Here is a 72,089-nt window from a genome sequence, read left to right as displayed (position 1 = left end):
GGCATGTACCTTGGTTGCGGGCACATCCCCAGTGGGGGGTGTGCAAGAGGCAACTGGCCACTATTTCTCTCTCATCAACGTTTCTAGCTCTCTATCTCTCTCCCTTCCTCTCTGTAAAATATCAATAAAATATATTTTTTTAAAAAGATTTTTTTAAAATTATGTAAAAAGTAAATCAAGGCAAGAGGCTACAGAATGATTGGAGGGATAACTATTCTAGATGAGGGAGTGCTTCCTGAGGAGGTGACACTTGAGTAGAGATCTGAATGGGGAGGGAGTGGTGAAATGGTGGGGGTGAGGACGGGGACAGGTGAATTCTAGGTAGAGGGAAAAGCGCTAAGGTGGACCAACAAGGAAACCATGTATCTGGAAAGTATTGGCTCCTGTCTGAAGGTATATGTTCTATTTCTGCCTGAATGCAAAAAAGTTAAGGATTTACTGTGTAAGAGTCACTTCTCTGAAGAACTTGGAAACAGGCCTGCTCCAGCCACTCAGGATAAGGCTAATCGTGAAGGAGTCCAGAGGAACCTTCAAAGTGAGGAGAAGAGGCCTGAAGACAACCTGTAACTTGGAATGCGAGTATGAGAAATGGCACCTTGAATTAGATAGAACATAGAGCCATGTGACTCTGGACCAGTCTAGGACTCTATTACTGTCCAATGCCCAAGATCTATTATGCCATATTTATGGTGGTGGGGGAGTGTAAACCCTGATATCAGTCTCAGAGAACTAGAAAACTTCCCAAACTCCTTACTTTCCACACTAACCTATTTGAGTTCATCAGATACAGATTTTCCCAGTTGCCTTTAAAAGAAATTTATATTTCTCAATAGCATTGTCTCAAAGTAGACTGATAAGGGCAACGAACATGTCTAATTCATAGAATTCCCATGGAAAACAAGCACAGAGCTTAACACATAATCAGACTGGATGAGCCCTGCTATATGCTATTCAATAAAACCACAAGTTTACTATTCACCTCATAAAAGACCTGCCTTTTTATTTGTTCCACATTTTATCTCATCAAGATCCCAGAATAACCGCATGCTATAGGTTGGTGGAGGCATTGAGCAAGCCCTTTTCACTGGTTCTGGTCCTGTGTGACTTTCCAAACTTTACTTGTTTTCAGCCTTCCCTCTAACACTGATGAATTCTCATAGATCTGTGGCATAGTGAGAAGAGCCCTGTGCTGGGAGCACATTGGCCAGTGTCTTTTGCTGAACTTTTTCAAGTGAATGTTGGATTTGTCCAAAGACTAAATCTTTTCCCCATTGGTTTTGACATCTTTTCTTTACTGGTCTCCTTTGCCCTTGGGGGAGCTTTAGAGCCCATTGGGTTGATGGTTTCAGGGAATAATTTATAATGATCACCAGGTTTTCCCCAGGTCATAATATTTCAACCCATTTCCCTATCGTTTAAATAATTTCAACTCAGGACACATAGAATGGGCTCCTGTCTGTGTTGTGTACTGTAACTAGAGACCACAAGGAATGGAAAGGTGAATAGGAGCACTCAGGGAGCACAGGGCAGGTGGGAGTAATGGATGCACACATGATGGCGGTACCATGTAGAAGAGAGCCAGACATTCCACTAGAGCAAAGTGCTGTGGGCACAGGAATGAGCAACCAACAATGGCCAAGAGGATTGGAGTCACCTTCTTAATGTGGCTACTTTGCATACTAGGCATTTGCCTGCAAAAAGGGCATCTCTCTGTCCTTACCTGCAGTCCAGTAAATGGGATAGAATGGGCAAGGGAATTTTCTTCCCCTGCGGGAAATGGGTCATATGGGAAAAAGTGTACCCTACCCTGAGAGTAAGGGGCCTCTGAACCAGTGGCTGGAAGACCAGGAGGGGAAGGAAGTTTGGATCAGGGCTTAGAAAAAGAAATGAGCTTGGCCTGGCCTGGATTTGTCTCGTACCAGGTCCTCTTGGGGTTTCACACCAGGGCCTGGATGATGACACTCTGCTGAGCACAAGCCCTGGCAGGAGGCTTCTACTTACTGGGACTGAAATTAGCCTGGACCCTGCCATTGAGACCTTCCAGCCAGGCTCTCTCTGTCCTTTGTCAGGGCCTGGGAAGCTCCGTATCATTCCTCCAGAGCATTCTGCTTCCCTCCGGCCTCATTACGCAGTACATTAGCTGTGGGAACTAAACCCATTACAAAAAGGAGGGGGTGGAATTGGCACACGAGGAAAGAGGCCTTCTCAGATCAAGCTAACAACTTGTGCCTATTAACTAAAGAAGATCGTTAGAAAATTCCCATCTCTACCTCTCCTCTCCCCCTGCTTGGCCCCCATCCTCATCACTTGCCATGTCAGATGAAGAGAGAGAGAGAGAGAGAGAGCAGGGCTCACACGTGAATTTGCCTGCTTCTTGCACATACACACACACCCAACCTTAAAGGGGCCTCTCTCAGGCCGCTGGAGAAGAGTAAGCTTGGGCTGGCGGTGAGGAATCGCTTTGATGTTGAGTTAGATTTTAAATGAACGGGTCTTTTCCTCCGTCTCAGAGTTAGTTCTTTTTGGCTCAGTGGAGACAGTGACTGAAATAAATTAAGTCACACTTCGTGACTAGTTTTTATCATCCCATAACAAAGTAGACAAAAGGGAATTATTTTATTTCTACTCTTCAATAATATGAACATTAGAGCTGGAAAGTCACTTTGAGATTAATCAATTTAGACCTGCTTTTACAAATGGGACACCAAAGCCCAGAGTGAAACGATGTGGCCCACCCTACAAGAATTGGATTTTGTTTGCAAGTCTGGGCTCTTTCTTTTCCAAAAATCTTCCTCCAGTTTGCTCATTTTCTCTTTTAGTTTTCCTCCTTTCTTGGTTGTGTTCCATAGCTAGGGGTTAAAGAACATCCTCAAAGAAATCCAACGAAGTCCCTTTACTTCAGGCCCCTCAAAGAAATCCAACGAAGTCCCTTTACTTCAGGCCCCAGGGGATTGGAGTATCAGTGCCACTTGTTCCTCCTGCCTCCCATGCTAAAAACAAAACAAAACAAAAACCAACAACCACCCCAAACCCCGATACCAGATACGGGTGCCTCTGGTCTTAGGGCAAAGGTCTGACAGCTTCCTCCGTGTTCTTCTTGCTCTAATTGAAATACAAGACCTCACTGCCCCATTTCTACCTCCAGGGCCTCCCCAACACACCCTTTCTATTTCTAGTGGCACTCTCTACCAGACATTGACCTGGTAAATGTGTCTTCAAGTCTCTGTGTGCTTTTCCCCCCTGAATAGTTGAGCTCGGTCTGAAACTGCTCAGTTAGAGAGGAAATGTGGAGGAAGTAAGTCCTGCGCTCTCACCTGGTCCCTCAGGTCACTGCAGGAAGCATAATTTGGGGGAATCTCAGAAACTCAACCATCCTCTAAGAGTGAAATCCAGAGAGAAGTAATTTTCCTCCTTCAATCAGAGCCCTTTCGTGTGTGTGTGTGTGTGCGTGTGTTCACTATACTATATAAAAAGGTCTGATTAGCATTTCCCTTTCAGTTGCTGCTTCTCCATCCCAGCTGCACCAATTGTGGTCAGTGAAACAGAATTGGTGCAATAGCAATTCAGGGAAGCAGCTGAAAGGGAAAGAGTGAAGAAAAAACAAGAGAGTAAGTTTTCTTAGAACTTGAAGAAACTACTCCAATTAAAAAGATAGAGAAGAGATGGAATGAAACATTAGAGGGAGTACAAAAAGAGTCCAAAGAAACAGGAACCTGAATTAAATGGTAAAAAGGGAAAAAGTTGACTCAAATTATCTACAATCACCATAAATAAATGACCAAAAATATTTTTTAAAGCACATGTAGAAAAATGCAAAAGAAAATTTTCAAAACAATGACTGGGACAGAAAAGGCTGTTGTTTTCAAAGAAAGAAAAAGTAGAGATGGAAATTTCCTTTTCTGGTTTTTCTTTTTTTAAATGCTTCTTTTAATATATTTTTTTTCCAATAGAGGAAAATGAAATTGTCTGGTCAGTCACAGATGGAATGTGGCGTTTTGCCTTTGGGTCACCTATGCAATCGAGCTAACCATACTTGCTTTGGATCTAGATTTTCTTAAGTTTCCTCCTTGACCTTATTTCCTTCTGCTAAGTCACTGTCTCCTCCCCTTTAACATTACTGGATGTTGGAAGATTTCATGTTTATTTTGCAGAAGTACTTAGAGCTTAACAGCACCAGAGAAAGGGGTGAAACAATGTTCCTAATGATGATTCTTGGGATCCTTTATAAAGATTGCATATAAAATATTGCTGTGACTGCTCATGTTTATAGGCTTATAACTTCCCCCTCAAAATTACCTAATTGGAACTGACATTTCTCCAGCTGGCTCTCAGCCCCAAGGAGGTTGTTCTTGAAAAAAAAAAAATGTGACCTTCTATTGTCTATTTTCAAACTAGTAAGCGATGCAAAGGTATGTGCACTTTATTGGGAAGTGTCAGCATAGAAGTCCACATTCAGAGGAAGCTATCAGCAGTTAGGAAGCAACTTGGAGTGATAACAGGACCATGCTCCTCCGGTCATTATCACAACCCAAAGCAAACAGAGTATTTGTGAGATCTCACAGTGGTCCTAAAACCTGTTCTCTCTCAGGGTATAGGTCTTCCAGCATAATGTGTCAGTGGCAAAGAGTTTAAGATCTTGAGTCAAAAAGACCAGTGTTTAAATTTTAGCTCCATGTAAAACTGACGTGGTAAGCAAACATACCGTAAGCAAGTTACTGCCTTCTCTAAGATGCTGCATTTTAAAAATGGATATACATTATTTGCTACAGAGAATTTCTTTGTTGCTAGTGTGTTGAGTTTGACAGATGAATAGTAGTTAATTTCTCAGAGGAAATTAATGTGGCTAATGGAAATAAATGAATATTCGAGAAAAACTACACTGGGGTGATTGTTAAAATGCACATAAAATACCACATAATACATTCTCAGTGAAACCTAGAAATATTGTGTAATAGACCAGGAGACAGTAGATCTGGTGTTGAAATGCATCTGAGTTCAAAAACTGGCTCTGTTGCTTTATAGTTGTATGAGCCAGGACAAGTTAATTAGCTTGTCAGTACCTCAGTCTCCTCATCTATAAAAAGTGGATAAAATATCTACCTCATTATATGAACTAGATTAGATAATTTGTGTAAAAAGTGTGGTCCATAAAAGGTAGATAATCTATGGTGATCATTCTTGCATCTATTTCTTTCGCTGCGACATTCTTCCTGCTATCAACTTTGTATGTGACCTTAACTAAATTACCTAAATTTCATAGACCTTGGGTTCCCTATCTATCAAATAGGAGTAATACTGGATCTCTATTGTCTGGCCCAGCTCTATGATGATATAAACCCTCTATTTTTATCAGTTTTCTGTTTCAAAAATGCTTAGTGATTAGAGAGTTGAGTTTCCAGAGCTGTTCTCAGGATACCTATAGAAGCCCCTGTTGCTTGGTGACCCTCTGTCCACCTCCTCTTAGCCTACAAATTCACCGAGCAGCTGCTGGCTTAGACAAAAAAGAGCAGAGGCTCTCAGAAAGAAGAAATTGTACCTTCACCCTGTGTAGCTGAAGATAGAGGATAGCTAAATATACAACAACATCAAAAACAAAAAGATTGAGGCACAAAGCAAATCCCAGTAAATTCTGATTAATGTGATTATATAGAATTGGAGTCAGACCTGGTGGTGGGTTCAAATTGTAGCTCCATCAATTATAGCTCCTCTACCTTTGACTGAGTCTTGGTTTCCCCTTTGATATAGCAAGGCTTTTTAAAATGAAATAGTTCTTGTGAGGATTAAATAAGATGGTTCATGAAGGTAAGTGGTACAGTGGCTGGCATATCACGAGTCCTCACAATATTAGTTATTACTGTTATTAAATACTGCTATTGTTATTATCATAGTTAACTGAAAAAAGCCTTGCAGAAGAGAGATGTAATGACCTGGGTTTTGGAGGTGGAGTCAGAGAGACTGGTGATAGGGAGTGGCCAGGGATAGCCAAAATGAATCTCCTTTGGAGAAACCCAAGGTTTTAAGCACTTTCCATGAAGCCAAGGCTGATTAAGGAACAACAAAGTCACAGGCAAGGTTCATTAAGTGAACATAATAGCTACCTGGCCCTGGTGATTACTTCATCTCATTGGATTTCAGTTTCTACATTTGCAAAATGAGGACGGATGATCTATCCTAAGCAATGCTAATTCTCCTTCCAGTTCTAATGCTCAGGGATCTTAAACACCTTTTCTTGACTGAACAAGAATACCTGTTCAGGCATCATTACTCATCCTTCCTTTCCATTTCATCTCTTGGGTGATTTTCTCAAGCTGACAGGCTCTAGAGAGAGTCCTCTGTGTCTTCCCACCACACCCTTCCTGGGTCACCATGTGGATTATACCAGTTCATTCTGCAGTTGAACTTGGCCTGATACCATGGAAAGGGGCCATATTGAACATTAGTGTGCAGACTGGCTCACTGAGCGACTTGCAACTTTGTATTTGTGTAACTTTAGGGCTCCTGATAATAGTAATTGCTCTAATTTCTTGAGCATTTATGACATGTCAAGCACGGTACTAACAGCTTTAATCTATTGTCTGGTGTAATCCTCACAATAGCACTATGACGTTGGCATGATCGTTCCCATTTTATAACTGTAGATATAGGATCTGAGGCTTAAAGAGATTAAATAACTTGCCCAAGAAGTGGTATGTGGTGCAGGCAGGGCCCACGCCCTAGTCTGCTGGGTTCCAACATCAAGGCTTTCCTCTATCCTACCTGTTACTTCTCATAAACCACAAATCACCGTCATTTCTCTGTGCCAACGTGTGCATCGCATAAGAGGCGTGCAGACTTGTCTCGAGTAGAAGGCACTGCTTTATTCAGGTCAAAGGGGACTCAAGAAGCCATTTACTCCTTTACCTGCCCACAGAACCTTACTTGCCCCCACCCAAGTTAACCTCTCCAGTCTTGGAACCCTCAAGCCATCTGTAGTCAACCACCTACTGTGGAAGCAGCATTGCTGAATGGTTAAAGGTACAGTCTATGCTCTGGCACTGCATTAGCCAATACCATATCCACTGGCCACGTGTGACTATTAAGCACTTGAGACCTGACTTGTCCTAACTGAGGACATCCTGTGAGTATAAAGCACATACCAGATTTCAAAATCTTAGTTTAAAAAGAGTCAAACTTTTTATGTTGATTACATCTCAAAATGGTCATCTTTTGGAAATATGGGTTAAATAAAATATTAAAATAAATTTCACCTCTTACTACTTTTTATTTTTAATGTGGCTACTAGGAAAATCTACTTTAAATCTACTTTAAAATCACCTATGTGACTAACATTTGCAGCTCGCATTATATTTCTGTGAACACTGGTCTAGAGTAGAACAACCTGCATTTGAATTTTAGCTCTGCCACATCCTCTCTGTGCAATCTTGGGCAAGTTGATTAAATCTTCTGTGTTTCAGTTTCCCTGTCTAGAAAGTGGAGATAATAATAAGACCAACTTCTTATTATTAAGAAGACCACCAATTATTATTATTGGTGGTTATGAGCATTTAATGACTTAGATATCCAGAACAGTGCCTGCCCCATTTATTTACTACTTATAAATACTCACTGATGCCAGAACAGGCAGGTGCATTTCTTGTCTCTGTTATGCTGTTTTTCCTGTTGGAAGGCTCTCCCTTTCTTCTCTCTCCACCTCTTGGGGCTCTGCATCCTCCAAAACAGCAGGCTTCTTGGAGCTTCCGAATTTTCTTTATATTGCCATGGACTTTTTCCCTTGTTTGTTGTCATTTTAGTGTGTGTGCTTGCAGGATAGTTTGAAATAGACTGTGAGCTCCTTGAAATTGACCTGTACCTTGTTTATCCTTGTATTTCCCTTCCTGTCATGTCCTGCAAGGTCTTAAGGGCCTGGTCAAAGTGGTGTTGCATAAGTGCTTGTTAATTGACAGATTGACTAATATGCATCCCCCACACCTCCCTGCCAGGAAGAGGAGAATTTTCTACATTCTTTTAAATTCCTTAAAAGGAAGTAATCATCTTTTCTCTGGTCATTTCTGAGCCACCATGATATCTCCTGGTTATTCTCTCCTGATTATACTCTCTACTTTATCTCATTCCTATATCCCCTCCACTTTTCATGATTAATGGCTTCCCCTTAAAAGAAGTGGCCTGGGTTCATTTAATTCTGATTGCACTGATGGTTTGGCAAAATAGTTGCTTTAATTAGGGAAGACCTCTCTTGGCTAATGCTGGTATGTGGTGGCAATGCTGTGGTTGTGATGGTCATGCTGTGGTTGTGGTGTGGTTATGATGGTCATGCTGTGGTTGGGGTGTTTGTGGTGTAATTGTGGGGTAATGCTGTGATTGTTATGGTCATGGTGTGGGTATAATGTTAATGCTATGGTTGAGGTTATGCTGTGATTATTGTCATGCTGTAGTTGTGGTGGTCATTCTGTGGTTGTGATGGTCACACTGTGTTTGTGATGGCCATGCTGTGGTTGTGGTACTTATGGTTGTGGTGGTCATGCTATGGTTGTGATGGTCATGCTTGGCTGTGGTGCTTGTGGTTGTTGTATTGGTCATGCTTCGGTTGTGGTGGTAATTCTGTAGTTGTGGAGATGCTGTGGTTGTTATGGTCATGCTGGGGTTGTGGTGCTTGTAGTTGTTGTGTTTGTCATGCTGTGGTTGTGGTGGTCCTTCTGCAATTGTGATCATGCTGTGATTGTGATTGGCATTCTGGGTTGTGGTGCTTGTGGTTGTTGTGGTGGTTATGCTGCGGTTGTGATGGTCATGCTGTGATTGTGATGCTTGTGGTGGTCATGGTGGAAAGTGATGTGCTACTGCAGAGCACAGTTATTTATGTGGTATTGAAGGGAGTTCATAAGCATTAGTGCATGCCCTCAGGTGACCGAATCTTCTTGTCTGCCAAACATATAAAATCTGTTACTATTCTTTTTGGGAACTTACCCTGGAGGGAAACTTTGACCAACTTTGGATCCCTCTCCAAGTTCAGGGAACATGTCTTCTGGAGAAATAAAATCCCTTCCAACTACATGCCTTTGAGGAGAAGGATTCTGGTTTTGATTTCTCCTTAAATCTGGGTTTGATTAGTCCGGGGCAAAGACCCCTCATAACACTGATAAGGAAATGGCACCACTAACAACCCTTTCTTTAGCATTATGCATGTGTCCCTGAGGACCGTCCTTAAAATATTCCTTGGCATTTAGGAGAGAGTGTCATAGTGGGTTCTGAACCCTTACGATGGATATATATTGAGGAATTGAAGCTCCAGGATGTTCATGGGAGAGGGGATATAAAGGGAAGGAATGTGAGGGGTACTTTGGAAAAATTCTGCAACTTTACCAGTTTTCCCAAGGCCAGCCCTGAGAGTAGGATTTGGCTGCGCTCTGAAGTGTCTGATCAGTAAGTGTAGTTGATGCAGATGGTACTGCCCAGATCTCCCTTCAGGATGGAAGGGTTTATCCCCTACCTACTGGGAATGCCGCTGGCCCACAGCACTCAGCTGTTAGCCCTATCTGGAATCTCCCTTGCTGAAGAGAAAGGGCCTCATCTAAAGATATGCTGTCCTCCCAGTGGCAGCTGCTCTAATGACTGGGCATGCAAGGATTTAAAGACATGGCCCATAGCTCAATCTGGGACAGCTCTACAGGGTCAGCTGTGATAGATGGGCTGGCCGGCCTTGCGACTGCATTACAGCCCAGCTTCACTCTCTGCCCTTCTGCTTCATCCCCTCATTCCATGGGTATTGATACTAAGAGCACTTTCAAATAAATTCACTTCACACTACTCGGCACTTCAGAATCTGCTTCCTGGGAAATCTGACCTGCAACAGTTGGTCTTCCTTTGGGTTACCTTGGATGACTTGGTATTGGCCTGTAATGTACCCTTGGTACATATCTAGTACCACATGGTTTGCAGGATCTGCTTCCCCTCTCATCCACTCTTGCTTATCATTCACTGTGTGGGCTGATCTGACATGATGTCTGCAGCTCCCCACACTCACTTTGAATTTGAGTCCTTGTTAGTTTGTTTTTAGGTTTCTTCTTAATTTTTTTAGACAGAGAGGAAGGAAGAAGGAGACAGAAACATTGATATGAGAGCCAAACATCAATCGGCTGCCTCCTGCACACCCCTTACCAGGGACCAAGCCCGCAATTCAGGCATGGGTCCTGACCAGGAATCAAACTGGCAACCTTTCAGTGATGGGATACCTACTGAGCCACACCGGCCAGGGCCAGTGTGAGTCTTACTAGATACATATATGCATGCTGTTCAAATACCAGTGGGGATCTTCCTAAGGAAGAGGAAGTTGTCTTATTTTATCATTGTCTCTTCCCAACATAATCAGTTTTACACTCATTCTTCTTTGGTGAAATAATTAGTACTCCCTGTCAAGCCTGGCTTCCAGAACTCTCTTGGACTTCATGATCCTTTGAGCCCTTTGCATTTGAAAAATGTCATAGACTGAGGAGCTCTGAGATTGTTTAATCCACTTCTCACTCTTGACAGGAATCCTCCTTGGCATCCCTGAAAGGCAGTTGCACTTCAGTTGACATTTTAATCAGGAACGTTCAAGATGTCATCTAGTCTCACCGCTAAGCACTGGTCCTGAACCAGCTGCAAGCCCAGCACCTCAGCTATCTGTGATTAATCCCAAACAAAGAAGCCTAGAGAGGTTAAGGCAACTGATAAGAACACTCAGGAATGGCAAAATGGAATCATTATCAAAAGCTATCGTAATGTATTTTGGTTTGCTTATCTAAGAACAAGTAAGGCAAGCTGAAAATGAACATCTGAGTGCTGTGTAGCCCTAGGAGTGTGGAATGACCTCCAAAGGCCAGGTGCAGCATCTTCTGAGGAAACGTCACCAGACCAGGAGCCGGCATGCTCATTCTCTAGATTTAACAAAAGAGTTTTCCCATACTCCCTGGCAATCCCTCCTTGTTCCTGACAACCAAGAACCCAAATTCCTCCTGGTTCCTACAACACCTCTCCTCAATGGAAGGCAGGGATGAGCTTGTCCTTCATGCCTCAGGGACTTGCCTGCACTTGAACTCTCGGTCCTTCCTGAGAAAATGGCTTCTCTGATGGGTTGTGTATGTGTCCACAGCACCATTCCTCATGGCCAAGTGCCAAGTGACGAAAGTGTCGGGGCTTTTGAAATTGTCAGAGAAACTGATTTCCTTGTCAAGTCTCGTCCTGTACAGTTGGAGGGCCAAATTCTACTTTTGTGTTAGCTGCCATGCAGATCAAAGGCTGCTGACAAGGAGCTGAAGGGTTTGTGCCTGGTCTGCTTCAACCTTTCCTCAGTCAAGCCTGGGGAATGCTCCTGGCTTTCGGCTTTCTTGAACTCTCTTATCGATCTTTCTTTGTGGGCCAACAGATGAAGGGCCTGGGAAATAATTTTGAGTGACATAACTAAGTGATAGCATTCTTAAATTTGCAGCAAAGGGAAGGCCAGAAAAAAGAAGACAAGGGTAGGTATGGGGAGACCCATCCATTGCCTCAGGAAATGCAGGCATATTGACAATCCAGAATGGAAGGCTGAGCTCTAGGGGCAGCATCAGAGGAGGAGGTGGGATAAGATGTCAGCCCCTGGTGGGTGCTAGAGAATCTCTATCCATAAGATCTCACAGAAGGGCAGGCCTTTCCATTGATCAGTTTTGGGCATTATGTAATGGTGGGTCACAAAGAGATGACTTTTGAAGCTTCTTCCTACATCTTGTCTTTATCATAAGACCATGAGGTGAAAGTAATGGACAAGTTCAGGTTATCAGTAATCCCCAGATATATCTGAAGGTGCATAAGAGGTGTATGATCGGCACTGGGGTACAGATGAACAATTGTAAAAACCATGCAACTGCCCCAGGAACTGAGAGCTTTTCAACTGAGCTTTCTCTTTGGTCTTTTGGACAGTGCTAAGCACCATCCCTTTATTTCTCTCTCCTCTATATCTAGTTTTCCTCCCAAACACCCCACTTTTTCTGATCAGAAGAAATGCCCCACATGCTCTATTCTGCTCACCTCAGCTGAACCAGACAAGGGAGGTTCTCAGTCTTTCCTTTGGAACCACTACTGGAGACATAGAAGCCTCAAAAGTGGGAAAAGAAGAACCTCCAGCAGGGCTTGAACACTGGTGTATAACCCTCAGTTTCCCTGGAAAGTTTCCTTTTTACTTAGCCTGATTGTTGGGAGCTGTAAGACCCCAAGGCCAGGAACCCTTCCCTGTTTAGATGGCCATTTCTTCCTATTCATTCTGAGCTCATTCTCCTACACAGCGCTTACAAGCATGTGCTATCCCAGTCTGTTTGGTTCTTGGGCTATAGCAAGAGGTTGGATGGTGAATTTTCATAAAGAGCAATCCCACGTGTCTTAATCTGTTTGATTTCTGCCTTTTGTGAGAAAGTAGTGAGAATCCAGATAGCATGGTCTTACCTGAAAGTTTATCTGAATCAGGTAAAAGTTCTCAAGTTTAGATAGTAAGGTTTACTTACACTTTTATTTATTTCCATAAAAGTGTCTCTCACTTAACAATGGGTTTCTTGAGTGCAAGTACCATGTTTCTTTTTGTTACTACCTAAATACATGATAAATAAATAAAAGTGTATAAAATGATAGAAAACATTGTTTAGACATTTGGAATTGGATCAGATGGGATTGGGCACTAGAGTATGAAGAGCTGTTAAAACACAACAGTGTTCAGACCCCACCCTGGACCAACTGAATCAGATGGAACATTCGAGAGCTCCTAGATGACTCCAAAGGGAATTCAAGGTTGAGAACTACTAAGCTACCATAATTTGCTAATTATGGAAAGCCCCATGGCGTGTCTGTCCAATTGGTAGTAAGTTTGGCCTCTACTAGTTGACACATGTTAGGGAAATCTTACCACTCACAGACATTTGTTTATTTGCATGGAGCTAGATAGGCACCACCCAGGGTGGGTGAACCATCTGGGCCATTAAGAATGTCAATATAACTTGATTACTGCCTTCATTTCATGAGGATTTACTAAGCCCTGCAGAATGCTGGATACAGTGAGGGTTAGGAAAGGACCTAAGGCCTTGATTCCAGGACTGAAATAAGATTAAAGCAGCATGTGAACCTTTATGATGCAGTGTATTGGTAACCACATGCCAATCTGCATGGTGGGGATAACGGAGGAGGTGGGAGTTCAGAGGAAGGAGTGAATTACACAGGAAAGTCAGTCTTGAGCTGGACCTCAAATGATGAGTAGGAACTGAAGAGGTGGGAGGGAGGGAAAGACACTTCCAATTCCAGGCACTGTTCACACAGGGCTTGTCAGTGATGGAGTTCTCTGACTACCCCTTTCCCTCTCCTCTGACCCATGCCACCCTTCAAATTCATCCAGTTCTTCCTGGTGCAAGGTAAAGTCTGGGAGGGACAGCAACAGTTTTCAGATTCTGTTCCCTTTCTTCTCATCAGCTCCCCCTGCTCTCACTTCTTGGGCCTTCACATCTCAGTTAGAAACCCAGCCTCAGCATCGATCCCAGGACCAATGATTCAAAGAGAAATCTGGACAACTTGGTCAATCTTAGGGTGCTTTTGGTTCCCAGTCGCGTGGCTTTAGCATCTCTGGGAGCTTCAAATGAGCGACAGTCTCTACTACATGAGGTGTCTGAGCCTCTATCCAGCTGGGCTAGCCTGCCCTCCCCAGCCCCAACCAGCCATACCCCAGGATTCTAAGGCATTGTTTCAGCCATAGCAATGAAGAAGGTAGCAGTTGATGTCCAATCCTGTAAGAGAGTCTTCCAAACTTCTTTACAGCATGGAACACATAAGCAAAATGATAATAGTCACAGAGTGAATGGACTACCTGCTACCTGCTGTCTTACAGAGGTGACCAACCCTGAGGGGATCAATACCTGCACACCAGAGGGAAAGCTGTGTTCCACAGAACTCTGATGCCAGTGAATGCCCCTAATCTCTGCCAACCTCCTGACCAGCAGAACTGTCTTCATTTAGTTTATTTCCCCACTTAAAAAGAAGAAAATTCAAAGAAATACTGATGTTAATGCCAAAAATGAGACATTTTGGCTTCAAAACTAGGCTTTGCTTGCTTGGTAGGACACAGAAAACTGGTTCAGACTTGAGCAAGAATGTGCTTCTTGTCACAGTCTTAGAAAGTATGAAAATTCTAAAGTGCTGCTTCTCCCAATTTGGGCAGGGCCCTCCTCTTACCCGTGGGAGATGTTGTCCAGCCATTTTCAGCTGGACCCTCTCAGAAGCAAAGGAGGAACTGGGATCCTATACTTTAGCGGGAGCAAGATGGGATGGAGGCAAGGTCCCAGCGCTGCTCCGTGGAGGTTGCATCTGAAGGGCAAATTAGTTTTCAGGGGTGCACACAAAAGTCCACTGGGGTCCATGCAGGAAGTTAGAGAAAGTGCCTGTGAAAGCTGTAGAATGTCTTAACAGGTGGACAGAATGTACCAGCGAAGAAAAGCAGCAAGCAACCTAGAAACTTGACATCCAGGCAGAGGGTGCATACCCAGGACTATTGGATATAGTATCCCCAAGGTTAAGAATTAGCAAGGGGCATGGATACCAGACTGTGTCTTCTCCCCTATACCACTGCATGCTAAGGAGCGCTCAGGAGGCAGGGATTCCAAAGCCAAACCAGAGGATCAGATCACCTGCCAGGCAGTGTGGATGGACTAAGTCAGGGAGAGAGCAAAGTCTGATGTTGAAGAACAGATGAAAAGCTAAACTAGGATACCCAGTGGGATCAGAACTAAAACAAATGAGCAGCCAAAAATAGTATGTTCTCTTCCAAGTTAGAATTGTGTCTTATTTACCTCTGTGTTCCTACACCTAGCACAGAGCTGAGGTGTAGTTGAATTAATTTTTTTTCAAGTGTTGACTGACTGTATTTAATATGTAAGTACAATATTAGCTTAGGAGATAACAAAATAAAAATATTTAAAAAAATAGAGAAAAGACTCCTCAATAATGCAGGAGGCTGTAATTACAACAGAATATTGGCTACTTCCTAGGATTCTGGGCAGGAGTTTCCTTCTTCCAATTTCATGTGCTTTGAGAATTTTTGAGATTACTAAATATTACTTATGCAAATTTCAGCCATCTTACTTCTTTAACCCTCTTTCTAACAAGCAACTAAATTATAGACCGCGTGTTTCATTGCATTATTTGTTGTAAAAAAGAATTTTTTTTCCATTTAACATCTATCAATTTATTCCCATTTATAGGGAAACTTAAAAATGTAAAATTACCCTATGTACTGTTTCTTGGGAACTTTCAGACACCAAAGCTCAGTTTTTAACCTGAACAGCTCAAATGCTTTCAGGGCAAGGCTTGATTGAGGAGGCCCTTTGAAGTCACACCTCTCCATTTCTCTTTCGTGCATATACCCCCACACAAGCACAGATGCCTGTAATGCAGATGACCGTACCTAAGAAAAGAGCGCTTGCATCTCCAGCTTCTACTGCTTCCACAGCAGGCAGCGCCAAAAGCCGTGAGAGGAGGGCCAGGAACAACTGTGCCGGAGCTGAGGCCATGATGTTGGAACCTTGAGATGGCTGGCTCTTGAGTGCTGAAGGTTTCAAAGAAACCATTTATGTGTGACTCTATCTTACTTGAAATACTCCCTTCCTGGAGTTCGGAATGCCAAGGCTAAGAGGTTGCACGTGACAGCGCCTTCCAGGAAGCAGCCATTATGGGAAGGCGTGACTGAATTAATTAAAAAAAAAAAATGTATAGATGAATATACGGCTGAGCCTAAATTCATAAGTACCAAGTGACTCAACTACAGAGTCCAGAGCTGCAGGGGCTGAGAAAGCAAACCAGGCCAAGTTGCTGTGTGTTAGGTGTCTGAGAAGTTCCTCTGGAAGCACGCTGGGCAAATGGCAAGGAGAACAGGATGATCTCAAGGGAACCAAAGCATGGGGCGAATAATAGCAAACAATAGCACCTCTCAATTCTGTAGTATTTACAGGTTCACAGAGAGTCCTCACATACCTTATCTAGTGCATCTATCCGCACAGCAGTCTCCTGTGGATATTCAACGTAGATTAGATGTGCTCCCTGTACTCAGACTGTGCTTTTCTTCCGTGAGTGCCAATCAGATGGAGTGGAAGCCAGTGGATTGTTTACCTGTAACACATGTGCAGTGGGAAGTCAGAAGGCCAACAGAGCAAACCTTGGCTCCATTCGGAAACCAGCTGTGCAAGGAGCCCTGGTGGATGATGGACCAGGAAGCCAGAATAAATATTGAACTTTCTTTTTTAAAACACTGTGCTGTGTGACTGTTGCCATTGTGGTGGGCAAACTGTGAAGGCTAAATATTTATACTTTCTAATTGTTCCCACCAAACTGCTGCATGCCCTCATTCTACTGTAAGTTATCTATAATATTTGTCTGTCTGTTTGCTCATGTTTATCCATTCACTCATTTCCTTTACTTATTTCTAAAAATTATTTATTAATTTGGGAAAGAGATATGGGGAGGAGGAGGCAAACAGAAATTGAGTAAAGATTCTCTTGCATCTCGGAGAGGAAGTAAAACCACAGGTGGAAAGTAGAGGTAGAGAAAGTGCTGACTAGCTTCTAGATCTTTTACTCACAGTTGTATTTTTTTATAACCCTTTTCATTTTGGGATAATTTTAGATTAACCAAAAAGTTGCAAAGATAGTAAAGGGACTTCCCCTAAATCTTTCACCCAGCTTCCTCTAATGTTACCACCTCCACCACTATACATTTGTCAAAACTGTGAAACTGACATTGGCACAATATTATTAACTAAACTCCACCCTTTGTTCAGTCTCATCAGTTTTCTCACTACTGTCCTTTTTCTGTTCCAGATTCAATCCAGGACACCTCACTGCATTTAATCAGCACGTCTCCATAATCTCCTTTGACCTGTGTCAGTTTCTCAGTCTTGTCTTGTCTTTTATGACAGTTTTAAAGGGTGATGGTCAGGTATTGTGTAGATTGTGTCAATTTGAGCTTATCTGATGTTTTCTCTCGATTAGATGAAGGGATTAGACTGCGGTGATGGATTTAGGGGAAGAAGACCATAAAGTGAAATGCCCTCACTGCATTGCATCAGGTGACACACAACATCAGTGTGACTTGTCACTGGTGATATTAACCCTGATCGCTAGATTAAGGGGTGTCTTCCTATAGAGTTACTGTGTTTCTGTAGAGTTTTTATCTTTCTCTTTCTATATTCTATTCTGTGGGAGCAAGTCACTAAGATCAGCCCACAATCAAGGGGAGAGGAATTAAGCTCCACTTCTGGGAGAGAGATTATCTACTTATATTATTTGAAGCTAGGAGCCCAGCATGCAAAACCGCTCAGCCCTGCCCTGCTTTGACACGGGAACCTTTCCATGCAGAGCTCCAGCACGCCTGACCCCCTGACCCGTCTGGCCTTCTCTGGCCTTTTTAAGCCCTGCCCTCAGTCCCTTGAATCACCTCAGGCTGGTCCTGCCTTCTCCAGGCACCTCACTGCTTCTACCCCATCTCCAGAGCAACACAACGGCTCCAGAGGAGAGTGTGGAAGCCCACCTGCTGTGCTGTGCTCCCTCCCCTGGCAGATGGGCGGTGGGCACTCTGAGAGGGAGTGGTGGGTGGGGAAGGACTGGTGAGGGAGGCACTATGGGCTCTCACCCCAACCTCCCCGCCACAGGATGGTCCCGTATCTCTAGAGCAATGCCCCACTGTGGATGCGCAGGCAGCCTCCTGCGATCAGTCACGATGTTACCGAGTAGCAGACAATTTGCATATTCCTCTATTTATAAGGGATATTTGACCCTTCTCTTCTTTATTAATTCAGTGATTTACTTATACTGTACTAGTATATCAATTTATTAAGACTGCCATAACAAATTGCCCCAAATCAGACTACTTAAAATAATAGAAATATATATTTTTTGTAATCCTGGAGGGCAAAGTCTGAAGTCAAGGTGTTGGCAGGGAGGGTTCCTTCTGACGGCTCTGAGGAAGTTCCATCTCCCTCGATATGTCCCTCTGATCTTCTGGTGGGTGCTGGCAATGCTTGGTGTTCCCTGGCATCACTTTGATCTCTGCCTCCATCTTCCTATCACCACTTTTTTCTCTGTGTGTGTCTCTTTGCCCTTTTCTTTTCTTATAAAAGCACCAGTTCTTAGATTTAGGGCCCACCTTGAATCTAGGATGATTTCACCTCAAGTGTCTTAAGTAAATCCATCTGCAAAGATGCTATCTCCAAATAAGATCACATTGTAACATTTGAGAGAGAAAGGAAGGGAGAGGGGGAGAGAGATAGAAACATCAATGATGAGAGAGAATCACTGATTGGCAGACTCCTGTATGCTCTCTACTGAGCCCCCAATCTGGGCATGTGCCCTGACCAGGAATCGAACCAGTGACCTCCAGGTTCATGGGTCAGTGTTCAACCACTGAGCCATGCTAGCCAGGCAATTAATCCATCTGGGCCTAATACTTTCAATTTTAAATGGTTATTAATTATTGATTCAATTTTTTAAATAGACATAAACCTGTTCCTTTCTTTGTGTATGAGAGTATTCTTTTCTTCTTTGTGTATGTTTTGGTAGGTTGTGTCTTTGGAGGAATTGGTACATTTTATCTAAGTTATAAAATTTTGAGAAACAGAATTGTTCATAATATTTCTTTGTTATACTTTTAATGTTCATGAGAACTGTAATGATGTCTCCTTTTTTATTTCTGATATTAGTAATTTGAATCTTCTTACTATTTTTTCAGTTAGCCAGACCAATCAATTTTATTGATCTTTTCAAAGAATCAGAATTTGGTTTTGTTAATTTTCTCTACTAAGTCCTTATTTTCACTATGCTTGATATCTGCTCAATTTTTGTTATTTATTTTCTTCTGCTCACTTTGAATTTAATTTCCTCTTATTTTTCTAGCTTCCTAAGGTGGAAGCTTAGATTGTTACTTTTATATTTTTCTTCTTTTCTAAAATATGCATCCAGTGGTATAAACATTCTTCTCAATACTGTCTTCTCAGCATCCCACAAATTTTGATAAGTTGTATTTTCATTTTCACTTAATTCAAATATTTTTAAAGTACTCTTATTTTTTTTCTTTGACACATGTATTATTTTAAAATGTATTGTTTAATTTCCATGTATTTGAGAATTTTCCACCTATTTATCTGCTGTTAATTTCTTGTTTAATTCCATTGTGGTCTGAGAATAGACATTGTATGATTTCTATTCTTTTACATTTGTTAAGGTGTGTTTTATAGCCAAGAATGTATTCTATCTTGCCCTGGCCAGTGATACTCAGTGGTTAGGTTGTCGGACTGCACACCAAAAGGTCTCAGGTTCGATTCCTGGTCAAGGCCACATACCTGGGTTACAGGTACAATCCCTGACCCTGGACAGGGCATGTGCAGGAGGCAACCAGTTGATGTCCGTCTGTCTGTCTGTCTGTCTGTCTCTCTCTTCCTCCCTCCCTTCCACTCTCTAAAAATCAAAGGAAAAAATATCCATGGTGAGAAGTTAACAACAACAAAAAAAGAGAATGTGGTCTATCTTGGTGAATGTTCCATGTGAGCTTGAGAAGAATGTGTTCTTAGTAATTGTTCAATGAAATAGTCTAGATGTCCATTATATCCAGTTGGTGGTGGTGGTGTTGAGTTCAACTGTTTTTGCTGATTTCTGTCTTCTGGATCTGTCCCTTTCTGATGGAGGGTTGCTAAAATCTCCAACTCTAATGACTTTTAGTGATTTGTGGTTGTTGTTTTTGTTTGTTTGTTTGTTTTTGTGTGTGTGTTTTAATATATTTTATTGATTTTTTTTTTTTTTTACAGAGAGGAAGGGAGAGGGATAGAGAGTTAGAAACATTGTTGAAGGAGAAACATTGATCAGCTACCTCCTGCACCTCCTCCTATACTGGGGATGTGCCTGCAACCAAGATACATACCCTTGACCAGAATCGAACCTGAGACTCTTCAGTCCCCAGGCTGATGCTCTATCCACTGAGCCAAACCCAGTTAGGGCTGTTTTTAATGATTTATCAATTTAATGTAACGACAAATATTAATCACCCACTTCTGGTGCTAGTCAATTTGGGAAAGATAGGAAGCATACTAGGATGTGAAACTGAGGTTGGTAAGAATCATTTCTTGTTAAGTGTGTTGGATTGAGCACATCACTATGTATACTTGTCCTCTTCCTGAACCTCACTAACATGACAGAACTAAATCTGAGGATATATCCTACAAGGACAAAAGGAGGAGTCCACACAATCAAAAGTCATCAACTCAATGATGTGGTCCCTAGATATATCCACATGGCTAACTCCCTCCCTCCTTCAGGTCTTTCTTCAAATGTCACTTTTTAAATACAGCCACTCTTTCACCCTATTTAAAATCACAACTTGACATTCTCCCATACTTGATTAACTTTTCCTGCTCTAATATCACACATAGCATACTTATTAAGCCCGATGCTTATTTTGTTCATTGATATATTTCAAGCACCTAGAAAAGTATTTATCACATTGCAAGTACTCAATAAATTATTTGTCAAATGAATAAATGATAAGTGTGGTCAATGGAAAGTTGATGTGTGAATGGAAACTGACTTAGCAGAGCAGAGAAATCCAGAGATGCCTATGATAGAAGGACTAACAAAAAAACCTGTCCAGTAAAACCCGGGAGTTGGTGGCACCAAGCATCTCTATAGGTGAGGACATAAACCAGGGTTGTTAAGAGATTATAGAATCCTTTCCTCACCCTGGCAACCAGGTAACTGCTTCTTTCCCACCTTTACCTCCAACTCTAGCAGAGGATCAGAGAGAAAGATCTCTCTTTTTGGAAATTAGCTGGCCGAAGATGAAGATCTACTAACATTGATGTTGTAGGATTAGTAAGCAATGTCTAAAGGTGAAAAATCAAGGAAAAAAACAGGATAAGTTTAGTAGGACTGTTTGATGTTTAAACACATCACCTTGATTAAAATAAAATTAGACCGAAAAAAGAAACAACTTGAGGATACTTATTTTGTTTGGCATCATCAAACAATTAATTTTATTTCCCAAGTAACTAAAATTTTTCTCTGAAAGCCATACTTTTTCCTTCACTTTTTATTATTGAAATATTTGAGTGTACATAAAAGAGAATAATATAAAGAATCCCCACGTACCAATCATATAGTTTTAAGTTATTTTTTAAATTTCTAATATTCTTTGTTTTACTAGAGAATTTTAAAACAAATTTCAGATATCATGCAAATTTTCCCCCAAATACTTAACAACAACAAAGAAATAATAATAATGTGTCTTTTTAAATTTCCATGACTTTATATTTGTCTGATTCTTTTCTCATGCTGATGTTTAAAGTTATTTTTCTTTTTATTTGCTGTAAATTTATAGATTTAGGATTCCAAATAGATTCAAGTTTATATTGTATTGCATATGGAGACACATCATAACTGGTTGTCCCATTCTTAGCAATGTGAAGTTTGATAAATTTGATCCATTAAGACATTTTCTACCAGTCTTTCACTTTATGGTTTCCACTATCCATTGGTAGCCATTAGTTCATTAGACATTATAAAATGCCATTCTTTTCCCCTGGCCAGTGTGGCTTAGTTGGTTGAGCATTGACCCATCCACCAAGAGATCACTGGTTCGATTCCTGGTCAGGGTACATGCCCTGTTGTAGACTAGGTCCCTGGTGGAGGGTGTGCAGGAGGCAGCCAATCCATGTTCCACTCTCATGTTGATGTTTCTATCACTCTCTTCCTCTCTCTAAAAAAAAAAAAAAATCAATAAAAATATTTTTTAAAAGATATGGAACATTTCTATTTCCCCTAAAGTTTTCTCATGCTCCTTTGTAGTCAACTATCTCTTCCATTTCCATGTGCAGGCAACCAATTTTTTTCACTATTAATTTGTTTTGTCTGTTCTAGACTCCAATATAAATGGAATTATGCTATCCTCTGTTTCCAGCTTCTTTCACACAGCATAATATTTTTTTAGATTCATTCATGTTGTTACTTATATTAATAGTTTCTTTTTATTACTGAATAGCATTCTATTTCATGACTACACCATAATTTTTAAATCCATTCATCTGTTGATAAACGTTTGGGTGTGTGCAGTTTTGTTTTGTTTTTTGCTATTTCAAGTAGAACTGTTATAAACATTTGTTGAAAAATGCTTTTACTTCTCTTGAGAAAATATTTAGGAGAGGAATTGCTGAGTTGTGTGGTTGGTGAATATTTAACTTTATAAGAAAGTTATTTAACTTTATAAGAAACTGCCAAACTGTTTTTCCAAAGTCGTACTTACCCATGCATTCCTACCAGCAATGCATGAGAGTTCCAGTTGTCCCACACCTTTGTCAACACTTGGTTTTGTCTGTCTAGGTGTATTAAATTATATCCCATTGAGGTTTTTATCTCATCTCTTCCTGATGACAAAGGATGTTTTGGCAGTCTTAGACTCGTTAGCCATTTACACATCTTTTTCGAAGAGCCTGCTTAAAACTTTTGCTCATTTTTTATTACACAGTATATCTCATCATTTTTATTACATCTATTGTATATTCTGGATAGGAATTCTTTGTCTGATCGATGGCTTGCAAATGTGTTCTCTGAACTCACAGGGTTTTATATATTTGATGTGTTTCGATCCATTGCAGTCATTATTCTTTTTAATGTTTAAACTGTGGTATCTTGAAGGCAAAGCCTTTTTAAAAGGAACACATATTTAAACTAGTTTGTATGGGAATATGTCAGAAAGGCATCCCTATGGTGTTAAACAAAATCTCTTGAGGCCACAGTATAGATTTAAAAAAAATAAATCATGAGTGTCATCTTTTAAGTATTAGGTCTGATGAGGGAGAAAATGCTGACCCCCTCTTTAATAAGTGATGCCACATCACTGTCGGATATGACTCTTAAGAAATAAAATCAGCTTTATAACAAACATGCCAGAACTTCTTAAACATAATGTGACTTGTTTTTCACACAACTTAGGAGACTAGCAACCTATTCTAAGGGGGTTGATTGACGTAATTCAGCACATTTTTGAACTCTTTCTTGGATGGCCCTCCAATTCCATTTAGGAGTCTAACAAGAAAATCAAGTTGTATCCTTCAGCCATCTCTAAATGCTGTTTAAATAAGAGCCTTGATTCTGGGCCAGGCACAGGACTAGAAGCTTCACACCCATCATCACATTTAATCCTACAAAAGTCCTGGGAGATGGGCATAATTAGCTCTATTCTACAGATTATGAAACTAACATTAATAAAGATTAAGTTAGATGCCTGAGGCCACATAGTCACCAAGTGGCAGAAAGTGCACTTAAACCTGGTTCTTGCTACACCCCACCCCGCTATGCTCATCACAATACACATAACACTTCTCATTGTTTTTACTGGTTTCAGAAAAATAGAACCCACTTGAGGGGGTCGAAGACTTGCAAAGTGTAGCTTTTACACACTGTGGGTTCCAGTGTATGTTTAAACAAGATTTCAAAACATTTTAGCAATGGCAGCTCCCAAAATAAGGTACCATTTCCCAGAGGCTCAAAGAGGCCAAGGACAGGTGCCTCCGTGTCACTGCCTTCGTTTTTCATCTCCTCTTTCATTCTTGTTCCTTTCTAGTGTTATCAATTTTTGTCCCTGTGAATGTTTCCAGGTGTTCCTAAGCTAATGATTTTGTTTCCTATGTACCTTTTACCAAGTAGCCCCTTGTGGTGGTATCTTTCAAATTGTAGAGCAGCAAGTCCTTGAATAATGTCATTTAGTTCAATGTCAGTTTATTATAACACTGAAGAGATGCCATAGGAATTTATTTCTTGTTTATGTCAATTCACCCATGGTAAAACTGATTTTGATATATGACATTTTACTTAAAGTTGCAGAACCTATAGATGATTGGCCTTTTCCCCATTTCATGTAATCTCTGGAGATTGGTCTAGGGTTGTTACATGCACAGTAGTCTGTTCCTTTTTACTGCTGAGTGATACTCCATGGTGTGGATGTATCACGGTGTTTAACCTCCACGGTGTTTAACCCTTTCCACAATGGAGGACATCTGGGTTGTTGCCAGTTGGGGGTCATTACAGATAAAGCCACTATCCACATTCCCGTGCAGTGTTTTGTGTGAACTTAAGTTCTCATTCCTCTGGGATAAAGCCCAGGAATGCAGTTGCTGGGTCATGTAGCAGCAGTTGCATATCTAATTTATAAAATAAATTGCCAAACCGTCTTCCAAAGTGGCTGTACCATTTTACATTCCCTCCAGCAATGTACAGGGACCCAGTTTCTCTGCATTTTTGCTAGCATTTGACGGTGTCACCTTATTTTGTTAGACACTGCATTTTAGAATAGGTTTAGATAGGAAAGTTGTAAGAAGAGTTCAGAGACTTCCATAAAAGAAACCAAGAAATGAGTGAGAAATGGGGTTCCTCACTCAGTTCCCCCTGTTGGTAGCATCTTCCATTTGTGTGGTACCTTTGTCACAACTGAGAACCAACACTGACACATTATTTTAGCTAAACTCCAGTTTATTCAGATCTCAGTATTGGTCTCTCCTCGAGGACCTCATCCAGGGCACCATGTTCCTTTGATTTGTCTTATCTCCTTAGCCTTGTCTCATCAGTAACAGTTTCTCAGACCTCCCTTGTTTTTGGTGACACTAGGAGATCTGAGGCATGCTGGCCAGGTATTTTATAGAAGGTGCTTCAATTTGGCTTTGTTTTGATGTTCTCCTGGTCAGACTGGGGTAATGGAACTTGGGAGGATTACCACTGAGGGAAGTGCCATCCCCACCACATCCCATCAAAGGCACATGCATTCAGCAAGACTGATGGTGGTAATCCTTGCTGCTGGGTGATGGGGATTTTCCATATTTCTCCACTGTCAAGTTACCTCTCCCCTCCCCTTCCTCACTTTACTTTTCTGGAGCAAGTTCTTAGTCCATACCCAGAGGATTGGAAATTAAGCTTCATGTCTTTGCGGAGGAATATCTACATCAAATATTTAGAATTTTCAGTTCTATTTCTTTGTTTTAGCCATTCTGACAGGTCTGTAATCATGTCTCATGGTTTTAATTTGCATTTCCCTGATGGTTAATGATACTGTACATCTTGCATGTGCTGAGTTACTATCTATAATCCTCATCTGTGAAATGTTCCTTGCCCATTTTCTAATTGAAATTTTTTTCTTACTGTTGAGTTCAGAGTTGTTTTATACATTTCAGATACTAGCCTATTTTCAGATATGAAGTTTGCAAATATTTCCTCTCATTCTGTAGCTTTGCTGGGACGTTCATGGAGCAAAGGGTCTTCATTTTGATAAAGTCTAATTTATCAATTTTTTCTTTTGTGAATTAAATGTTTGTTGTCAAGTCTAAGAACTCTACTTAGTCCTAAATTCTGAAAACTTTCTCCTCTGTATGTAAGCGTTTTGTAAGAGATTTAGGTTATGCTTTATTTTGAGTTGATTTTTTGTATAACGTGTGTGAGAATTAAGTCGAAATTATTTTTTTTGTCTATTATTATTAATTTTTTTTTAAAGAGGAAGGTAGAGAGATAGAGAGTTAGAAACATCGATGTGAGAGAGTCATTTATCAGCTGCCTCCTGCACGCCCCCCACTGGGGATGTGCCCGCAACCAAGGTACATGCCCTTGAGCAGAATCGAACCTGGGACCCTTCAGTCCACAGGCTGACCCTCTATCCACTGAGTCAAACCGGTTTCGGTATTGTCTATTATTTTTATGTCCAATTGCTTTAGCAACTTTCATTAAAGGGACTGTATTTTCTTTAATTAAATTGTTTTTGAACCTCTATTGTAAAGAAGTTGGACATACTTTTGTGGATCTATTTTGTGGCTCTCTATTCTGTTTTATTGATCTCTGTGTCTATCTTTCTGCCAGTGTCACATGGTTTTGATTACCCTAGCTATATGACAATTGGGTAGACTTATTAGCTCCACTTTATTCTTGTGTTTCAAATAGTTTTGGCTATTCTAGTTCTTTTGCCTTCCCGTTTAAATTTTAGAATAATATTGTGCACATCCACCAGAAATCTTCCTGGAATTTTGAAAAAAATTCTGTTAAATATGTACATCAATTTGAAAAGAATTAAAACTTTAATCCATATATATAGTATGCCTCTTCATTTATATCTTTTTTTATTTATTTCCTCAGCTTTTTGTAGTTTTAGCACATAATTTTGTACATGTTTTATGAGACATACTTAAGCATTAATTTTTAAAGTATATTGTATTATATTATTAATTTTGGTGTCATCATGTTCATTACTATTAAATAAAAATACAAAAACCTCCATGTGTTTATCTTGTATCTGGCAACTTTGCTGAACTTGTTAGTTTATATATATATATAACTTGGGATTTTTCTCTGTAGAGAGACAATCATGCCATCTGCAAATAGGGGCAGTTTTATTTCTTTTCTTGTAATCCATATGCCCTTTATTTCCTTTTTGCCTCATTGCACTGGCTAGAACTTCCAGCAGTATGTTGAAAACAGTGCTGACAGTGAACATCCTTGCTCCTGATATTAGGGGAAGTAATTTAATTTTTTATTATTGATTATAATCCTAGCTGTATAAGTTTTTACATGCTTTTTATCAAGTTGAGGAATTTTCATTCTTTTTCCTGAGAGTTTTTTTGTTTTTTTTAAACACGAATGTTCATTGAATTTTGTCAAATGCTTTTCTACTTTGGTTGACATCATTATGTGATTCCCCCCCCCCCCCGCTTTGCCTGTTTATATGGTGGATTGACTTATTGATTTCCTAATATTAAACCAGTATTGAATCCCTCGAATAAAGCCCACTTGTTCATGGTGTATATTTCCTTTTATACATTGCTGAATTCTTTTTTGCTAATATTTTATTAAGGATTATGAATTGGGATATTGGTCTGTAATGTGTGTGTGTGTGTGTGTGTGTGTATGGGTATGTGTCTAGTTTTCTGATCAGAGTAATACTAGCTTTATAAAATAGATTGGGAAGTGTTTCTTTCTTTTTTATTTTCTGGAAGAGGTTGTGTAGAATTATTGTTAATTCTTCTTTAAATTTTTTGTAGAATTCTCCAGTGAAACCATTTGGCTCTGGAGATTTCTTTTTTCGGAGTTTTAAAATTATGAAATTAATTATTATAGAGCTATTTAAATTTTTAATTTCATATTGAGTGAGTCATGGTGGTTTCTCTTTTCAAAGATGTTGTCTTTCATCTATATTTTCAAATTTACATGTGTAAAGTTGTTTTAGGTTTTCCTTTATTATCCTGTTAACGCGTGTAAGAGCTGTAGAGGTACCTGTGTTTCATCCTTATAGCCTGGCCAGAACAGCTCTCTTGGCTCCCAAGTCGGCCCTGCTGGGTGGGTGGAGATGGGGCTGCAACTTTCTCCTGTGGCTCTGGCTAGAGTAGCGTGGTCATTGCTGCATTGTTAGACCGCGCTTTTCCTGGCCCATAGGCTAGAAAGAGCAGATTTTGTTGGGGCTTTGTCTGTGTCCCTTTGCGTTTCCAGGTTGCTGGCTTCTTTGGTTCTATGTCTGGGATCTAAGAGGCCAATAGTGACAGCAATAAACCAAGGTGCTCACCACTGTGCTGTTCCTGGGACCGAGGGCCCTGGCAGGTCTGCCTTCTCACCACCTTTCAGGGTCTTCTTATGTTTGTTTTAGATATAATGTCCAGGGCTTTTAATTGTACTTAGTGAGAGAAATAGAGAAAAATACATCTCTTCCATCTTTCTGGAGGGGGAAGTCAAAACTTTTTCACTTTTAATTAACCTTATGGGTGTTTCATGTGATCTGTAGGAAGTTTATAGTTGAGAGAATATAGTTACACACATGAACTAGGGATCAGGATAAGACCAATTTAATTTAGTGCTAACTTGTGAAGTGTCAGAACATCAGGACAGAAAGGATTAAAAAAAGAAAGGGAACAGAACAAAAAACAGGACAAACATCTGCATGTTCATGTACAGTGTAAAATGTTTTGCTTGCATAGTCAAATGACTACTCTTGCTTCACAGCAGTTGTAGGTTTGAAAATTAGCTTATTATTATATGACTTATTTAGTGCTTTTTATTTGCATAGACAGGACTCGTTTCCATGATATCACCACCGTACTCAATTCTATGAATGTACTGAGTAGGTTTGTTCAGAGATTAGTATCACAGTAAGTCATATACTACATGAATGGTGCGTTGCACAGTCCAGTCCCATGTGGACTGAGGCTCTAAGGATACATGCCAAATTCCAGATGTACGAAGACAGGTATTTTAAGATAGAAAATCAATCAGTCTTCCAGGGATTTCCAAAGATATATTTTGGTCTGCTCTGGATATGCAGAGGTCCATGTTTTTCCATTTTTATTCTGGTATGTTGACATTGAGTTATCATGGCCTCGGTCTCACATGACTTTGAGGAATGAAGGATGTGTACACTGCGGGCATCACATGGGGTGTGGCTTTAAGCAGGGTGCAGAGTGCATGGAAGGGTGTGTGCTTGGCAGTTGTGCTCCTGCTCCTCGGGCCCCTCGGCTTCATTCTCGCCTTTCTCTGCCCCCATCCCACCATCTCCCCCTCTCTGCTGCTTCATGGAAACATGAAGGCCTCTCCGGACAAGTTCCTCATCGTAAAAGCGGCAAGTTTTAGAGTAGATCTAAGATCTAAGATCTAAGTTAGCCTCTCTGATTCACTGTTCCAAGCTATAAAATGGTGAGTGTAATGTCTGTAGCCTTTCCCCAGTAAAAAAAAATAAAAAAAAATAAAAAAAAAATAGTCTTAGCAAGATTTATAAAAATGGTCACTTGTGCTGAGGAAGATATGGCGGCCCCAGAAATGAAAGTCTGTGCTCTCAGTGACTTTCTTCAGCTAGTACTGTTCCTCAGGCCTCAGCTCACCTATCTGTATGTCTTTTGTTCCAGGAACTGTCTTGCAGGAATAAGAGGACATTCTTGGTAATGTTTATTTAGCTCCTAAGAGGATAATCATGTGGGCCTACCCTATAAAGATAAGAGGATAAGATTGTTGGCCAGTTAGAAATTGCACTCATTTATAACAGAAACCTTGAAAGAAAGGCAGCTTGAACAAATGGTTTCTTTTTTGTTACATGGAAGAGGTCCAGAGGTAGGCAGTGTGAGGCTAGAATGACGGTTCACTGAGCCATTAATAAACCAGACTCCTTCGTCATTCTCAAGATAGCTTCTGGTCACAACGTGGCTATTGGAACTGCAGCTACCACTTCTACATTCTGGCTATTAAGAAAGTGAAGAGAAGAAGCAGAGGGCATGTACCAGCTGTTATCCCCATTTTGTAGCACTCTCCTTAAGCCTCACAAAGAACTTCTACTTGCATCTCATTGGCCCAAAGTTAGCTATGTGGTTCCCTATTTTCAGGTGAGGATGTGAAATGACTTAAAAAAAAAATAGATCTTTATTGTTCAGATTATTACAATTGTTTCTTCTCCCCCCCCCCCCCCCCTCCATAGCTCCCTCCATCTGGTTCCCACTCCACCTTCTGCCCTCCCGGCCCCCCTGTCCTCATCCATAAGTATATGATTTTTTTTTTTTTGCCTGAGCATATTGCCACCACTTCACTCAAACAGGGCTGTTAGTTGTTTGTTGTTGTTGTTGTTTCATTTTATTTTTTTTAAGTGAGTGCTCATATTCTTGTCAAAGCAAGAATGTTCTCAGCACTGGCCATTGTGGCTCTTTTGGTTGGATAGACATCCCATGCAACAAAGGATCTTGGCTTCTATTACTGGTCAGGGCATAGCTAGGTTGTGGGTTCCATCCCCCAATGGGGTGAAATACAAAGGCAACCAATTGATATTTCTCTCTTCTCCCCCTCTCTCTTTTTCTCTCTCCTCTCTTTTCCTCCCTTTTCTCTTCCTCTCTCTCTAAAATCAAGGAAAGCATATCCTCAGACGATTATTGAATAAAAGTTGCCAGGCCACTGGGAAAGTCCATGGATTCATGTGGCTGAATTAAAGGGTGTTTCTTTACAAGTTCCCATTTGTCCTCTGAGCTGTAAACCTAATTTCCACCAGTGTTAACCCATGTGCTTCACATAGCAACTTACCATGCAAAGCTCTGTCATGGCCATGACCCCATTCACTCCTCTCCACACCCAGTGAGATGGGATAAATGGTGTCACCTCCACCTTGCAGGGGAAGATAAGACTCAGATTTACAATGACTGGCTGTGGCTACACTACAGTAGGGCTGAGGCTCTGGGTCTTCTGACTGCAAACCCCAAGCTCCTTCCTTCACAGTATCTATCTCATAGCCTTCTGTCCATATATATTTTCTAATGTGATATGCATTATGTCCAATTGCTTTAGCTGGTGGAGGGTGTGTCTCTATAGTCTCATTTGATGCCGTGTGGATAAGACAGAAAGTCCCTATCATTGCCATTCTATCACTGTGGAAATTGAGAGATAACAGTTATACAGAAAGTAGACTAGGGCCAGAACCTCTAGAGTTGTGGTGGGCAAACTGCAGCTCATGAAGCAACATGCGGCTCTTTGACCCCTTGAATGTGGCTCTTCCACAAAATACCATGGCCTGGGTGAGTCTATTTTGAAGAAGTGGTGTTAGAAGAAGTTTAAGTTTAAAAAATTTGGCTCTGAAAAGAAATTTCAATCGTTGCACTGTTGATATTTGGCTCTGTTGACTAATGAGCTTGCCGACCACTGCCCTAGAGCAAACCCACAACAGAGCCCTTTATTTGGGGATGACTCCCTGGAATGGTGGGGGTCCCTCACAGGGGCACTTCTCACATAGGCAATGGGCACAGCCTGGGAGGGTGGGGGTAGGCTGTTTCTCTCCCTGCCACCTCCTCCATGGAGTCCTGAGCCCCCACACTCCTGCTGGCCCCACAGGATGCCCCAGCAGCCTCAGTGTAAATCACATGAAGGAGGAGAACATGTTCCCGAGGGATTATCCTGAGAAATGTTTTCTTTTCCCAGGAGATATATTTGACACCAGATAAAGGGCCCGTGTGGAAAACAAACTCTCCAATGTGGTGCTCAGTGCTACTGCTTGCTTTTCCCCTCTCTGCCCTCCCCCTCTTCTCCCTCTCTCTCTCTCTCTCTCTCTCTCTCTCTCTCTCTCTCTCTCTCTCTCTCTCTCTCTCTCTCTCTCTCTCCCACACACACACACACACACACACACACAACACACACACATACACACACACATGCATTTAAGGACAGCTTACTGTAAACTAACTCCTTTCCACGGGAATTTGCTTTCCAGAGAGCACTTCTCTCTGGGACCATCTCAGCTACCCTCTTGGTTCCATATCCTCAGGCCCTGTTATTCCTCCAAATGGACAAAAGCCCCAAACCTTGCTCACAACTATTTCTGAGGAAGGACTTACCTTGAGATAAGTTTGCTTTGGAGACTTGTTGGCAATAGTGACCTACAGGCCTGACAACTTGGTAAGAATCCTTAACTTCTGGCCCAATTGCCATCAGTGTCCGTGTCAGCCAATTTGGTGTGCTCAGTCCTCTCCTGACCTAGACCAGGACTCAGTCTGAGAAGAGGCTTCGCCTGTCTCGCCCCTTCCGGCCCCAGAGAGGAGTGCAAGTGTCAGAAGATCAATAACTGCTGAAGCCGGTTTGGCTCAGTGGTAGAGCGTCGGTCTGCGGACTGAAAGGTCCCAGGTTCGATTCCAGTCAAGGGCATGTGCATTGGTTGCGGGCACATCCCCGGTAGGGGGTGTGCAAGACGCAGCTGGTCGATGTTTCTCTCTCATTGATGTTTCTGGCTCTCTCTCTCTCTCTCTCTCTCTCTCTCTCTCTCTCTCTCTCTCTCTCCCTTCCTCCTCTCTGTGAAATATCAATAAAATATATTTTTAAAAAAAGAAAAGAAAGAAAGAAAGAAGATCAATAACTTGTTTCTAGAAAAGTTCAGCACCATACATACTTGGCTGGGTCACTGAGTAACCAACTTGAGGTTTCTGTGGAGAATAAGACAAGAGAGTCCATTGCCTGCTTCTTCCAAGAACTCCTTGATCTGTCCAATTTATAGTGAACTTGCCTCTAAGTTTGGATTGCTTGTTGACAATATAACTCATGCCCAGGCTGCTTTGTTTGGTGAGTGAAGGTCTCCTGCCTGCAGAGCAATAGTCACATCTTCCCACACTACCACCACCCTTCATCCGCCCCCCACCCCACCCCGCCGGGTCCTCAGCCCTCAGTGTTCCCGCAGTGCCCAGCACAGGGTTTCACCAGCCTCGCCTGGGAACTTTTGCTCGTTGATACATATTATACCTCCATAAAGTACGATTTGCCTAGCACTGTGCTGGGTATTTTGTCTATATGCTTGTACTGGAATACTCCCAACACTCCAAGATGAAGATGTTATCCCTCCTTCAAAGATGAGCCAAGTTAAGTTTCATGATAGTTTAATAACTTCCCAATATTACCCGGAACCGAGATTTGAACCCACGTCGTGGATGGAAGCTTCGTGGGAAGCAGCCCTGCAGCAGCCGATCCACCTGCAGCCAGCAGTGCTGTGGTGCTCCTGGAGGCGGGCCTCACCTTCAGTGACTCCCTGGTTATGTCTCAATTTCCCAAATCTGCGATGGCCCTTCTGCCAAATAGGTGATGCTAGGGTAAGGATGGCTTTTTAGTCTATAAATCTTCCTCCAAGGAGAATGCCCAGCCAGCGGAGGGAATTCTAAAGAGCCCAGCCTAGCTCTGTAACATAGCTCAGTCTCCCTCGGCCCCCTTGCCACTTCCTCCAGGCGTTCCCTTCCACCTCTGGACTGGGACAGCTGGTGAAATGTCACTTCCTTCAATTAAGGAAAGGGGCCTCCGTTGATTCCTAACAGCAGAATGGTCATCCAAGAGAGCTTACAAAACACTCTGAATCCCTCAAGTGCTGAGAAATCCAGACCAGCTGGATGACATTTTCCTCACAGAGCTCATAAAGCTACAACAATTAGGAGGAAAGGGCTTGGCACCACCGGGTTGGGTGGAGTTCAGCTCTGAGCTCTGGAGAAGCTGCCCAAGGCCCTGGGTGACCTCCTCCCTCTGCCCCCGTGCCCCCTTGCCCCGGATGCCGCTGCCTCCCTACTTCCCAGCCCGGTGCCAAAACGCTGTGGGTCAGTGGTCAGTCCTGGCTAGTTTCAGTTTCTTTCCTGCAATCTTGCAAATGAGGAAGTGGAGCTAGAAGGGAAAGACGGCATAGGCTGCAGGTTGAAGCCCAGGATGAGTGAGTGGTTTCACTGGTTCCAGACTCCTGACTGCCTCAATGTCCTTATCTGTCCATTGGGGCGAAGAGTCCAGCGTCTCTGAACTCAAGGCATGTTAGAGGCCAAAGTGAATGATAGATAATGGCAATAGTTCCTTGAATTTCCCATGAACCCTTGAGAGTCAGCATGTAAATCATTCATAGCAGCCCCAGTCCGACAGGCTCCCAGCTTTTTTCCACTCCATCAGTGGGAGTGCTTAGGAAATGGGTTATAAAATTACCCTGAGTGTAAACCATAACTAGGAAAATAAATTTCTGTGAAGACACGTATCGTAGAGTTTCAGTGCCGAAGGAAACCTTAAACGTTCATGTATTATAATGATACAAAAATTATAGGAACCAGGTTCAGGTCATCTGTTGTTTGGGGTTGTCCTTTCCTGCAGCACAGGGAATTGGAAATCCAATAGGTAGTGACATCCTCCTCTCCTGAAGGCCATTTACTTTCCAAAGGATTGTGATATTGTCCCGCCAGGACTCCTGAGAAGGAAGGCAGGAATTGTTTTCCTAAATTTTGCAGACTTGGGAACTGATATGCAAAAACTTTAAACAGCTTTGCCAAAGTCACACAGTGAACTGAAAGTGGAACTGGAGCACAATTCAGGTCTGACCCCTGATTCAGGGCCCCATGCATAAATTACAGTGAACTCAGAAGTATAACTGTCCCCATCTCTAAATAAAACACAGGAGCTTTCTGTCACAAAGCATAATTAGAACAAGGAAAGAGCAACTAAAAATAAGTCCTGTGACTCAGTTGGTTAGGTATCATCCCATGCACCAAAGGGTTGCTGGTTCAATTCCTGATCAGGGCATTGTGGGTTGTGGGTTCAATCCCTGGTTGGGGGCATTTAGGAGATATGCAATCGATGTTTCCCTTTTGCATTGATGTTTCTCTTTCCTTCCCTCTTCCTTCTCCCTCTCTCTCTCTCTCTCTCTCTCTCTCTCTCTCTCTCTCTCTCTTTCTCTAAATAAAAAAATAAAATAAATCCTGGGATTTTTATAGCAAATACATAGTAAAAAACATGACAAATTATACTACAGATTATGAAAATATGCACTGGAAAAAATAAAAGGTGGGTTATAGTCGCTGTTATATGTAAAATATTAGAATAAATAATAAAACATGAATATGTTGGGGCACAATTTTTCTTGCACAGTTTTATTATGGCACCAGAAGACCTGTTTTAATTAATTTTTCCTTTTCAAAGTGTGGTTGCATAGAGTCCCTTCCTATGCATCACAAGGGCTCTACCTTCACCCTTTGATACTAAATCTTTGTGTTTGAAAGCCCAGCGCCTCGCCATGTGTCTGCCCGCAGTCAGTTCACTGGCTAAGCAGCCAGGTCCTGTCCAGTTAGTGGCTCTCCCTGTGACTTGAGTAGTTCTCCAACATCATCTTAGTCAACCTGGTCAGACTCAGTAGATTTTGCAAGGTTTGCAGCTTTATTTTGTGAAGATACTCTTGTAGTAAAGAGGAATGTTTGAAGATGAAATGATTTTTAAAGAAAGGCATTCATTACTGAATATTTTTGTATTGGGATGACTTTTTCCTTTTGGTTTATCTCATAACTCAAGGGTAGGGGCAAGGAATTTTCGATGACAAGAACTGCTCCTCCACCTTCCTCCTTAATCCTAGCCAAACTCTGGGAGGTTCAATTAGGTTGGATTATTCATTAAGTGAGGCATCTAAGCTTGTATTTATAGTCCTTTTACATCCGTGATCATCTCAGAACCTGAACAATTTGTTGTCAATTCTGATGAGGAAGAAGTGTTCTCAAAACCCCTACTTTTCTTTGCCTAGAACATTATTTCCAGACTAATAGTCTGTGTTTTCTTGGTACCGTTGCTGTTTTCAGTAATCCCCCTTGGGCCTTTAAATGGCTGGGTTAGGAGCAGTGATACGCAGGTAAAGAGAGAGAAAATAGAATCTTATAAATCCAGGCCAGATGGTGATTCTCTCCACCATATTCATTTATTCATTCAATGAATGTAGATTGAGTAACCTGGAAGAAACCAGTTTCCCTCACAGGTCAGGTAGTATATAATAGATTCACTTATTCAAGTGGTTATATAACCAAGAAACATTTATTGGACAGCTAATAAGTGATAAGCATTACTCTAAGTTTTATGAGGGTAGAAATGGGTAAAATATAATTGTTACCTCCAAGAAACTTAAAATACAGTTGAAGAGAAAGGATGTACACATGAGACATTGATTAATAGCAACCACCACAATGTCCAGTTACTATTAGTAATTTTAGATTTTTATACTTGGAAAATGCATTATTATTTGTAATTATATCTGCCTGTAACTCCCAGGCATTCTGCAAGGTAATTTGGGTTAGTATTGATAAGGTTTAATTTATAGATGAGAAAACTGAGGTTTAGACTAATGGACATATATTTGGTAGAGCTAGGTTTCTCTTTATTGAGTCCAGTGCTCTTTCTAGAACACCCATTTGTTAATAGCCTTTATAAAAATACCAGAGTTATTATTCAGGAATGGAGTATTGATACATGCTTCAATGTGCATTAACCTCAAAAATATCATGGTCATGGAATATGAAATATTATATCATCTATATGTATGTAACATCGAAAGGAGCAATTCTATAGAAACAGAAAGCAGATTGGGGCTGGGGCCAAGGAGGAATAAGGAGTAGCTGCTTGATGGTATAGGGTTTTATTTTGTGGCGATGGAAATATTTGGGACCCTGGCCAGGTGGCTTAGTTAGTTGGAGCATTATTCCATACACCAAAAGGTTGTGGGTTTGATTCCTGATCAGAGCACATACCTGGGTTGTGATGTGCTCCCCAATAAGATTGAGTATGAGAGGCAACCGATCTCTCTCTCTCTCTCTCTCTCTCTCTCTGTCTGTCTGTCTGTCTCTCTCTTTCTCTTTAAAAATCACTCGAAAACATATCCTCAGGATAAAAACAGAAAGAAAATGTTTGGGAACTTCATAGAAGCAGTGGTTGTACAATGTTAGAATGTGCTAAATGTTACTCAGTTGTTCCCTTTTAAAAGTTTACATTTGGCCAAAACCGGTTTGGCTCAGTGGATAGAGCTTTGGCTTGGGGACTGAAGGGACCCAGGTTCGATTCCGGTCAAGGGCATGTACCTTGGTTGTGGGCATATCCCCAGTAGGGGATGTGCAGGAGGCAGCTGATCGATGACTCTCTCTCATCGATGTTTCTAGCTCTCTATCTCTCATCCTTCCTCTCTGTACAAAATCAATAAAATATATTTGGGGGAAAAAAGTTTACATTTGTATTATGTGAATTTCACTTCAATAAAAAAAAAATTTAAAAGATACCAGTATTGGATAACCGTAGAAGAAATGACGGGAACCCAGGTATGATTAAGGCCAAGGGCCAAGTGCAAGGTATGGGCTATAAATGCCCCCTGTGACTGAGACTGCCGAGGGCCTGGCGGGCTGCATTGCCTTCTCACATGCTCTCAGAGCCTCTGTGCTTCTCCTTCGCAGCGCCATTGGCTGTTAGATGTCTGTCTTCCCCATTAGCCTCTGAGCCTCAGGAGCACTGGACCATCTTTTCACCAGCTACCGCCTCGGTGTCTGGTACAGAGCAGGGACGCAGGAAATGAGAATAGCTCTGGGTCTAGTCACCTTCCATGCCTTAGTTGCTGTGTGTTCTTTTTAACCTCTCTGGGTCTCAATTGCTAGACTTCAGCTCTTCACTCAGCTGATTTGCTCAGCTCAGCAGACACAATGCAATTGTTGCTGCCCTGATGACAATGCCTCTGTGAATTGTCATCACTGCCAGAGCATCCATTTGTTCTGGGCACGTGGTACCAATACATTATTTTTGTGAAACCAGGGAGATTTTTTCTCTGAGGCAATGTCGCCAGGTCCTTTTGTGCTCTATAAGGAAAGGGGGGAACAGTGAGGATAAGCTACTATTTCGATCAGCTCTAAAAGAATCTTTAAAGAGCTGACAATGGAATGCTGTCAGGCCTTGTACGTACCGGCCCTTCCTAGTCATAAAGCTGTTTTCCATTTTGTACTGGGATTTAACCTCAGAGAAGCAAGGCTGTACCAACCTTCCTCATTTTATAGATCAGAAAACCGGGGTCTCAGATGAATGACTCATTCATAGCCCACTGTGAGTTGTGACTGGGCTGAGGTTAAACCAGAACGTCTGCGCACTTAGCCTCCTCTGGAATGAGCTGCTGAGTCAAGCTTCGGGGTCCTTCCCGGTGGTCTCAGCAGACATTGACAATCGCCATCTGGAACGGGTTAGTTTCACTCCTGCCTGGAGGCTGGAGGATGGACTAAATGACCCCTGCAGGTCCCTTTCTTCCCTAGGCCTCTCCAATTACCTTCTCTAATTTCCAGCAAACATGCTTTCTCTAGGGAAAAATGAATCCGGGGCTCTAGCTTCCCTTGGGAGTCTGTAAACGATTTCACTTTCCAGTGGGGAATATGAGCTCCATGAGAGAAAATGCTCAGCCGGCTGTCAGAAGGGAACATTTCAACAACAACACACTATATATTTAGATTCTCCCTAGCAACTAATGCTCCTAGTGGGTGCAGCACAGCCTGGGAGGCACACCCGAGTCCTCTTTCTGGACCCCCCTTCCCCTGCCCCCCATCCATAGGGCTCTTAATTGGTTCATGTCTGGGCCCCTCCCTGCCTGGCATGGGCACTTGAGATTAATGAGGCCTCTGCACAAAGTCACAGCTTTATCCTTGGGAGCTCAGCGTCTTGCACAGCCTGAGAATGTGGGCCACTGTTCCACATTTCTTCCTGATTCTGAATTCTCTGAGTTTCTGTTTTCTGAACCCAAACAAGGCACATGACCTGACAAAGGATTACTCTGATGCTTTTGGGTTTAAGATGAACAATATTAATAGCTTCTGTTGAAACTATGTGCTAAATATTTGTTTTGCTGAGCACCGTGCATGTATTATTTCAGCTACTCTCACAGCCACCACAGAGGAAGTGAGGCGCAGAGACTGTGAGTGTGCCGTCTAAGATCACCCAGCAAGTAAGCGGCAGAGTGAGGAATCCAGTCTTGTCTCACTCCACAGCTCACATTCTTCCCCACAACACGAACCTCCTGTATGTAATTATGGGCTTTGCAAAGACTCACATATCATTTTGACACCAAAAACACTGGCATTTCCTAGATATTTTTATTTTTAAATCCTTTTTTATATTGAAAATGTTTAATCTGAAAAGTCACAGAATAGGAAATGAATTCCCATCCCCCAGGTTCAACAATTATAACATTTTGCTACACTTACTTTATCTGGCCATTTCTTCTTTCTTTTCTTTCTTTCTTCTTCTAACACCCCCCCCCCCCCCCCCCCCGCGCGCTTCTATAGCACTTTAAAGAAAATTCCTGACATTTTGTCATTTTGCCCCTAAATACTTCCATATGTAGCTCTCTGAAAAGGGAGGAGAGTGAAAGGAGGGATTTCCTACAGAATCACAAAACCAAACATCTTACACAGATAAAAATTGCTTAATATCACCTAGTATCACCAGCTCAACTCTAATTTATCCTCATGTCTCTAAAAATAACTTTCATCCATTTGGCTTATTTAAATAAGTCTCCAAACAGGACCCACATACCGCATTTGGTTTTATGTCTCCTGAGTATCTTAATTTAGAATCTTCTCATTTTTTCTTTTCCATGTCATTGAATGTTAAAGGAACTGTGTCTATTGTCCTGCAGAGCGTGCCACACTCTGGGTTTGCCAGTTGGATTCCCTGTGGACTGCTTACCTCATTCTTTCATCCCCTGAAAAGCTATAGATGGAAAGGCCTGGGGAGGTGCATTTTGAGCAAGAAGACTTCATGGATGGGGCAGTGTAGTGCCCACTGCATCACTCCAGAAGCACACGCCATGTGCTTGTCCCAGTTTTAGTGCTGAGAATCATTAATGTGTTTGGATGATTCCCAAATATTTTTATGGCTTTTAGAGACAAAAGATAGAATACCTACATTCCACATTGTTTTATTTATTTTTATTTCTTATCCTCATTTGAGGATATGTTTATTAATATGAGAGAAAGAGAGAGGAATATCGATGTGAGAGAGAAATGTCCATCCTTATCTTCCAGTACCTGCCCCGGTTCAACCCCCAACCTAGGTATGTGCCCTGATGGAATCAAACCCACTACCTTTGGGTATGAGATGATGTCCCAACCAACTGAGCCACCCAGCCAGGGCTAAATTCCACATTGTTTTAGATTATCTGGACTACTTGCTATATTGTCCTGAGTGCCAGATTTGAAGACTAATGTTACCTGAGAAAAGCACAGTATTTTGGGCTTCAGTAGGGTTGTGATCTCTAGGATCCCAAATCCTCCTTTGATAGGAAAGAAACTCCCCTCCTAAGGTGACGGGTGCCGCAGCTCTGGCCCATGACAGGTGCAGGCACCTTGCCCTTGAATACTATCCTGTGGGTGTGGCCCACATTCATGAGCTAACCATCCAGGAACTGGAAGGTGCCTGGCTGACTCTAGCACTGGAGACAGGAAGTGTAAACCACATCAAGAAAGAGCCAGACAGGGAGACAGTTTGAGGAAGCAGCCAGAGAAGAGAAAACGTGCTCAGTACTGATGCTCTGTGAGAATGTAACCAGGACATAGTAAGTTGGCTGAACTTGGTCTAAGAAAGAAATGAATTAAAAAGACTGCCAGGAACTTAATTCAGAGCGAGGAACTCCAGTAAATCATGAGATGAGTGCTTGGAACTTGGGGTTATATGTGGAATCCGGCCAGGAGAGACTTAGAATCACAGAGTCCTCAAATGGAAGGGCCCTTAAAGATTAGGCATATGTGGTTTTTTTGTGTGTGTTTTTTTTAATTTTTTTTTATTGATTTTTTACAGAGAGGAAGGGAGAGAGATAGAGAGCTAGAAACATGGATGAGAGAGAAACATCGACCAGCTGCCTCTTGCACACCCCCCACCGGAGATGTGCCCGCAACCAATGTACATGCTCTTGACTGGAATCGAACCTGGGACCTTTCAGTCCGCAGACTGATGCTTTACCACTGAGCCAAACCGGCTTCGGCTGGAAGGGCCCTTAAATTATCTGGTCCAACCCCTCAGGAAATAGAAGTCCCTTACTTCAGATGACAGAGGCTTATAGTTGGGACAAGAACCCAGTCCCCTGTTCTCACCACGTCCTCTTAGCTGCCTGCACTGTCTCCCTTCCTCCAGGAACAGTGGAGGAGGTCTGAACTGTGAAGCCAGAATTCACTGTGGTCAACCAACTCAAGCAGAACCCCTGTGACTAAGCTTAAGCCTACAATTTGCTGAAGTCCGTCTAGCTTGTGCCCTGTTATTCCTCTCACTGTGTGATCTAATTAGTATGGATGATGATGTGCTAGAGGAGAGCAACTGTAAGGTGTAAGTGTGGCTCTGTAGTTCCTTGGTCTAGGTTTTAATAATGAGACCCTTGTACACCTCATCCTTTGTCCCATCTCAGCAGTTAAGGCTAGAGGACAGGAGTAGACCCAGACTAGCCAGTGCATGGTGGCACTGCTGGTTATTTCTTGATAAGTGATGCTCAACTTGAAGGCTGGGACCTTGAATCAGTAACCTCTGTCTTCCTAGCATTTAGCAGAGAAAGAAGCACAGAAACTAAATGATATTTAATAAATATGTATCTTAAGAGGTACACTGTATTAACCACATATTTATATCTTAATCCGTGCCTCCTCACTGAACTCAGCACTATGTTCCAGAACAGTGGTCCACAGGTGGTGCTTGCTTACTCGATCCCCCACCCAACACACACAAAATTTTAAAAATTATGTAGTCACTCTTTTTGTTGTAATTTAACATCCAGAAGTTTGTAGCAAAACTTTAAATATGTAGTTACAATGAATGTAATTTCCAGAGTATTATAAATATAGGCATCTTACCTAATAACAGATAAACATGTAAATTGACTGTACCTCCACTAAGCCCACAGCCAATCAGAATGAATATGCAAATTAGAAGGCCAAAGATGGTGGTCACCCTGCTGCTCCAGGGAGTGTGGCCAAGTGGGGCAGGATGCATGCTATGGCGGGAGGGGGGCCCCCCCCGCAATGAAGAAATCTACAGGAGCGGCACTCTGGGTGCAGCGAAGACAAGATTGCAAACTCCGGAGTCTGAAATAAAGCAGCAAAGACTAACAGGCCGGAGTCTGCAGCAAAGACCAAGACGACAGATTCTGGCTGGAGCAAAGGCTTGGGTCCCAGGTGCCAGGGGAAAACCAATGCTGGAATCCAAGGTAAGGAAGGCCTATTGCAAGAATATCTTCATGAAATGGGCCTCTAGTTTTAAATAAAATTATTTTTAATATGTTTTTATTGATTTTAGAGAGAGAAGAAGGAAGAAATGGAGAGAGAGAGAGAGAGAGAGAGAGAGAGAGAGAGAGAGAGAGAGAGAAACATCAATTGTCTGCCTCCGCAAGTACCCTGACTCACACCCTGACCGGGGACCCATCCCACATGTGCCTTGATGGAGAATTGAATCAGAGACCTCTAGGAACTTGGAATGACACTCAACCAGCAAAGCCACAGTGGCCAGCTAAAATAAAATTCTTAAATCACACTTTTACATGTATCCAATTGAAAATACTTATCATAAATATTTGATACACAAAATCATTCATTTAAAAGTTTATGAACAAATTCTTCTGTATGATTGGAAATTTACCTTGTTTCCATTTCTCTTTGAAATTATATTTCTATTTCACTTCACCTTTTGGAATTTTCTTTTACTAAAACGTTCAGAAACATATTTTTTCAAAGTTCTTATAACTTTTCTAATTTTCCAAGATAATATTCTGTATTAGATTATTATTAGCACACATTTGGTCAACACAATATAAAATATACATCTTGCCAAGAAAATTTTAAACATAAAAAGCACCAATATAGACCGTATCCTGGATCAAAAACTTCAACAAATTTTAAAGAATTGAAATGATAAAGATTGTGTTCTCTAACTACAGTGGAATCAAACTAGATATTAATAAGATAAAAATAACAGGAAATATCAAAACACTACATAATCCATGGGAAGAGAGGAAATCTCAAAGGAAATCCAAAAATACATTGAACTGATAGAAAATGGAAATGCAACATATCAAAAGTTCTGAGACAAGCTAAGTAGCTTGTAGCACTAAATATGTAGCACTAAATGCTTACATTAAAAAAAAAAAAAAGAGGAAAGTCATATTAATAACCAGATCTCCTACCTCAAGAACTTAGAAGCTAAAGAGCAAATAAACTCTAAAGCAAGTAGAAGGAAGGGGATAATAAAGATAAGAGCAGAAATCAATAAAATTTGAAAACCAAAAACAGCAAGAAAATCTGTGAAATAAAGAGCTGTTTCTTGGAGAAGATCAATAAAATTGGCAAACTCCCAGAAAGAAAAAGAGAAAAGACACATATGACCAAGATAAGGAGTGAAACTGGGGCTATCACTACAGAGCCTAAAAGACACCAAATGATAAATAAAGGAATTCTCCAACCTACTCTCATAAGCTTGACAACTTAGATGAAATGTACCAATCCCTCAAAAATACAAACTTACAAAAAATTACAATTCACCCAGTATGAAATAGATTATCTGACTAACCTATAATCATTAAGACATTGAATTTGTAATTTTATAACTCTTCCACCAAAAATATCCAGACTTAGTAGAGTTTTACCAAACATTTAAAAAAGAATTAATACTAATGCTATGTAATCTCTTCCAAAAAAACAGAAGAGGAGGAAACACTATCCATTCACTTTATGAATTTAGTATTATCATGATACCAAAATTGAACAAAGACGATAGAAAAAAAAGAAAAAGAAAAAAAACTGTGGACCAACAAATTTCATAAATATAGACAAAAATTCTTAATATATATATATATATATATATATATATATATATATATATACACACACACACACTATCATAGCCAGGTTGCAGGATACAATATTAAAATATAGAAGCCAGGTTCTTTCCTATGTAGGAGCAATGAATGGATGAAATTGAAAAACTAAAAACCTACCACAATTTACACTAGCATCTTAAAAATTATATATATGTATGTGTGTATATATATATATATATATATATATAGAGAGAGAGAGAGAGAGAGAGAGAGAGAGAGAGAGAGAGAGAGGAGAATTTAACAAAATATATGAAGAGAACTACAAAACTGATGAAAGAAGTCAAAGATCCAAATAAATGAAGAAATATTCTATTTCATAAATAGGAAATATTGTTCAGATGTGAAAGTTCTTTCCAAATAATTTATAGAATAATCTATAGATCCAATCCCAGTCAAAACTCCAGCAAGTTTTTATGGATATCAACAAACTGATTATAAAGTTTATAAGGAGAGGACAAAGACCCAAAATAGCCAACAGAATACTGAAGGAGAACAGTCAGAAGATGGTTGTACTCAACTTTAAGACTTACTATAAAGTGACAGCAATCAACACAGTGTGGTATTGGTGAAAATATAAACAATTCTATCAGTGGAACAGAATAGAGAGCTCAGAAATGGACTCACAAAAAGTATAGTCAACTGATCTTTAACTGAAGACCAATGGCAATACAATGGAGAAAGGATAGTATTTTCAACCAATAGTGTTGAGAACAATTGGACATCTAAATGAAAAAAAAATTAATCTAGAGACAGATATTATACCTTTCACAAAAATTAACTCAAAATAAATCATGAACCTAAATGTAAAATGCAAAACTATAAAATTTGTAGAAGATAATATGGAGAAAATCTACATGTCACCCTGCAACTGGATCTGGCAATGATTTATAGATACAACACCAAAAGCATGATCCATGAGAGAAAAATTTGGTAAGTTGGACTTTATTAAAATTAAAAAGCTTTTAATCTATGAAAGAAAATACTAAGAAAATGAAAAGATAGGTCAGAGACACAGAGAAAATCTTTCCCAAACATATCTGATAACGGACAATTACCGAAAATACATAAAGAACTCTTAAGCTTCTTTTCTGATGAAACACCGAATGGAGAATGATACCGGTGCTGCGGGAGGGCCCCGAGGCCTTGGGACCCCGAAATAGGAGGTCACTGCAGCTGGCCCAGGGTTGCAGCTGGGGTTGGGGCAGGTGCCCAGGCTGCGGAGCTTGTGGAGGCAAGGCTGAGGAAAAAGAATAGATCCCTGTTGCCAAGCTGGGCCTCCTGGTCAAGAACGTGAAGATCAAATCCCTAGAAGAAAACTATCTATTCTCCTTGCCCACCAAGGAATCTGAGATCATTGACTTTTGGAGGCATCCTTCAAGGATGAGGTCTTGAAGATTATGCTTGTGCATAAGTAGACATGTGCTGGCCAGAAGACCCCGTTCAAGGCTTTTGTCGCCATTGGGGACTACAATGGACATGTTGGTCTGGGCGCTCAGTGCTCAAAGGAAAGAGCCACTGCCATCTGTGGAGCCATTATTCTGGCCAACTTATCAAATTTTTCTCTATTGTGCCCATGCAACGTGCAGCGAGGCTACTGGGGAAACAAGCTCGGCAAACCCCACCCCGTTCCTTGCAGGGTGACTGGCTGCTATGGCTCTGTACCGGTGTGCCTCATCCCTGCCCCTCCTCCCCCTGTGCCTAAGAAGTTGCTGATGATGGTCAGTATTGATGACTGCTACACCTGAGCAACTTCACTAAGGCCACCTTTGATGCCATCTCTAAGACCTACGGCTATCTCACCCCAGATCTCTGGAAAGAGACGTGCTCACCAACTCTCCCTATCAGGAATTCACTGCCCATCTTGTAAAGACCCACACCAGAGTTTCTGTGCAGAGGATCCAGGCTCCAGCTGTGGCCACCACATAATTTTATACAAGAAAAATAAAGTGAATTAAGCCTGCAAAAAAAAACAACAAAAAACAAAAACAACAACAACAAAAAAAAAACCCCTCAAAATTCAGCAATAAGAAAATAAATCCAGTTTTAAAGTGGGCAAAAGATATAACAGACACCTCACCAAAGAAGATATGCAAATTGAAAATAAACATGAAAAGACGCTCACATCATACATTATTAGGAAATTGTAAATTAAAAACAGGCACTACATAACCTATTTGAATGGTTAAAAGCCCACACACTGACATCACCAAATGCTGGGAAAGAGAGAGCAACAAGAACTCATTCATTGCTGGTGAGAATGCAAAGTGGTACAGCTGCTTTGTGAGACAGCCTGGCAGTTTCTTGCAGAACTAAATGTAGTCTTACCATATAGCCGAGCATTCCGCTCTTTGGTATTGACCCCCAGTGAGTGGGAAACTTACGTCCAACTAAACTGTGCACAAATGTTTATAGCAACTTTACTAATAATTGCCAAATAAAGAATATCTTACAATGGATAAGTTGTGATGCATCCAAACAATAGAATGTCATTCAGCACTAAAAAGAAATAAGCTATCAAGCCATGAAAGGACTTGAAGAAGGCATATTGCTAAGTGAAAGAAACTAATCTGAAAAGGCTGTATGATTCCAACTATAAGACATTCCGGAAAAGGGAAAATCAAAGGAGCAGTAAAAGAGATCTGTGGTTGCCAGGAATTTGTGAGGAGGAAGGAATGGTGCACACAGATTTTTGGGGCAATGAAACTGTATTTTGATATTGCAACAAGGTATGCCTGACATTATGCATTTGGCAAAATCCATAGAACTGTACACTAGAAAGAGTGAATCCTAATGTGAACTATGGACCTTAATAAGTAATAATGTACTTATATTTGTTCATTAATTGTAACAAATGTACCACATTAAGGCAAGATGTTAACGGTGGGGGGGGGGGGGGGGAAGAGGACCTGTGCTGGGTGGGGGAGAAAAGGAAGAGATGGAATATAGAGAAACTTCCCAGAACCCCTAAAAGTGCTCTAAAAATGATGCCCATTAATTTTTAAAGGACAGTTAAATCTCCCATAAAGAAGAATTTAAATATTTTGTGTAGGCATTCCTCCCTCAAAGAGGTGGAGCTTGAGAATGGTCTGCCTTAGTAACTTGTTTCTGCAGAGTAAAGTGAGGAGGGGGAGGGGAGAGGTAACTTGACAGTGGAGAAATATGGAAAATCCCCCATCACCCAGCAGCAAGGATTACCACCATCAGTCTTGCTGAATGCATGTGCCTTTGATGGGATGTGGTGGGGATGGCACTTCCCTCAGTGGTAATCCTCCCAAGTTCCATTACCCCAGTCTGACCAGGAGAACATCAAAACAAAGCCAAATTGAAGCACCTTCTATAAAATACCTGGCCAGCATGCCTCAGATCTCCTAGTGTCACCAAAAACAAGGGAGGTCTGAGAAACTGTTACTGATGAGACAAGGCTAAGGAGATAAGACAAATCAAAGGAACATGGTGCCCTGGATGAGGTCCTCGAGGAGAGACCAATACTGAGGTCTGAATGAACTGGAGTTTAGCTAAAATAAAGTGTCAGTGTTGGTTCTCAGTTGTGACAAAGGTACCACACAAATGGAAGATGCTACCAACAGGGGGAACTGAGTGAGGAACCCCATTTCTCACTCATTTCTTGGTTTCTTTTATGGAAGTCTCTGAACTCTTCTTACAACTTTCCTATCTAAACCTATTCTAAAATGCAGTGTCTAACAAAATAAGGTGACACCGTCAAATGCTAGCAAAAATGCAGAGAAACTGGGTCCCTGTACATTGCTGGAGGGAATGTAAAATGGTACAGCCACTTTGGAAGACGGTTTGGTAGTTTATTTTATAAATTAGATATGCAACTGCTGCTACATGACCCAGCAACTGCATTCCTGGACTTTATCCCAGAGGAATGAGAACTTAAGTTCACACAAAACACTGCACTGGAATGTGGATAGTGGCTTTATCTGTAATGACCCCCAACTGGTAACAACCCAGATGTCCTCCATTGTGGAAAAGGTTAAACATCGTGGCACATCCACGCCATGGAGTATCACTCAGCAGTAAAAAGGAACGAACCATTGACACATACAACAACCTGAATGAATCTCCGTAGAACATTGCTGAGTTTTTAAAAAGCCAAATGCAGTGGGTTATATAGTGCAAGAATCTATTCTACATCCTTAAAATGACAAAATTCTAGCAGTGGAACAGAGATTGTGCTTAAGGAGAGTCAGGATGGAAGAGAAGTAGGTGTGGTTATTTGGCAGAACATGAAGGGTCCTCATAGCAATGAAAAAGCTCTGTGTCTTGCCCTAACCAGTTTGGCTCAGTGGATAGAGCATTAGTCTTCGGACTGAAAGGTCCCAGGTTTTTATTTTGGTCAAGAGCATGTACCTTGGTTGCGGGCACATCCCCAGTAGGGGGTGTGCAGGAGACAGCTGATCGAAGTTTCTATCTCATCGATGTTTCTAATTCTCTATCCCTATCCCTTCCTCTCTGTAAAAAAAAAATCAATAAAATATATTTTTTAAAAAAGTTCTGTGTCTTGACTGTCAGTAGACATGTCCTGGCTATGATAATATATAGAGTTGCAAGTTGTTACCACTGGATAAAGGGTACGCAGGTTATCTGTATATTATTTCTTACAAATGCGTGTAAGTCTATTTTCTCAAAAAGAGGTCAATTAAAAATTTTATTAGAAATTTATCTTTTAATGAAATGGACAGGATTTTATTTTTAATTACTTTATGTGCCCATGCATGGTATTACTTGTTATTAGAATTAGACAGAGAGCAGTATCCATTCTAATCCTGCTTTTCATTTTTATAGAAGTATTGCTGGGAAACTTTGTTCACATAAATAAGTTTGGAAGTTTTATTATAGCAATATGATTTAACTCTCTGAACTCTTTCCAAGATCTATGCCAAAAATAACATACTGCTCTATCATCAAGAATTATTTTTAATAATCTATCAGCTGACAACTCGATTAGGTCCTCCTCTGATATCATTGAGAGGAAGAATTGGAAAGCATCTGACTTACAAATATCTAGCATCCACTCATTAACTTTCTCTGTTTCTGAGAAGTCACCTAAAATGCTTTATAAGACTCATCGAATGATTGTTAATTATCCTTGTTCTTTTTCTTAGAGGTATCTTTTAGCTTGATATACTTAGAAAGAGTTAGATAAAATGAAATATTGTTCATTTCAATACATACTCACAAAATCTTTTTATAAGTAATTTTGTATTATAGCATGCTTTATTTTTATTGTTATCAAACTTTTTAAAGCTACAGATTTAACACATTTAATTTGTGAATGACATCTACAATTTAACCTAATCATCAAAGGCAGTCATAATTATAAAGTAAATCATCCAGGGTAGATTTATTCTCTGTTCTAAAAATAAACACACCTAATCTTTAGTTTTCAACCCAAATCAATGTATGTTAATATGTGTCCTCATGACAGATAGTCTACATTTTAATTCTAAGATGATAGACGAGAGAGAGAGAGAGAGAGAGAGAGAGAGAGAGAGAGAGAGAGAGAGGGAGAGGGAGAGGGAGAAGGAGAGGGAGAAGGAGAGGGAGAAGGAGAAGGAGAAGGAGAAGAAATAAAAGGGAAAGGAGGGAGGGAAGAAGCAAAAAAGAAAGATAACTGATTTGGCATCTCTGCAATTTCAGTTCAGATTCTGGACTGGTAGTAGTCAAATGGGTTCATTTATACTAAAGTGTTAATGGCTTACAACAGCTATTCTCTCCAAAGACCTCTTTCAACTCCAAGGGTTTATAAAATGTTGTGAACATTAAAGGATTAAATTTAAAAATAAAGGAAGATTACAGAAAAGCAATGGGGGAGACCACTGGTTCTCCTCACTCAGGCAACCCAGTCAGGAAACTCCATGCAGTGGCAATAACTCACTGAGAACATCAAGGGCCCATAGATACCACCTGCCAGTAGATGGCGGTCTGCATAGTGACTGACTACTCGCAGAACAGCCTCTTCTCTACCAGATGTGACTTGTAGGCTTGGTTGCCTTAATGCGAAGATGGATTAGGAAGCTACATGTGCAGTGCAAAATGAAGAACCCCAGGTAAGATCTCCACTCGCTCAAAATGAACTCCCTCACTTATGTATAAAATTCAAAATCCTCAGTCTTTTGTTGGGGGGAAGGGTGGGTCATGTTGTGGATATCAAGAAGCAAGGGGAATTAAGATTAGTCATTAACACTTTAGCAGGAACTAATTTGGAGTATTAACTAAAGAGAGGAAGGAACTTGGAAAAGTGTAACAAAAGACTGCTAAATTATAAAAGTAGGATCCGCCTGGTTGGTGTGGCTCATTGCTTTGAGCATTGACCGAAGAAGCAGAAGGTCATAATTCCATTCGGGCCAGGGCACATTCCTGGATTCCAGGCACAATCTCTAGTAGGGGGCATGCAGGAGGCAGCCGATCAATGATTCTCTCTCATCGTTGATATTTCCATCTCTTTCCATTCCTCTCTCTGAAATCAATAAAAACATTTTTTAAATAAAATAAAATAGCCCTAGCTGGTTTGGCTCAGTGGATAGAGTGTCAGCCTGAAGACTGAAGGGTCCCTGGTTTGATTCCGGTCAAGGGCACATGCCCAAATTGTGATCCCCAGTATAGGGCATGCAGGAGGCAGCCAATCAATGATTATCTCTCATCACTGATGTTTCTGTCTTTCTCTCCCTCTTTCTTCCTCTCTGAAATCAATAAAGATATATTTAAAAAATAAATAAATATATAAAAATAAAATAAAAGAGGACCTGCACAGCTTTGGTGGTTGTTTAGGTAGGATATTCTGTGTGTAAGCTGGAGTACCCTGTAGGTACTGGATACCTGAGTTATTATTGCCTTAAAAAAAAAAATGAGGTAAAAAGAAAAGAAGTGGTAGATGGAAACAGATCAATTTTGCCTGAGGTCAGACCTACCCTGCCCACACGTCCCCCAGCTCCCACCTCCTGATGGAGGACATTCCCGAAGGTTTTGCCGAATAGCCAGGAAGCTCCTCGCTCCTTTGGCTGGGTCCAGAGACTGGATAATCCCTCGTCACTCCCATGATCCCAGACCTGATTGGACTAGCACCTTCATCTCTCGGATCTCCTGAGAAGTGAGAGAACATAGACAAAGAAATTATTCAGACAGGAGCCTGGATGGTGAGAAGCTTGAAACTAAGCCAGTATTTGCCCCATAGTAAACTAGAGAGGAAAAGACTAATTTTCAACCAGAGACTGTCTTCAAACTCCAATGGCTGTCACTTAGTCCGTGTCAGACATTCAGTGCAGCCCAAAGTAGAACCAGACTTACAGAGAAATCAATCATTGTGTAATGTAAGGAACATCTCACCTCTGTGATAATGATTATGGTAGTAACAGCTCACACTTACTGAACCAACCGGTGGTGCCAGGCACCAGGTTTCACATGCCTGATCTCACTTAAAAATTACAACATTCCTGTGAAGTGGGCATTATTCTCACCATTTACAGATGAAGAATCAGGTTTAGAGGGGTTAGGTAACATGCTCAGGGACAGCCTGAGCACCTCGCCCCTGGTGGGACTGCTGCCTTAGACTGAAAGGGCCGCCCAGTCACCAAGTCCCTCTGCACAGAAGCATCAATGAGAGATGGGGACTTGGGGCAGGAAGGCCGCAATGATCTGAGCTGTCCTCCCAGCCCCTGGGGCAGGTGGGTGCCTTCAATCATTCAATCATTCAACAAATTTGCATGGAGTGCCAGGCTGAGTTCTAGGGACTAAGATCATGTTATCAAAAGGAGGAGGGGAAGGCGGGAGGGGGGTGGGGGTGGTGGTGGAGATTGCTGAACAACTAAACAGATTTTTTAAGCAGAATTGAGATAGATACTATCTTATAAAGAAGTGAAAAAGGGCTATACAATTATACAAGGGGGTATAATCTAGTTTGAGGAACTAAGGGAAGTGACATTTAAACTGAGACCTGAAAGCAGCATAAGAGGTACTGGACAAAGCGGGGTGGGGGTGGGGGATGGGGGTGGGGGTTCCAGGCCAGGAACAGCATGTTCGAACCCCCGAGGCAGGCAAAGGGGCTAGATCCTGACTGGAGAAGAGGGGCTGATCTAAGTGATTTGGGCCAGGTAAGTAGAGGAGCCATATATGCAGTAAGTTCTAGGCCCGTGGTCAGCAAACTGCGGCTCTCCAGCCACATGCAGCTCTTTGGCCCCTTGAGTGTGGCTCTTCCACAGAATACCATGGCCTGGGCGAGTCTATTTTGAAGAAGTGGCATTAGAAGAAGTTTAAGTTTAAAAATTTTTGGCTCTCGAAAGACATTTCAGTCATTGTACTGTTGCTATTTGGCTCTGTTGACTAATGAGTTTGCCAGCCCCTGTGCTAGGCCATGCTTTGAAAAGCAAGGGGGTTTTCAAGCAGGGGCGCTCTGTTTTCTCAGACTGCTGTGATCGCTGAGTGGACACTGGAATGAAGGCGATGGAGAGTATGTCGTGATCAAAGGTGCATCCCAGAAAGGCATCATCCACAAACATTTGTTTTTCCACATGCTGGTTTGTTAGGGACCCCTCTCCAAGGAGCCAGTAGAGACACACACAAGTTACACCTGGAGAGGGGGAGCTTACACGACAAGAGGGAGCAGAGCCAGCGCAGGGTGAGAAGTCCAGGTCACCGGTGGTATCCACAGATGGAGAGGCAGGCGTCTGTCTCCAGCCAAGTGGCTGCAAGGGCAGCACACATCTGGTGGAGTGGGGGTCCCTTTGGGCTCCAGCTTGTGGTACAGCTGAGCCTGAGCACCGAGTTCTTATAGTCCACGTGGGCGCGGTCCCTTCCTATCAGTGCCCTGATGGCATCTTTATCTGAGAGTCCACACTTGCGGCTGGAGTGTTCCCAGCTCCTCCCAAGGATGTACCTGTTACATCCCATTACATCCTATTTCTGGGCTTCGTGCCATTGGATGTAACTGTCGTGGCTGACAATGACTCCATATTGGATTGTCAACAGGTGTCCAAAAGGTTCGCCTGCTCTTGGTATACAGAGAGGTCCTAGGAGACCAGGGTGGAGGTTGGGAGAGGAATCGGAAATTGCCCTCTTTCCAAAAGGTTCTCACTGGCTGGAGTGAATCTTCCTGAAGGGGAAGCAACCAGGAGGATGGGAGATAGGCTTAGGACCTGGTTAGGTCTCTCCCCCTATCCCCCCTCCCTTGACCCACCAGTGGCTGTCCTTTCTGGTCCACACTTGCTGAGGTTTTCAAATTGCACTGCAGCAGCTCAGAAGCAGTGTGAGGCAGAGGGTGTTTGGGGGTTCCGCACACTGTTCCCTAATGAAGGACAGCTGTGCTGAGCTGCGGCCGCAGTGCCCACCTCCCACACGGCCCTAGCTGTCTGTCGGTTCCTTCCCGCCACCCAAGAGGGAGGTGTGGGAAGCTAGAGCTGAAGACCAGGCATGCCTGGCAGCAGCTAAGGAGTCAGGGAAGTAACGTACATTCTCCGAAGGAAATTGCCAAGCTGAGTAATTATTCTAAATGCGCAGCAGAGTTGAGAATGGATGCAGACTTCATGTGGACCTGGTGACTGTGGCACTGAGGAGCCATGCGCTGGAAAGAACAAAGGACTAAGTAGGAGAACTCGCCCTTCCCAGTGTCTCCCCCGCTCAATGGGTGGCATGGGTCAGACTTTTGACCTTTCTCTGTTTCCTCACTCTCCATCAAAGATAATCATATTTGTCACTTTTATCTTGCAAGGATGCTATAAACCTCAAACTCAAAAGAAAAGTGTTCTGGCAGTTAAAAGCTTGATACGGAACTGAGGCCTCGGTGTTTAAGGCCTGATTATCAGATGGCAGGGTTGGGAAGGAGCCAGCGTCTCCTGCAGCTGTCCAGAATGCCATGTAGTGCTCCTCACTGGAAATCAGCCTTTGCGTTCTAGCCATTCTTCAGAGTGTCATCCTGCAAGCCCCTCCTCTCCTCTCAGAATGCTCTTGTCCACCACCCAGCCCTCACCCGCTCCTGCTCCCGCACCCCGGATTCTTAAGACCTTTGTAACGGAGACACCGCAGAAGCATCTTCAATCAAATTTAAGAGCAGCTTTCCCCACTCTCTGCTGAAGTCAGTTAATAAATCGTTCAAATACAGGAGGTAGCTACTGCATTTAAGCCAGCCTTTGAGCTACATTTAAACAGGAGAGGTCATTGCCAAAACGAAATGGGAAAATGAGTGAGAAGGACAACGCAGAAGATTCCTGTAGGGTGTGTATGCTCTAGAAACTATGGAAACCTGACCTCCTTCGTTACAACAGCACCTTCTCCAATCCCTCAGCCCCACGCACATGCCCATTTCATTTTCCTCTGACGTTACCCATTTGTTCATTGTCTGTCTCTCCACTACAAGGAACGCTCTTTTGGCTAAGAAACTGCTTCTTTCTTTCTTCCTTTCTTCCTTCCTTCCTTCCTTTCTTTCTTTCTTTCTTTTTTTTTTTTTTAATATATTTTATTGATTTTTTACAGAGAGGAAGGGAGAGAGATAGAGAGCCAGAAACGTCGATGAGAGAGAAACACCGACCAGCCGCCTCCTGCACACCCCCACCGGGGATGTGCCCGCAACCAACGTACATGCCCGGGACCCTTCAGTCCACAGACCGACGCTCTACCACTGAGCCAAACCGGTTTCGGCAAAACTGCTTGTCTTTCAACACTGTATCTCCAGTACCTAAAACTGTCTGACACACAGTAGGTGTACTTTGTAAGCTGTCTGCAATCTATCTCCACCCACCAGACTACAGAATCCAGAAGGGCAGCAACCTGGACTCTTTTTCGCCATGATTTCCTCAACCCTTAGAACCCTAAGCACTGGAAAATATTTGCTGAATGAATGAATGAATAAATGAGTGAATGACTACTAAATGCCAGAGGTAAATATAGGATATGGAGTCCAGGAAGAATTCCTGGAGGAAAATGAATCTGAGCTGGTCTTGGAAGGGTTAGTAGAGTTTGGATAATGTCATTATTTTAATCTCCTTATTCCATGAGACCTGATATATATAATGAAAGGCTAATATGCAAATAGACCAGACAGCGAGATGACCGGTCGCTCCACCAGGAGCTGCCCCCTGGTGGTCAGTGTGCTCCCACAGGGGGAGCACGGCTCAACAAGAAGCCAGGCTCACAGCAGGTGAGCACAGCGGTGGTGGCGAGAGCCTCTCCCACCTTCGCAACAGTGCTAAGGACCCCTTGGAAGGATGTCCAACTGCTCCAGGACTGTGAGAGGGCACAGGCTGGGCTGAGGGGCCCCCAGCCTGGGTGCACAAATTTCGTGCACTGGGCCTTTAGTTAGTAATAATGAGCTAACCTTGACAGAATATGTTAGTATGCTAATATGAGGCATTAGTGTGGGCACTTTATGACCATGCTGTATATTCCAGAGAACACATTTGAACTACTTGTAAGCAAGCCTGAAATAGTTTCCTGCATTAGCAAAAATCCATTTTTGATACATACTTGTCATGGAAGTCAACCATTGCCCACTGATGCTCTCAACAGCTGCCATCCAGAGGAAACCAGAGGCAGCTCCTCCCAGCTGCTGTGTAAGCAGCTGGAGGGTTAACCGAGACCACCCCAGGCCCTGCAGCCATCAGCATCAGCAGCTGCTTGAACAGATAGAAATTCTGCTGCCCAGAGAGTCCAGCAGATGAGAACAGAGCGGGTGAACGTACCACTGGTATGACCTGTGTGTGTCAGCCCTACCATGGAGGAAGTGTTTCATTCCCAAAGTTCAAGTGGCTAGAAGGGAAGTCTTCAAGTATTGTACCAAGAACCTCTAGGCATTGTCCCCACAGCTGGGCACAATAGGGCCACCCCTCTGCTGGGATGAAGGAGGTCTGTTGGCATGGCTTTGCTGTAGCCCTCCCCTTCACTGCTTCCTTCAACCCCTTTGAGGCTACAAAGCCAAGTTCCTAGATTTGTAGATGTTGGAGCTGAAAGGAGTTACAGAGATTAGGTAGACCAAGCTCCTCATTGGAGGGATCAGTCCTTTATTTGACAGAGCCCAGAGGGACACCATCTCGCCCCAGGCCACATAGCTAGCTGGTGGGAGCTAGAGTCTCCTCACTGCATGGCCAGAGCACTTAGGTCAGTTTTGTTATAAACAGGTGTTTGCAGCATTATTATTAGCAGCTGTTTGTTTTCATCTTTTTAAAAACAGTAGTAAGTGGTGTGTTACTCATTAACAATACAATTATGAATAATATTTATCATCAATTGACCTGTTCTGCATCAGGCTTAATTCTCAGGGTTTTATTTAACATGAACACTTACATTTTTATTTATTCTGAATCATGGAAGTTTCAGGTTAAAAGGAATATCCCCTGAGAGTAGAAATTACAATTTTCCTTTGATTTAAAATGTAATTCATTCCTCTCAACACAAAAACGCACACCTCTTCCATAGGAAATCCTCGAGCTTTGGGAAAAGAGGACTGTGTTCTAGTCTGGATTCTAGAGCCCTCTGTCTTCTGAATGTGCAACCTCGGACAAGTTGCTTAACCTCTCTGAGCTCCTGGTGAACATCTCTAAGCCGGGGTGAACAAAACTAGTCTGCATGCTTTGTGTCACAGGAACTGGGACCCAGGATGGCCCTTGGGCCCGACTGCTCCATGGCCGCCTCCAGCAGGGCATGGAGACTAACTGAGGAAAAGCCACCTCGATTATCCTTGCATCGGAGGCATGTCCTCTATCACGGCCGTATCCCCTGTCCTAATTCACTTTCCTCTGGTTCGGCATTATCTGGGATTCTGCCCTCCATTGCTGTGAGAGGTGAGCAAGCAGAGGAGGAAGAAAAGACCACAGACGCTGGTAGAGGAAGCTGCCTCCAATCACCACAGGGGAGGAGGACCCAGGGCCCAACTTAATGAAAGCCCCCCTGGGGCCCCTGGCCTCTGTCCCTGCGCTGCCCTTTTCCTCCCCAGCACCGGGCCTCTGCTCGGCGGCCTCATGTGCTGGAGAGGGGACCTAGGACTCCAGCTGCAAGCAAGTTCCTAGAAAGTCCAGCGAAATGGATGTCATTCCTTTGCTGTGAGTAATCAGCCCCAACAAAGCCCACTGGTATTTCCGAGTCCTTTCCCAGTGCCTGAGCTGGTCCTGCGGCAGCAGCTGCAAGGGGTGGAATGCGGCTCCAGCTCCGCGTCCCGGCTTTGGCCTTTGGGAGAGACCAGGCCCGGAGCCGGGAGGCTCTCTGAAGGTCATCTCATCCGTGCCCCTGACTCTGGGCCCACATATGTCAAGACGTGGGTGTTTGGGAGGTCTTTTATAACCCCCCAAGTGTGGGGACCAGGGGAATCACTAAGGGGACCAGGGGGACCAGTAAGGGGACAGGAAAATGATGTCCCTTTCTCCATCTTCTCCTTGATTTCCATTAGAAGGGGCCACAGAAAGGGGAAGAAATAGACCAACAGCTCAGCTTCCCACAGTGCCTCCCACCCCCACGTGCTCTCCTTTGGCAGCAAGGCTAGGCCGTCCCTGTGTGTCTCTTCCTCCCTCCACTGACCCAGAGTCTGTCGCAGCCACCGTGTTTGGAGGCTCAGAGCTGCGGCTATTTCTCATTCTCCAAATCCTGGCAGCAGGGCCTTCCCACGAGCGCCCACACTCGCTTGCTCATTTAGTGTTACAGCCACCCTGCTGAGAGATGTCATCACCCCCGAAGAGGAAACTGAGGACCCTGCAGCCTGTCCTCCCGCTGCCTGGACAAGCCCTCGGGAACTTCCGGGCCGGTTTTCCAGGGACAGCAGCTCCCATGGCTCCCTGTTCCTCCTTGGACTTCCTTGCAGCATGAAACAATGGAAGCCTCACAGGCCCAAGCGCAGCTCCCTGCCCAGAGCCCCCACAGGAAGAGCTCAGTGTCCTCTCCGAAGCGGTGCTGCCTGCCTGCCTCCCTGCGATCTTAAGGCAGCACTGACGCCTCCCAGAGGGCAGCTGGGGCGGGGGGAGAGAGGCGGCGGATTTCCTCGGATCACGAGGCCTGCATAATTTCTAATTTCTCAGTCCCAACCCCCATCCCCCCAAGCACTAGCCCTGGAAGGAGCGGGCGGCAGGGGTGGGGATCCAAGGCTTATCGCCCCTCAAACCTGGGGTCCTGTAAACACTCTGATTATTTTGGATTTACCAGCTCAGAAAAGAAGATTCTTGTAAGCACACAGTTGCCTGTGGTCAGGGGGATGATCTCTAACTGCTAGTTCCTGGGCCAGCAGCCAGCTGCCTCGGATGGTCAGAAGGTGAAATTTGAATGCTGGTGAATGGAGAGCGGAAGTTCAGCAAGGCTGAGTTAAGCCCATTCATGAAAAAGATCTGTCTCACTTCCTTATTGCCAGGAGCCCTGTGTGGAGGGTGTGTGTGTGTGTGTGTGTGTGTGTGTGTGTGTGTGTTTTGCTTTCTGTCTCGCTTCTTCCCCCATCCCTACTCTTTTCTCTCCCCCCACCCCCTCTCTCCACAAAATCTAAAGTCAGGAAACAGCTAAAGAATGTGTAGCTAGTCTGTGGTTTGCTGAAAAAAGAAAAAAATTCATACAAAGGCAATACTCTACCTCCTTGAAAACCTTCCCCCACCCCCTCATCCTCTCTCTCTCTCTCTCTCTCTCTCTCTCTCTCTCTCTCTCTCTCTCTCCACACACACACACACACACACACACACACACACACACACATAACATTCAGTATTTCGATTATGAATGGATGGAAGTATGATTTCCAATCTTCCCTCTGGTTCCCACGTCATGCTGCACTCCCCCTCTCCCCAGCTGTCCTCTCCTTAGGCCCTCCGGCCTGAGATGCCAGAGTCATCCTCTTGGGCCATGAGCTCAGTCCTGTGTAGAGGGGAGGGTGTCAAGGCGGACCCAAGGGGACCTTCTGTGAGATTTAACTCAAGGCTTTTCCTTTGGGGTGAAACTCACTGCTGTTCAGTTAGGCTTCTCCTTAGGGGACATGTGGTACCTCTTGGGCCATGACTGCCACAGGTGGTGTGATTCCCAGGCCTTTAGCAAGCTATTCAGCTGTGAAACCTGGGTTCAATCTTCTTATCTGTAAAGTGGGGATGATAATAAATCCCCTCCTCAGAGGATTGTTGCAGAAATTAAGATGATCTCAGTTCGCACAGGGCAGTGTTGTTGAACACCTAGGAGATAGGGAACATTTGGAGGCAATCCATCCCACTTTCAGCAGCTCCGTGAAGACACCATCCACTTTGCTGGGCTTCTGAGCCTCAGGAGGGATGAAGGCACCTCCTTTGCCTTCAGAAATAGAAACTGGATGACTACCAAGAAAAAAATATGTGCCCCACGCAGCTTGACCCACTCTGATTCACTGGGGCCTCGGATCACTTGCGTGAGAAAGATGTGTCTTAGGGAAGAAGATTAGACCATAGTCTCTGAAATGATTGATTGGTGCAGATTTTAAGCCCAAAGCAGCTTTCGGTTGTTGCTCTCAGACTCTAGCCAAGAAGTGCTTACCACAATGATTTCGGGGTAATCTGGGAGGAGGTGCACCTGTCCCCACCGCTGAGGCCCCCTCTGTGGGCACAGCAGGTGGAAGGGCCCTTAGGTACTTTCCCTGCCTGCAAATGACACCGTTGGTCCTGCCGATGTCCCATGAAATCTCACTCACGCTGATTCTGCACATTTGTGAGGCACCGTCACAACAATAGTTATTGATGAAGTCCTCCTGATGAGAGGGTAAGTCATCTGGACAGCTTTTAGTATTCTCCTCATTTTACAGGTTTGGTGGAGTTTGAAGCTGCTGGAATTCCCCAGGCTGCTATCTGTGCCTCTTGAATCTTTGTCCTAAGAGCTATTCTTGTCCTCTCCTTCCCAGTTATTCTTCACTGAGTTAGGCAGACGCTTCTAACCACCCTCCAAATTCCCTCCCAAGAAGTTTCTCCAGAAAATGGGCTGCCCTACCCACTGGCCCTGGGTTTGATTTGGCCATACGAGTGCTATCCATTAGGCTTCCAAGAACTTCAGGGGGCACACACTGCAAGCCTGCAGACCCCAGGTGAAGAAGAATGCAGGTCCCAACTAAGGCATCTCTCCCACTGCCTTCACTGCTTCCCCTCCCGCCCGCCCCTCCCTCCGCCCACGTCCCCCAGCCATTCATTGATAGTGAAAGAGAGGAAACATCTGGTCTGGGTTCAGCTCCTCTGCCCTTGTGTCAGGGGCTTATAGGAAGAGATGGTTGGAGGTCTTGCAACCTTGAAATAAACCAACGGTTTAGTCTCAATGCTCCGCCACCCGCTGTCCTTTTCCCCCGGATTGAATATTATCCTCCCAAGAAGAGCCCTAAATTCCACCCCTGCCATCACCCAGCAGACAGCTGTTGCTGCCACTTCTAGAAACTAGAGTGATCCATGACCAAAGTTGGGGCTCCAGGATGTCTCTGCCAAGTCAGTGAAGATATGATTGTCACAGGGCCAGGGTGGGATGGCACCAGACACATGACCGAACTCCCTAAATGTGATCTTCCTCCAAACCCCCTCTTTCTACCCCCTCCCTCTCTAATCATGAAAAAATATCTTTTGTGGAATATTCACTCAGCCAGGCACTAACACAAATTAGCTTACCTAATCATCTTAGTGTTCTTTTAAAGTAGGTATCCACCCCCTTCTTACAGATAATAGAGTCAAAGCACAGAGAGGTCAAGTAACTTGGCCAAGGTCACAGAGGTGTGAAGTGGTAGAGCACAGATTCAAACCCTACCAGACTCCAAAGGTTGTTTTTAGCATCTTCTCCAAACCCTCTCTGAATAACCCCGAATCTTGTTTTTTCTCCCACTAAACCCACCAGTACTCAGGCACCAACCACCATAGTATAACAAATAGTATCATTCAGCTATCGCTTCCTTATCTGTCAGGAGTTATTTGCTCATTTCAATCATTCATTCATATACTCAGACTCAACATCTACCATGTGGTCAGCATGTGCTACATATTGAGGAAGAACCAAGTACTTTAACCTCCGTCCCAGACATCTGCGAGGTATGTGGTCATCGGGAAGCATGGTTAGTGGAGTGGCACAGAGTCAGGATTCTCAGGCCTTCGAGGAGGGAGGGTCACCTGCTTAGCTCAGGCTTATTCCCACCTTCCTGCCTCCCTGGTCTTTTTCTGTGGCTTTGAAAAATAAACAAATGGTAAGAAGGGATGAGTGGTGTGTCTTGGTGGTTGCTGAAAGAAAGACCAAGTCCCAGGGGCTGCTTGCTGAGGTGTGGACCTGCAGTTTGGGACTCTGGCAGGCCTTTGGATGGTGACTGGTTGTAAATTGAACTTCACAATAAACTGAGTCACGTGAAGTTTTTGATTTCCCAGTCATATTTAGCCCTGGCCAGGTGACTCAGTTGGTTGGAGTGTCACCTGAAACACCAAAAGATTGTGAGTCTAATTCTTAGTCAGAGCACATACCCAGGTTCTGGGTTTGATCCCCAATTAGGGTGCATATTGGAGGCAACTGATCAATATTTCTCCCTCACATTGATGTTTCACTCTCTCCCTATCTCTCTCAAAATCAACAAAAACATATCCTCCAGTGAGGATTTTGTTTTAAAGTCATGTTTACACTATACTCTAGTCTATTAAGTATGAAATATCATCTGTACTAATAAGAAAGAAATATGGTAATTGACTGTCACTCTGTGATGTGCATAGCCAATCAGGAGGAAATGTGCTAATTAGTAGGACAAAGATGGTGATGGCCACAGAGCCAGCCAGAGCAGGCGGGAGGCTTGGGTCACCTCTGGTGATGGAAGAAGCCAAGCTTCCTGCCTGCATCGGCTAGCTGCTGAAGGAGGGGCCTGTGGACAGTGGCCATGGAGCCAGCCTGAGCACGTGGGAGGCTTGGGTTGCCAAGGCCACCCACCGAGGGAGGGGCCTGGTCAGGCACTCCAGTGGGGACCCCCACCCTGAAGGGGGTGTGGCCAGCCTGTAAACTACCCCAGCCCCTCTCCCAGGCCACCCCATCCCCCAAGGGAACCCCAATCTTGACCTGTGACACCCTTCAGGGCAAACCAGCTGGCCCCCACCCATGCACCAGGCCTCTATCTATACCAATAAAAGAGTAACATGCTAATTAAACTGGGAGACCTTCCAGGAGACCTTCTGAACATTCTTTTGGACAAAGCCATGATGGCAGAGCAGAGATAGAGGTGGTTAGGGGCCAAGAGGGAAGGGCAGTTGTGGGTGATCAGGCCATTGAAAGGGAGCGTTGGGGTGATCAAGCTGGGGGGACAGTTGGGGGTGAGCAGGTCATCAGTGGAGGTCAGTTAGGGGTGGTCAGGCTGGCAGTGGGAGCAGTTGGGGGTAAGCAGGCTGGTGGCAGGGGGGCAGTTGGGGGCAAGCAGGTCAGCAGGCAGAGTGGTTAGGGGCAATCAGGCAGGCAGGCAGGTGAGTGGTTAGGAATCAGAAGTCCCAGATTTCGAGAGGGATGACCTGAGGGGTCCCAGATTGGAGAGGGTGCAGGCTGGGCTGAGGGACCCCCTCCCCCACCTTTGTGCACGAATTTCATGCACCAAGCCGCTAGTTATATCTAATAAAAACAAAACCTAAATTAAAAATACTTTATCACTAAAAAATGCTAATCTTCATCTGAGCTTCCACCAGCTGTTTTTCTTTTTGGTGGTGGAGTGTCTTACCTCGATGTGGATGATTGCAGACTGATCATGCTTGGGATTGCTATAGTTGGGGTGGCTGTGGCAATTCTTAAAATAAAACAGCAATGAAGTTTAACTCATTGATTGACTCTTTTATTCAATTGAGCATTAAGAGGCCAGGGTAAGGTTATTAACTGGCCTAATTTCAATATTGTTGTGTCTCAGGGACTAGGGAGGGAGATCCAAAGAGAAGAAAAGAGACTGGGAATAGCCAGCCAGTCAGTGAGGCAATAAGAACACACACATTTATTTATTAACTTCACTTATTTGGGAGTGGTGCATGGTGCCCCAAAGCAATTATTATACAATAGCAACATCACAGATCACCATAACAAATATATTAATGAAAAAGCTTGAAATATTGCGAGAACCCCCAAAATGTGACACAGAGACAAAATGTGAGTATATGCTCTTGGAAAAATAGTGTCGCTAGACTTGCTGGATACAGGCTTTTCCTGACCTTCAAATTGTGAAAAACCACAGTATCACTCAGTTGGTTAGAGTATTGTCCAGATACACCAAGGTTGCAGGTTTGATCCCCGATCAACCAATGAATGCAAAAATATGTGGAACAACAACTCGATCTCTCTCTTTCCCTTCCTCTCTCTCTAAAATCAATAGTGTGTGTTTTTTTGTTTTTTTGGGGTTTTTTTTTGTGTGTGTTTTTTTTAAGGCAGTCTCAGTGAAGCTCAATCAATTGAAGCACACTTAAACAAGGTATGTCTGTACTGGCTAGAGTTTCCAACAACACTGAATAAAAACAATGAGCACGTAACTTAGCTTGTTACTGATTCCAAAGAAGAAATTTGAATATTTTACAACGGGATATGGGGTTACTATAACTGTGCTTGTGTGCACACAGCCAAGCCCACACTTCATGATTGTGTGCTAAAAACTGTCATCAGGTTAAGGAAGTCGCTTCTCATTCTTAACTGGGCAAGGACTAGGGCTTTTTATCATAAAACAAATATTGAATGTTATCAAACATTTCTGTCTCTATTGAGATGATCATATGGTTTTTCTTTTTTTAATGAAGTGTTGTGTAGTGAAATTTTCTAATGCTGAACCAGCTTTGCATTTATGGACTGAACCCAATTTGGTCATAATTTATTATCTTTTTCTATGTGGCTAATGTCAATATGTAAATGTTGTGTTTAGGTTTTTTGCATCTGTGTTCATTAGTGAAATGGTTCTGTGATTTTTTTTTTTTTTCTCTGACAACTACGTCTGATTTGGATATCAAGGTTATATTGGCCATAGAATGTCTTAAGAAATATTCCCTTTTCTTCTACTCTATAGAAGAATTAAAATGATATTAAAATTATCTTTTCCTTTAATGTTTGGCATACTCACCTCTAAAATCATCTGGGATTGATATTTTCTATGTAGGAAGATTGTTAACTGCTCATCACCCAAGTTTAATGGTTTTCCATTTCCTCTTGAGTTCATTTTGGCAATTAATATTTTGCTGGCAATTTGTCCTTTTCATTTAAGTTTTCAAATTTATTGGCAGTAAATGACATAATATTCTCTCATATTTTCATTCCTGCTGCATCAGTAGAATATTAGTTTCCAAAGTATCATAATCTGGGTGCCTTGGAACATCTGAAATTTACTGTCTCATGGCACTGGAAGGTATAAATCTAAAACCAAGGTGCCAAGAGAGTTGGTTCCTACTGAAGGCCTGAAGGAGAATCTGCTCAAACCTGTGTCCTAGCTTCTGATGGTGGCAATCTTTGGTGTTTCTTGGCTTGTAGACACATCACTGCTGTCATCTCCCCATAATGTCCTCCCTGTGCTTAGTTCTAGGTCTCTTCTCTTCCATAAGGACAGCAGTCATAGTGGATTAGAGCCCACTTGAATGACCCATTGTAAGGTGATTACAGTAGCAAAGAACCTATTTCCTAATAAGGTTGCATTATAGGTGGTGGAGGCTAAACATATCTTTTGAGGTAGACAAAATTCAATCCATAACAAATTGTTAAATCCTCTTTCTTATTTCTAATGTCTTGCTGGCAGTTCTCAATTTCATCAACCTCTTTAAAGAAACATCTTTCAGTTTTGTTAATCCTCTATCTTATTTCATATTCATATCTCATTAATTCTGCTCTTTATTGGTATATCCCTTCTACTTTTAAAAAGATTATCATTTTATTCTAATTTCTTAGTTCAGACATTTATCTTGCTACTATTTGGATTTTCCTCTTTCCTAATATAGGCATATAAGTTCTATATTTCCAACTAACCACTTTTAACTACTATGTTAAGTTATTCCCTACAGTTTAATATGCAATATTAGACTTTTCATTCAATATTGAGTGTTTTCTAATTTTCATTATGATTTCTTCTTTGATCCTGGAGTTATTTAGATGTCTTTAAATCTTCAAATATAGGATTATTTCTTAGTTATCTTTTTGTTTTTAATTTCTTACTTAATTTCTTTGCAGTCATAGTATATAATCTATAAGATACTGAAATTTCTTGAGACTTGGTTTATGGCATAGCATGTAAACAATTTTCTTTTTCTAAAATACTTGTTTTGATTTTTAGAGAGAGAGAAAGAGAAACATCAATATGAGAACGGACCATTGATTAGCTGCCTCCTGCATGCCCCCCAGCAGGAATAGAGCACACAACCCAGGCATGTGCACCAACCAGGAAACGAACCAGCAACCTTTTGGTGCACAGGATGATGCCCAACCAACAACTGCATCACTCTGGCCAGGGCTAGACAATTTTCTTAAATGTTCTAAGTATGCTTGAAAAAAAAATTTCCTTTCTATTTCTTAGGTATAGAATTGGATATACAGCCATTAGATTAAACTTGTTAATTGCATTGCACAAATCTTTATATTCTTTTTGGTTCTATTGCTTGAAACAGTGAGAGAAAATATTAAAGCTCCCCACTGTGATATAAATTTGTTGATGTCTCCTCTTGGTTCTTTTGCTTTATATATTTTGGAACTACATTATTGGTTACATCCAAGTTTAAGATTGTTATCTTTCTTATGAATTGAACTGGTCAGGACACATGCCAGGGTTGCGGGCTTGATCCTCGGAAGGGGGCAAGAAGGAGGTGGCCAATTCATGTTTCTCTCTCATCAATGTTTCTGTCTCTCCCTCTCTCTTCCTCTCTCTGAAATTAATAAAAACATATTTTTAAAAATTATACTGGAAGGGATAAAATGCATTGTGGCATTCAAGATTGGAGACTGATCCAGAAAGGAGGCATTAGCAGCACAATTGATAAAATCTCAATAAGATCTATAAATTAATTAATAGTATCAGTTAACAGTGTAATTGTAGATGGTGTTAATGTCCTTGCTTTGATCATTGATCTGTGGTTAACACATAGGGAAGCTGTGTGAAGGTCAAATGGGAATTCCTTGTATTATTTTTGCAAGTCTGAAATTATTTATCAAGAATGATGAAAGGATCTAAGATTTTACCCTGCTTGTAAGTTAACATCTTCACCTGCTCCAGTTTCATTGATGCTGGCAGAAGACATGATTCTCCTGGGTCAGAGACAAAGGACTTTATTGCTATTATTATAGCACATCAAGCAGCATAAGCTTCATGGCCACACTGGCGCCACCTGTGCCCCCAAGGCCTACGAAGCTGACAAGCCACCTGTGCCCCCAAGGCCTACGAAGCTGACAAGTGCGGGCCAGGAAAATGCTACACAGTCAGTGAATTTGTATCACATGGCTTAAAAAACCCCAATCTCTTCTAAGAGGTTGTAAGTAAACCTACCCAAGCTTTGCCCTGAACAGAGACATTGTCTTCATTGTGTGGCCAAATAAACAAACCCTCTTCTTCAAAGATAGACATTCTCTCTATTATTCAAGGATGTTCCCATACACATATTCTTAAAGAGATAGCCCAGAACAAAAGGCTGCCCAAGCCTCTCTACAGAAAATGTGTAGAAACATGAGACCAATGGAAAATGATCTCCTAGCAATTTCAAAATAAAAAGATTTTTTAAAAATCCATGGAAAACAAAATGAAGCCCTAGGAAAGGTATTTTACCTCTATGTTAAAAATAATAAATTGAGTCACAGAAAAATTTAGGAACTTACTTGCATATTACTATAAAACATCAAGTCACCTAAGCCTCCAGCTCCATTCTTAGGATCCTTTGTCCAAAGAGGCCCATCACCACATTGTGCTTCCACATCACACCAGGTGCTGGACCAGACAGGTCTCCCTGGTGCACCTTCCCTAATTCTTAAAGATATATTTTCTCCATGATTCATGAATTTGTCTTCTATCCATATAGTGATAACTTTACTGATAACCAGTTTTTAAAAAAATCTAAATGTCATCTCATTGGCACAACTGTACCTGTGTAAATTTTAGATTGTTGTGCTTAAAATTGAGATCATCCCAAAAAAGAGCCAGATCAATACCTCCACAGTACTGAACTGATTATCTAACTTATATTTCTCCTGCTTCAGTTCCTGTTATTCTGTCTTACTGAAACTCTTTTCTATGAGATATAACTTCCTAGACTTGAAATCCTTAAAATCTCCACTTCTGAACAACCTGTTAAACTTTTGTCAAAGGAAAAGCTTAAAATCATTTGAGGAAAGAAGGAACGGGGAGTAAAATGAGCTGTAACTGACCATTCTCTCTCTCAAAAGGCCAGGCAAAAGGTCAAAAGGACTGAGGCCACTGCATCTAAAAATGGGAGTTACACCCAGGCCTGCTGTGGATAAATACTCAACTTCCTTCCGCGGTAAAACCATTGAAAGAGGAACCTTGGAGCTGAAAAATTGACCTCAAGTGTTTCTGTGACCCTGACCTATCCTCAGGAAGGAAAGATCCAGCCAGACCGTTATCTGGGTAGCGCTTCTCAAATGTAGGAAGCATTAGCATCGCGGTCTGGGGGACAAGGACACAGATCTCTGGGCCTGGCCCGAGTTGCTGACTTAGCAGATCTGGGGTGGCACCTGAGAATCTGCATTTCTAAGAAGTTCCTAAGTCACTGAGGCTGCTGCTGCTGCTTATGGCTGAGGGGGGGAGGGAGGGCACACCATGTTCAATGCAGAGTCCAGGCTGTAGCTCAGGTTAGAACATCCTTATCTTTGCAGCCCAGACTCCAGTGTGCAGCAGGCGCTCTGTGAAAGGCTGCCCAGTGCCTGAGTGGGGAGCTGCTTGTTTGACCCCTCTTCATCTCACTTTTCTTATCCCGATAAGAGTGCAGCATTTAAAGGAAGTGTTAGGGGAGACTCACGGGAGTCAAGGATTTCAAATGTCAAGAAATGTGCCCAGAGGGCAGACGCCCTGTCTCCAGGCTGCCTGTCAGTTGTCCCATTGCCTACTCAGGCTTGAAGGAAAGGAGAACTAAGTGAAGCAGTGAGAGGGCCATGGAAGTGGTGGGAAACTGGCATTAGAAGCCCAAGGGAGAAAAGAGAACCATGCCTGAAGTTGAGCAGAGGTCACAACCTCAGGGCCTAGGCAGCCTACGATGGAAGGAGGAGGAGGGGAGGAACCTGATTTCAAGACCCAGAGGGAAATCAGAGGCTGGCCAGCTCTGAGCTCACCTCCATAGCCCAGGTAGACTGTGGCACCCAGTCGGCCTCTCCTTGTGCACCCCTGCCTCTGGCAGCCCTGCTGTCACCGGGCCCTCCCCAGCTTGCAGCTGCTCCTTGACTACTGTTGAGGAAGCATCTGCAGCCTTCCGCTTCCTGAATCAAGCTACTCGGACTTCCCACCACTCTTGCCACTTGCTCAGTCCCACAGGGAGGCCATCAGGGGGTAAAATGAACACACACACACACACACACACACACACACACACACACACAAAAGCATCTATAGCTGCACGTATTTACAGAATTCTCTTCCGTCCCTCCAACCGCCCTCAGCCCCCACAATGCTCCAGCTGGTCAGCTACCTCTACCTGAGCCAGCGTGTGTCTCCACTCTCAGCCCCTACATTCCCAATACCTGGGACTGTGTGTTTCCATGGGGTCTTCCCCAGGATGGGGTCCAGATGGGTTTAACAACACAGAAGCCCCACCACCACCAATAGGACAGCGGGTGGGAGGTTGGGGGAGGGGATGACAACTCTGTAGACTGCAGTTGATTTGCTGCCCCTTAGAGGACCCAAAACTCTTTTTTAAAGAAAAAAAATGCAGAAAGGTCCCAACTCCTGATTGGCTAGCAGCTGGACTCTGGAATGCCTCAGTTACCGTATATGCTCACATAGAAGATTCTGCTGCAAAAGAAATGCGTCTTATTTGCCAAGCTATGAGGGAGTAAAAATGGCAGCAACAGCACACTTATTTCCCTCTTAAGGTCCTACCTCCCTTTCTAGTCTCCACTCCCATGATTATTGCCCTAGCAACCCCAGTTTTGCAAGGGCCCCATCTTGGCTGGAAAATAAGGCTAAAGTACATAGTTGACAAGAAGGAGAACAAGGGCTTCTCTGATTATTTTCCTTGAGATTCATCATTTAAACGCACACCACTGTTGCTTCTCCAAGGCAAGAAAGTATATACGGTATTTCATGTGAGGAATGTTCTATTCACAATCTTCTACCTTTTAGGACAGGGTAAGGTTTGAATGACCTATAGCTGATCAATTCTCGGGTGCCTGGAGCACTCCTCCCCCTTCTTCTCCCTCCCCCAACCAGAAACCTTCCTCTCCTACATCCTCCCGCAACCCCCACCCCAGCCTGCCTTACATTCTTCTATCCCCATCCTGGCCAGGAGGGCTAATCAGAGGAGCACGCAGAGGGGGCAAGGACAGAGAGGAAGTTTGTGTCTGAGAGTGTGCTCTAGTTGCATTCCAGAGGCAAATAGAAAGTAAAATGGAAAAAAATTAAAGTCAGTTCCCCTTTGTTTTCTATTATCTATGCCTCTGCAACTCTTTATTCAAGTAGATAGCCACCACTGGACAAAATTCCCATCTAAGGGCAGTAACGGAGAGCCTCACAGGCTATCTACCCTGTTCAGTCTTCAGTAGATTGCTGTAAGGATCAGAGAGGTTCAGCCACCTGACTAAGGTCACACAGCCAATTACTACATATCTACAACTAGAACTCAAGTCTCCTAAAACTCAGATCAGAGTAATTTCATACCCACATTTGTTTTTTATTCGTATGCATATCAGTAGTTATTGACTGTCTCTTTCTTCAGACAGCCCATGGGTTAAACTAGAGGTTAGAGGGGGAGAAGGAGAACTTTTGATGGTGGGCAGTCTTTCACCACAGGAAAAAGGAGCTGCTATTTGCTCTGGGCAAGGTGCAGGCCCCGAGCCATGTACAGGCCTCCATGAGGACAGAGACGGCCTCACAGTGACAGTCTCACAATGACAGTTGATTGCACAAACCCAGGGCGATTGAGAGGAACTGAAAATTAATCTTTTTTTTTTCCCTCTTCCTCCAACAGGGTATGAAAGAGCCAGTGAAAACCCCAGGCAGACCCACTGAGCAGCCTCTGAATCACTGAGAAACTCAGACAAGGGTGGTGATTTGAGGAGCCGGAAAGCAAGTCCTTCGCCAGCTTTGTCTCCTTGCTGTTCCCATCACAGTATCCAGGGCGAGCAGGACTTTCCCTGACCCTCCCTGTGCGTGCACGCATACGCGAGTGTGTGCGTGTGCACGCGTTCGCAGACCTGGGAGCTCGGGCCCCTTTCTGTGCGTTCTTTCCCACACACCCGCTTCCTCTTCTGCCTCTCATGCCTCAGTCCTCGGAGAAACCAGCACAAGGTTCCCATTAGTGAGGCACATTTTTGTGCTATGGATATTGAACCAGAGAGGAAAGAAAGCAGACTGTTGTCCATGATGGATGGCTTTTCTAGAGGACTTCCCAGGGTGGTCCTTAAGGGGGCCAGGATGGAGCCGAGAGGGGCTCACAGCTTCACAGCCTCCTCTTGTTTCCGAGGACGCCTGTGTTGGGGGGGTGGGGGTGTCTGCTCTGCCATCAGCCTCTCCCACTTCCATTCATCCCGAGCTTGCCCCTCCTCCTTTGCCCTCCCCTTCCCCCAACAGCTCCAACCTCCAGTTTACCTGAGTGCAAAAATACTTTCTAAGTTCTCCTTTTAGAATAAAAGGAAATGTGTCCTGTGTGCTTGCTATTTATTATGGACGATGGCTGTCCCTAAGATGAAGGGATAATTTGGGGCTCAGAGCTCTTGAAATACCACCCTTATTTCTGCATTTCAGAATGCTGAGGTTTCCCTAAACTTTATAAGCCTGAATTTTCACAATCATTATACTTATCAACATGCAGCCTGAAGGAGATGAGATGGATGAACCAAAGATTCTCATCATCTTGCACAGTGCCTCAAACACAACACGAGTTGGATAAATGATTAATATTAATAAAAGGAACTAGGTGTCTATGGAAACTTAGTTTATAAATCATCTTCCCTCCATTTAGTTAGCCCATTTTTTTTTTTTTTAATGGAAGAAGAAAATGAGCTTTTGGGAGCAAGTGGCAGAGTGAGGAATCGAACCCAGTTCTCTACTGAGGTCTCATATTATGTGCCACCTTGCTGCACTGTTCAGAGCACCCACAGCTTCCATCGGAAGAAGGGCCTCTGCTTTCAGGGTACTTTCAACCTATCTGGGGAGTCAGAACCTATGGGCAAAATAATGCAGGAGAAACCAGGGAAGTAGATGCTAATGATACAACACAGAAGTGATTGGGGGGACAGATAGCCCCTGCAATGATTTGAGGTCTATTATGTGAATTCAATGAGGGGAAAATGGAAGGGCCATAAAGACTTGGAACAGTTCACCCAAGGTCAAATCACTGAGAACAAAGGCGAGTTAATCAAATCTTTAATCCAGTTGAAGGGTTTTCAAAGAGCTTTGGGGGACAGGTGGAATGGCAAACTAGAGGCCCAGACCTCCCAGGAGGGCCCTACACATCAGTGTCCCGTCCACAGCCTTTCTTTCCCACTTCCGTACAGGAGCATTCTTGCCACCGCAGGAGCAACACTCACCTGAGTCACAGGATACACTGTGCCTCAGAATGTCCATGGTGTCCAATACTCAAAAATTTAGTATTAAAGCTCCAGATATCTCACTCAAAATCAAACAAACAAAACACCCCGAATAAGTCAAAAGTCAAAGAATGGGAAAACACCTCTGTTTAAACTCAATGTTATTTGCATGCCCTCTCTGGCCTGCTGAGCCAGCATCTGCTCTCCTGTTCCGTCCAGGAGCCTGGACAAGCCAGCGAGATGGTGCTCTTCTAAGGACCTGCCTGCATAAAAGGAACCTTTTGTCTCTGTGGCTTTAGGGGCTGACTTTCCAAGGTTCTTCCCAGCTCTCAGATCCCCTAGCTCACCCATAAAAATGAAGGCATATTTTCCTCTACTTCTGGAAAGAAGTACCCAAGCCCACCACACACATGTATCTCTCCTCTGCTCTTACCACCGGTGGTTCTGAAAGATTGGTGACCCCTGGTCTAGAGGCTCCAAGAGCAGAGTTTGTAAGACATTGAGATTTTCCTGTGAGAGTCAAATATGCCTAAACATCGTTCACTGCTCCCTCCTCCCCACCCTACCTTTGCCCCAACCCTTTAGTCTCCTAGGTCCCAGATCAAACCTTCACCCTAAAATCTCTGTTTCTGCAAGCAGATGAGGCAACAACACATACCCCTTTCTCATGTCTCCCATCTTCTCTTCTCTTCCCCCACTCTTTTCTCTCCTCATTTGTATCCTCTTCCTCTCTACGCTCATTTCCTCTCTTTTTTCACTCCCTTTCTTGCCTCTCCCCACTTCTTCTCCCCTCTTCCCCAAATAGGCTTTCTTTCCATCTATCTAGTGGTCAGCTTTGCTCCAACCAAGCAGCTAGCTCCAAAGGACCTGCTTGTCTGGGCCCTGAGCCAATCCCTTCCCTATGGGTGCCTGATTCAGAAGGGTCTAAACAAGAAAGGCACATGTTGGCGTAGAGTTTTCAGAGGATGCCCTTCACTGCTCCTCTGGCTTTAAAAACACATTCAGAGATGTATCTGCAATTGTCTTGGGCAGTATATCTGGCCAGTTTGGATACATCTGTTCATAGCCTCAACTACCATGGCCACTGGTTCTGCTCCCCAGACAGAATGCAAGCTTGCATGGGTATGTTTGAGATGCTGATCAGACTGTGGTTCCAGGAAAGATGCAGGCTGGGCTGGAAAAATCCAGATAGGTGTGTGTTGGAGATGAAATTGAGAGAAAGAGGGAGGACTCATGTCCTCACCCACGCCCAGGCTCCTTCTTTGGGGAGAATGAAGGAAGAT

General features: G+C 42.9%; 1 pseudogene; it reads left to right on the top strand.

Moving 5' to 3' along the window:
• The first annotated feature begins 41,259 nt into the window (after positions 1–41,259).
• Positions 41,260–45,197, top strand: LOC123653147 (annotated as a pseudogene).
• Positions 45,198–72,089: the final 26,892 nt, after the last annotated feature.

This window comes from Pipistrellus kuhlii, unplaced genomic scaffold (genome assembly GCF_014108245.1).
Source record: "Pipistrellus kuhlii isolate mPipKuh1 unplaced genomic scaffold, mPipKuh1.p scaffold_m20_p_3, whole genome shotgun sequence".
NCBI classification, from domain to species: Eukaryota; Metazoa; Chordata; class Mammalia; order Chiroptera; family Vespertilionidae; genus Pipistrellus; species Pipistrellus kuhlii.
The sequence above is the reverse complement of the archived record's forward strand: the minus strand, read 5'-3'. Positions and strand labels throughout refer to the sequence as shown.